We start from the raw sequence: 72,089 nt of genomic DNA on the forward strand, positions 1-72,089 counted from the left end.
TGGTATGTCTCCATATGAATTAAAACCATTGGGTACATCAAGGGATTTTAACATCCCTCCGCAACGTTGATGGAGCTGTTGATGTTACAATATATATATATATATATATATATATATATATATATATATATATATATATATATATATATATATATATCTATCTATACAGACTTGGCATTTAATATGAAATATTTTTTTTGTGGGGGTGAACTTACTTTTCAAGATGACTTAGAACCAAAAGTTCATTGGAATTATGTTGAAATTATTCTAGATTTTGTTAATGTGACCTTTAAAAGAAACAAAAACCACATTTGACATTTCGAGGCAAATAAATTGATCCTTGAAAGTGATGTAAACCGATATCGAACTCAATTAACGGATAGTACTGTTAAACTTCTGTACGTTTTCCAGAAGTATCTCTTTATTTTGCACATTAGCCAAAAAAATTTTTCAACAAAAACAAAAGCTAAATTATGACTGGGATTACGGACAGTAAAATTACAGTTCAGTACTTCGTGTAACCCCCACGAGCATTCAGGAGAGCACGTACACGTCGAGGCATGCTGTTCACGAGATTTGCCAAAGTTTGGACAGGAATCGCTTGCCATGCAGTGACAATAGCCTGCTGCAATTCACGCACAGTGGTCGGCTGCTGGTCCAAGTTGTCGATTTGATGCGTTAATTCTGCCCACAAGTTCTCCATCGGATTCATATCCGGGGACATGGCAGGCCACTCCAGATGCTCTACACCACAGTCAGCAAGAAAGTGTTGGATCATGCGAGCACGATGAGGCCGTGCATTGTCATCTTGGAAGACAAAGTTTCCTCGAAAGGCTGCACGAGCAAATGAAAGCAATGTTTCTTCCAGAATGACCCTGAACTTGAACTGGTTCATGTTTCCATTCAGAACAACCAGGTCAGTTTTTCCCCCTGCATGAAAAGCAGCCCAAACGGTCACCCCACCACCTCCAGCTTGGACTCTTGGCACTATACAATCTTCGTTGTGGGCTTCATGCACTTGTCTGCGCACTCGGACGCGGCTATCTTGACGATAGACCAGAAATCTAGACTCGTCACTGAAGGTCACGTGATTCCAGTGTCCTGGCTGCCATTGACGGTGCTCTCTGGCCCACTGCAATCGGCGCTGGCAGTGTTGTCTGGTCAGGCGTGGCTTTCTCAGGGGACGCCTGGCACGATAGCCTGCTTGAACCAGTCGTTGGTTGACTAGCGTTCTGGATACAGGCACATTTGTCAGTTGCTGCCACTCAGCCCTCAGCCGATTAGCTGACTTGGTACGGCCATTGCAGACTAACCGGTGCAGCTGGCGAACATCTCTCCTTGTGGTTCTGTGTGGACACCCTCGCCTCGGTATTGGAGTAGGGACACCCCTCTGAGCATTTCGTTTCAGGATCTTTGACACCTGACCTTGAGTGATGCCATACTGCCGAGCAATAGCACACTGTTTCATGCCAGAATTTCGTAAAGCCACCACTCCATGACAAACAGCATTGTCAAGTTGACGGACCATCTCCAGAGGAAGCGGCAATAACTTTTGTAGACGTGCAGCAGTTGTTTTCCACTAATACAGAACGCAACAACCCTTATATACCCGATTGTGAAGCCAATCGTCAAATGTACCTGTCCTTACATTTTGTCACGCCACCTGTCATATAATCCTGCTATTGACTTCTTGCTGCGAAAGACAATCAGTGACATGGTTCTTTCAACAAAGACATCACTGAAGGGTAAAAGAAATTCACCAGATTGATATACTGAGTTCAGAAAGTAAACCCAAGTCAAGACAAAATATATATTCCATATTAAATGCCAAGTCTGTTTATATATATATATATATATATATATATATAATGATATATATAATTTTATAAACAGGAATCAAATAACTGCGAGGGGCTAAGTGTGAAAAAATTCTGACAATGCGGGGCTCGAACCACGTCCTCTGTTGATAACGTGTCAACAGCCCACTGCGCTATTGAGCCAGCCGCAATCTCCTCAGAACTTTTCCACACTTAACACTGCGAGCTTCATCATGGCCGATGTCTTACATGCCTGCTGGGCAGACCCCAAATGTTAGCGTAAGTATATGCATGCGTATGTACGTGTGGATATGTAGAAATGCATTGAAGATTAATTCAAATACAATTTTAGAAACAGGAATCAAATTCCTGCGAGGGGCGAAGTGTGAAAAAATTCTGACAATGCGGGGCTCGAACCACGGACCTCCGTTGATAACGTGTCAACAGCCCACCAATGCCAAGGTTTGGGAGAGGGAGGGTTTGAGATTACCTGAGAAAAGATAGACCTGTATAGAGTAGAATGGACTGTGTGCGAGTAGGAAGCAAATCTCAATGTAAGGAAGTAGGGCCCTGTCAGCTTAAGGATTGGGTTTGAATGTGCAGGATACAAGGGCCGTGCTTGTGATAAGATAGAGGGGGATTAAAGTCAATTAATATAAAATCTCTTGCAAACATCCACTGGGGTTGCCGGGTGACATCTCTGGAGAACAGAGTTTGCACCAGCACAGAAGAACGAAGCAGAAAGCTATGGGACGCTGCGAGGCAATTAGAAAGGGGGTCGAGCTACGATCGTCCCCTGGGATGGGGTGGAGCACAATGCATGGAGGGGTGGTGGGTTGTCAAGGGAGACGAGGGAGGAGCCAGTAGCTCTCAGTTGAGTGCGAAGAGAGCAAGAGGTTTTGTGCTAGTCCTGTGAGGGAACTGCATGAGATCTGAGGAGAGCTTGTTTGTTGTGAGAGAACTGAAAAGGTGAGAACCGAGTTGAATTGAGTGGGAACAGTTCTAAAAGAATTGCCAGAGTTCAGAGAAAAGGAGGAGGAGCGGAAACAGTGTGCTGAGGGAATCGTGGTTTTGTGAGGAGAACTGTGGGATTCTGAGGAGAATTAAGGAGGTTGTCCTGCTTGCCTGCTTTGGCTCTGGTGCTGTTCTCATCTCCCCCCTCCTACGAGTCCACTCCTCACCTTTTCCACTACCTGCCATCTCCTCATCGTCTGCTCCATGCCAAACTCCCCCCTTCCCCCACTGCCACCAGATACAAGTCCCCTGGTTTCGTCCCTCACCCAGTCTGTGCTTGCGACGGAAGAGGTGTGCCTTAGGTTTTATAGGATTTATTTTACCTCCTTGTATATAGCTGTTATTTAATAAATTTTCTGTGGTTGTGTTTCGGAAATAAACCCGTCTGGTTTATTAAAAGCTTTGAGGTCCTTGTCATAATATTGCCATCATTTGGTATGTCTCCATAGGAATTAAAACCGTTGGGTACATCAAGGGATTTTAACATCCCTCCGCAACGTTGATGGAGCTGTTGATGTTACAATTTTTATATACACACACACACACATATACAATGTATGTACAGTCACGTGAAAAAGTTAGTACACTCCATGTAAAGTTTTGACTTTTTCAACATATTTCAACATACTGCTATTTGATCTTCATTTCAACAATATTGATAGATAAAGGTGATATAATATAACAAATATCATGAAACATTTACATTTTGTAGTCCATTGTATAATTTAAATAAACATAAATGCAAATTTCACATGTGGAAAAAGTAAGTACACCCTTGGCTCTAATAGGTGGTATTGCCCCCTTTGGCAGAAGCAACTTCAAGTAGGCGTTTCTTATAACTGTCTACCAGTCTCTGACATCGACTGGGAGAAATTTTTGCCCACTCCTCCATGCAGAATTCTTTCAGCTGTGCGATGTTTGAGGGGTTTCTTGCATGCACAGCTCGTTTCAAATCCCCCACAACATCTCGATGGGATTTAGATCTGGGCTTTGACTTGGCCATTCCAGAACCCTCCATTTCTTTCTTTTCTGCCATTCCTTGGTGGATTTACTGGTATGTTTAGGGTCATTGTCATGTTGCAAGGTTCACCTTCGGTTGAGCTTCAACTTTTCGAAAGATGGCCTCACATTATCCTCAAGCACCCTCTGGTACAATGAAGAATTCATAGTGGATTTTATGATGGTGAGCTGCCCAGGCCCTGATGCAGCAAAGCTGCCCCAAACCATAATATTTCCACCACCATGCTTTACAGTTGGTATCAGGTTCTTGTGGTCAAATGCTGTCTTTGGTTTTCGCTAAACATGTCTTCTGGTACTGTGGCCAAATAGCTCTACCTTTGACTCATCTGTCCAGAGCACATTGTTCCAGAAGTGCTGGTCTTTGCCTCGGTGTTCATTGGCAAACTTTAGTCTTGCCCTGATGTTCTTTCTGGACAGCAAAGGTTTCCTCCTGGCACACCTCCCATGTAGATCAAATTTGTGCAGCCTCTTTCTAATGGTAGACTCGTGCACTTTGACAATTCTTCTTCTATAAAAGGATGCTTTCAACTTGCTCACCAAATCTATTCATTCCAAAAAAAAATTCCATCTCTGACATTTCCATTTTTCTCCATTCCCGAAACTCTCCTGCACTCCACCCCTCCTTCAGCGTCCTCAGACGTATTTTTGACTCGAAGGTCTCAAGAAACTCATTTTGCAATAAATGTTCGTTTCCCATTAATCGTACACTTTTCAAAACCCAATCTCACCCCTCCCCTCCAAATATTCCCCATCACCCCTTCTCTCCAAAACTTCCCCATCACCCCTCCCCTCCAAAACTTCCCCATCACCCCTCCCCTCCAAAACTTCCCCATCACCCCTCCCCTCCAAATCTTCCCCCTTGCCCCTTCCCTGCAAATCTTAACCATTACCCAACCTCTTTCAAATATTCCCCCTTGCCCCTCCAAATCTTCCCCATCACCCATCCCTTTCAAATCTTCCCCCTTGCCCCTCCCCACCAGCACTTCCCTCCAAAACTTCCCCATCACCACTCCCCTCCAAATCTATCCCCTTGCCCCTCCCTGCCAAATCTTCCCCATCACCCATCCCTTTCAAATCTCCCCCCTTGCCCCTTCCCTCCTAAACTCCCCCACACCCTTCCCCTCCGAGACACTCCCTCGCTCCTCACCTCCTAGACTCCCCTCTCACCCCTCATCCTCAAAGCGTCCTCCCCGCTTCTTCCCCCTTCCAACTTTCACCTTCATCTCCCCCAACCTTCTGCCTCGCTCTTCCCCCTCCTCAAATAACACCTCACTGTGCCTTACCCAATCACCATCAAACCTTTTGTCTGCCCCATTCTTCCCTTTCTCCAAGCTATTCTGGAATCTCTGACAAACCTTCAACAGCTCTCCCTACCTCTTCCTCCTCTTCCACATCTTACCCTACCCCCCCCCCCCCCGTTCTCTATCCCATGCTCCCCCTTCCTCTTCATTAACGGTATGGACCTCAAACATCCGGGGCCTTTGCTCAAACTTGACTGATCTCTCCATACAGGTTGCTTCTGACAAACCAGACGTGATCTGCTTAACAAAAACTTTCCTCCTTCATGATGTCTCTGATTCCTTGGTATCTCTCCCAGGTTACTCCCTCCTCTGGTATGATAGACCTGAGCCTCGTCCTGGAGGTGGGGTTGCTATCTATATAAAAAAAAAACTTCCTCATTCGCCCTGCACTGCCCTCTCTCCACCTCACCCCCAGGAATACCTTTGGCTACGGCTTCCCCTTCGCTCCCACCTTTTCTTCATATGTGTGTTGTACCGTCCACCAAACAGTGATGACTCCATCTACATCTCGCTGTCTGATAATATTGACCAACTTCTATCGACCCATCCCAACTCTCTCTTCCTCATATGTGGTGATTTCAATTGTCACTATCCCAGTTGGCTGGGTGTGGGTACCTCTCTCACCAGCCATGGCTCTTCAGCAAAGGACTTCTGCGACTCACTGGGACTGACAAAATCTGTCAATTTCCCGACCCGGATCTCAGTCAACGGAGCATCTTCTCTTCTGGACTTGATTATGACTAACTTCCCTGAAAATGTCTGCTGCTCTTCTGCTCCAATAGGCTCATCTGATCATGTGCTTGTTAAAGTGGACATCACTCTGACCATTCTCAGAGAGCCTCCTCAGCGTCGACGAGTCTGGCATTTCACTCAGGCCAACTGGCACGGTCTTCAAGCAGCCATCAATCATCTGGACTGGTCTCCCATCTCTACCACCTCTGACATCAACATCCTGGGAATTCTTCCAAAGTAAATTGCTCTCTCTCATGCACAGATTTATCCCATCTCATCTTCAATCGTCATACCCTTCCTCCCGTCCATGGTACACGGAATCTTGTGGTGAGGCTGTTGACCAGAAACAACTTGCTTTCGTCTCCTGGAAAGGAAATCCAACGGAAGGAAATCTCATGTCCTTTCACAAAGCCCGAAACAAGTGTGTGTCCACCCTCAGGAGAGCCAGGAAACAATATCTCTCCGTTCTCAAGACCGAACTCTCTTATCTGTCTCCCTCTTCCAAATCCTGGTGGCATCTGGTCAAATTTGTTTCTGGTGTTTGTTCCCCCTCCATCCCCTCCCTCACCTCAAACAGCTACACGGCTGACTCCGCACGTGAAAAAGCTGAATGCCTCAACTCTGTGTTTGCCTCTAAATCTTGTGTCCCAAACCCATCCCTCTCTGCACCCACCGTACCCAGTTGCTCTGGACTCTGTGTCCTTTCCTCCTGACAAGGTGGAAAAGTTTCTGTCAACCCTCGACTCCGATTCTGCAACTGGACCTGACGGCATCAGCCCACGGGTCCTAAAATCCTGTTCTTCCGCTCTTTCACTCCCTCTCTCTGTTCTCTTCACCCACTCTTTTGCTCAAGGTCATCTGCCATCTGCTTGGAAATCAGCCGACATCACCGCTTTGCACAAAAAAGGTGCAAAAACAGATCCTAGCAACTACAGACCAATCAGCCTTCTCCCAATTATCAGCAAAGTCATGGAATCCATCATTGCTTCAGATATGCAATCTTTCCTCTTCTCCAATGGCTTGATCTCTGATCATCAATTTGGTTTCAGACCTGGTCACTCTACTCTGGACATGCTGCTTCTGCTTTCTCAACAATGGATTGAGGTCCTCAATGCCAAACAGGAAATTAGAGCTGTCTCCCTTGCCATATCACGTGCCTTCGATACGGTCTGGCACCCCGCTCTGCTCACCAAACTCTCCTCCTTTGGTATCCATGGAAATCTCCACGCATGGCTGGCGGACTTCCTCTCTAGTCGTAGTCAACGTGTGGCCCTGAATGGTTTTCTCTCATCTCCTCTTCCTGTTCAGGCTGGAGTTCCTCAAGGCAGTGTTCTGGGCCCTGTGCTTTTTCTGGTCTTCATCAATGATCTCTCTGACTCTTGAAAATCCTCTCTATCTCTTTGCTGATGACTCTACTCTGTCGCTCCATTGCTCATCCCTCAGATCGGCAGTCTGCAGCCTCCTCCCACTCTGCAGACCTGGACAAAATCACAGACTGGGCAAACAAGTGGAACATGTCTTTCAATCCTGACAAATCTCACACTCTTACGATGTCTCTCCGAAAAGACCGACTGGACAACCCTCCCATCCACTTTCTGAATAATCCTCTCCAAGAAGTTTTGTCACTCAAGCTTTTGGGTCTCACTATCTGCCATGATCTTTCCTGGGAAAACCACAATTCAAATCTGGCCTCCAAAGCCAGTCACCGACTGGGCATCCTCTGTCGTGCGAAGTCCTTCCTTGGCACACCTGAGCTCCTCACCACATACAAGGCTTTTATCCGCAGCTCAATGGAATACTGCTCTCCCCTCTGGGCTGGTCCTCCTACCTCACACCTAGCTCGACTTCACGCTGTTGAAACCAAAGCGTTCAGAATCATTGGAATCTCCCACGATGAAGCTAACTCCAAGGGCCTTTCACTCACTCACCGCAGGCAGTTTGGTGGTCTTTCTGTCTTCTACCGACTCCTCTCTGGCCTTGCCCCCCCCCCCCCAGCTCTCTCTGGGCTCCGTCCCCCAAATATTCCTACAGGTCGCACAAGATCTGCCTGCAACCCTCTCATGGTTAAACTGCCAAAATCAAGACTCTCTGCTCACCTTCACTCCTTCATTCCTCTTTTCTGCAGCCTCTGGAACAAATTCACTCACTCTCTTCAATCCCACTCCACCCTCCAGGCCTTTAAAACAGCTGTTCACCACCATCTATCTTCCCCCATCCAAAACCTTGATCTTTTCTACCCCTGCTAATTTCACCCCAAATCCACTTTTTTGAAATACCAACTTCTGTCCTGGAAGTCCTTGGTGTCCTTGTGTTTTATGCTTCTCCCACCCCCCCCCCTTCCCACACCTCCCCCCAAGCCCTCTCCCTCCCACACATCTGCCTGCTCTCAAATGTTGTGTTTGTGTGCTTCCCCTTCTCTCCCCACCTTGTCTTCCGCTCCCTCTTTTTATATATTTTGTTTGTCTGGTTGATTTGTTTGTGAAATAAATGTTAGCTCTTTCACAAGCCTCGATTCAGTATACAAAAAAAAAAGCTCTTTTGATCTCGGCATGGTGACGCCGCACACTTCAACAACAAAGAGCAAACCAAACCAAATGTCTGAGGTTTAAAGACAGGTTCCTCCAAGATCCTCTCTAACGAAGTTCTAATCATTTGCACCTGAGCTGGTGCACCCGATTCTAATTTTAGGTATTTGAAGTAGTGATAAATGTAGGGGTGTACTTACTTTTTCCACATGCGAAATTTGCATTTATGTTTATTTAAATTATACAATGGACTACAAAATGTAAATGTTTCATGATATTTATTATATTATATCACCTTTATCTCTCAATATTGTTGAAATGAAGATCAAATAGCTGTATGTTTAAATATATTGAAAAAGTCAAAACTTTACATGGGGTGTACTTACTTTTTCACGTGACTGTACGTACTAGTGAGGTACCCCGTGCTATGCACGGATGGGGAGCTGAAGGCAAACAAACAATGCGGAAACGGTGAATGCCAAAACATGGAACCAATAAATTCCACATTCCTGTGGCACCTTCAGTCACACGTCAGACATGGACAGCTGGTTCGTGAAAGACAAGTTTTTTAAAAAACGACGAATGTGAAACCATGAACCAATAAATTCTACATTCCTGTGGCACCGTCAGTCACACATCAGACATGGGCAGCATGCTCGTAAAAGCCTTGCACAAAAAAACGGACTTGTTTAAATGGTTCTTTTCCCAGTCAATGGCGAATCTGTAAATGGCGAATCCGCGAATGTCACGCTTAGAAAGTAGAAAACCTTCACGTCATTTCGGCATTCACTTGAACTCAATATCTCTATTTTCATTCCAAACAGCATAACTCCAATCACAAATTAAATTGCATATATATATATAAATTTTTTACTCGGCCACTTAGTTCCAGTGAAGGGAAATCTTAATGCTACAGCATACAATGACATTCTAGAATCTAGAGTCGAGAATAAATCTGGAATCTAGACGATTGTGTGCTTCCAACTTTGTAGCAACAGTTTGGGGAAGGCCCTTTCCTGTTTCAGCATGACAATGCCCCCGTGCAAAAAGCGAAGTCCATACAGAAATGGTTTGTCGAGATCGGTGTGGAAGAACTTGACTGGCCTGCACAGAGCCCTGACCTCAACCCCATCGAACACCTTTGGGATGAATTGGAACGCCGACTGCGAGCCAGGCCTAATCGCCCAACATCAGTGCCCGACCTCACTAATGCTCGTGGCTGAATGGAAACAAATCCCCGCAGCAATGTTCCAACATCTAGTGGAAAGCCTTCCAAGAAGAGTGGAAGCTGTTATAGCAGCAAAAGGGGGACCAACTCCAAATTAATGCCCATGATTTTGGAATGAGATGTGCGATGTTCGGGTGTCCACATACATTTGGTCATGTAGTGTATTATCAAACCAGCTCATTATCGTCATGTGTTCACTTCCAGATTTGGGGCAGGTTCGTATCGAGTTAATTTCAAAATCATAATTTTATTGAGGAACTTATGAAACCTACCTACCTACCTTACAACATCCCCTGGGACCCCAAAACGTATCACAGAAAGTTTGGCGGGTCAAGCCCAAAAACCGTGGGAGTAGGTTGGGGATGGACGGACAGACAGACACTCCTGTTTTACAATATAGATATGCCGCCAACTCGTCGTAAAAGTTGAACATGTTCAACTTTTACAAGATCAACGATGTGCCCGAAAACCTTGTTGGCAATGGTAAACTGATGCACGTTACATGGTTATAAAAGACGTTACATGGTTATAAAACACGAAGCTATCGCCAACTGTCTTGTTGCGTTGCTGTCTCGTTGAGTTGCGTTGGCTGGTGCTAAACTACATTCTTAGTTGGATCAAAATGACCTTAGGCAATCATCATATATGTGTTGTGGTATGATAAACCACAGGGTAGTAAAATGGTCTCTCCCATACCACTCATTAAAGGCAAACATCCTGCACTTTTAATGTTCTCTGCATTTTTTTTTTCTTCCCTTAAATGCAGATTATAGGCTTTTATGACTTTTACGTTAATGTCAGATATGTCTGTACATTGCAATTGCAAAATATTTGATCATGTTAAGCTGAAAATTGAGGCTGTTGAGGGGTTGGGATATCTCAAAAAGTTATGGACGGAATTCAATGGGGGCTGCTGAGCCTGTTGTAGAATGGCCATACCTTTTTGGTGACATTAATAGGAACGATATGCTTTGCTTTCAAAATAACTCAACAGGAAAATGTATCCAACACATTAAAAACAAAGACTCCACTTTTGTACATTCTACTGATGGAGCGTATGTATGCACATGACAGTACTTCTCAAATTCCCAGTAACTTCGAAGTTGTTCGAATTACTGTGGTTTTAAGAAGACAGCATTTAACAATGCAGAGCTACGTTGGGGTATGGAGATTATAGTGGATTTGAGAACCAGTGTCAAATCAAAAATGTTATTGGTAAATTTGGTGACTGTCAAAATGTGCTCTAAGGGCACTCGAGCACGTCGTTGAGCCTGAGGGTATTGTAGCGCACCTCAGGCGATGGGCTTGACTAACCAACTCGAAATGTGACCAAGGTGTGCTTGTCATACATGTGTTCTGAAGTGTTCTTTAAGAGCTGAGAGGAAGCTGCTGCGAATATTACATTGGAACAATTTGCTGTTTTTTTTTTGTTTTTTTTTGTATACTGAATCGAGGCTTGTGAAAGAGCTAACATTTACTTCACAAACAAATCAACCAGACAAACAAAATATCTAAAAAGAGGGAGCGGAAGACAAGATGGGGAGAGAAGGGGAAGCATACAAACACAACATTTGAGAGCAGGGAGATGTGTGGAAGGGAGAGGGCTTGGGGGGAGGAGGCATGGGAAGGGGGGGGGGGGGTGGGAGAAGTATAAAACACAAGGACACCAAGGACTTCCAGGACTGAAGTTGGTATTTCAAAAAGGTGGAATTGGGGTGAAATTAGCAGGGATAGAAAAGATCAAGGTTTTGGATGGGGGAAGATAAGAGATGGTGGTGCACAGCTGTTTTAAAGACCTGGAGGGTGGAATGGGATTGAAGAGAGTGAGGGAGTTTGTTCCAGAGGTGGGAGAAAAGAGGAATGAAGGAGAGCAGAGAGTCTTGATTTTGGCAGTTTAACCATAAGAGGGTTGCAGGCAGATCTTGTGCGACCTGTAGGAATATTTGCGGGACAGAGCCCAGAGAAAGCTGGGGGGGCAAGGCCAGAGAGGAGTCGGTAGAAGATGGAAAGACCACCAACCTGCCTGCGGTGAGTGAGTGAGAGGCCCTTGGAGTTAGCTTCATCGCGGGAGATTCCAATGATTCTGAACGCTTTGGTTTCAACAGCGTGAAGACGAGCTAGGTGTGAGGCAGGAGCACCAGCCCAGAGGGGAGAGCAGTATTCCATTGAGCTGCGGATGAAAGCCTTGTATGTGGTGAGGAGCTCAGGTGTGCCAAGGAAGGACTTCGCACGACGGAGGATGCCCAGTCGGCGATTGGCTTTGGAGGCCAGATTTGAAATGTGGTTTTCCCAGGAAAGATCATGGGATATAGTGAGACCCAAAAGCTTGAGTGACAGAACTTCTTGGAGAGGATTATTCAGAAAGTGGATGGGAGGGTTGTCCAGTCGGTCTTTTCGGAGAGACATCGTAAGAGTGTGAGATTTGTCAGGATTGAAAGACATGTTCCACTTGTTTGCCCAGTCTGTGATTTTGTCCAGGTCTGCAGAGAGTGAGGAGGCTGCAGACTGCCGATCTGAGGGATGAAGAATGGAGCGACAGAGTAGAGTCATCAGCAAAGAGATAGAGAGGATTTTCAAACTTGTTGGAAATTGTGGCCACAATTTGTGGCCACAAATGCACAGAATATGTGCGTTCTTCCATTGTTATGGTTAGGTTAGTTAATTTGTTAAATTTTCTTTATTGAAAACTTGCAAAAGTACCCTGTGTTGCCAGGCAATGTAGTTGCTTTGTGCCAGGAATATGCAAAGGGGGGAGGGGAGAGACATAGGAGGGATGGAAGGAGGGAAGCGGAGGGGGGAAAGGAATGAAGGGTAGGGGGAAGGAAGAGGGGGAGGAGGGAGGCGGAAGAAGGGGGGGGGGGGGGGATGGAAGGGGAGGTATACACACACACACACTCCCATATGAGTGTTTGTGAGTGGATCGAGGCACCGCAGCCTGTTTGAAGTAGCGTTGCGGTAAAGCATAAGCACACATCTAAAGTTCATCAACACGACAACCCAAAAGCACCAAAGGTTGACCTTAAAAGAGGCCTTTGCTCGTCCATCAGTTTGCTCGTCCATTCTACTTTTTAAAGGAAGGAAATAAATTAAATAGACTATAAGCATAGCAAGAAGAGGGACACATTCTTTTAATTATATCTCTAATAATTTGATTTATCTTGCCTTCCTTACTCAGAGATTTGCCCACAGAGCACACAGGCACGACTGCGGAAGCCTTTCCGTCGATCCTGCTGGTTAATTATTTTCGTTTTACTCAATAAAGTTACACTTTGGGCACATTCCTTAATATTCTTCACTCAATACAATTGTTGGAACAGTAGAAAAAGTTAAGTTTCATACTTTGGCAATGTGGAGAAGGAGGAAGGACAGCCTTGCTGAAAGCCGAGTTAAAGATATACACTTAGTTATAAGAATCGCTAATGTGTTAAATTATCAGATTGATATTTATTTTGTGAACAGGATCCGATCCTTGAATCCGAATTCAGATCAAATGCTTTAATTATTTCATGAGTAAGTGTGTTTCCAAGGCAAGGCACATTTGAACAGGCCAAAAGAAAATGGTGGCCAAAGCAATGTGAGACCCAGCAATGTGAGAGTGGGCTGACCAAGATAGCAGACCATCATTTTGTAAGGCTTCATGGGGTTTTTGGTTAGGCGCATTTTAATTTTTTTTAACACACCCAAACACCCAGTTTTCATTCACGCAATCCCTTCGTGGTCAAGAAGTATGCATGCAAGGTTTGGGGCCGCTAGGTTTCATTGTTTTGGAGGACAAACACACACACACACACACACACACACACACACACACACACACACACACACACACACACACACACACACACACACACACAGGTTATTATAGATTAAAAATAAAAGAAGAAAGCTTTGAAACAGTATTCTTGTATATGCCAAATTACAGCTCACAGATACAAGTCCAATTAGGTCACAGCACTGTCTGTTTTTAAGTGGTTTGTCCTAAATCCTTCATTTTAGGTTGTAAATTTCCATAGGTGTCACTCATTCCGTGTTGAATACTCCGATTTGGGTGACCACAGTCATATGCTGGTCTGTCTGTGAAACTCCATTTTTGGAGGTGGTGTGATGTCCTTGCATGGAGAGTGTGGATCCCAGTGAGCGCAGACAACTCTTTCCAGGGAAAGTCGAGATCTGGAGGCTCTTCTGTCAGATCACTCACCAGTTTTTTGGTAGAAATGTTGTTGTCCACCAAGAGATTTGCCACTTGTCCATTGCTTTAAACCCCACATCACAAAAGATTTGCAGAGCCCCAGAAAGGTTTACGCGATTGGAATTTTTGAAACGCAATGTCGCCAGGTATGTAGATCAAGTTAGTTCTGAGAATAAATTATCTATATTAAAGCACACAGACACACACCTCCCTTCTCTTCAGGAATGAAACAAGTAAAGTTTACATCTAAAACAATGCAAACTCTCAGAGTGGGTGAAAACAAACAAGACAGACTGTTTGTTACTATTTTAATTAGAAAAGTGAAAGATAAAATGTGTAATTGTGCTTTATGAAAGTTTACAGTAAATTCCTTCCACAAGTCGTTCAGCAAAACCATCCCTCCTCACGCAGTGCTGAATTCAACTCGCTCGGATGAAAAAGTAAGCAGCAACGCAAGAATACGATTGCATAACCAACAGCAGCACATCATGCAGTCCGCACACATCGGCAAATGTTCAGTCGCTCAGAAAACTCCCTCTTTCATTTGGCACAGACGTATGAAAGATTATTTGCTAAATACGTACCCCCCATGTTAGGTTTTGGTGCTACAGGTGAAATCACAAGTTAATCACATCAATTGTAAAAACATTCAGACTTTTTAGCCTTCTAATGCTGCAAGTAATGGAAATGCGTCAAGCGTTTACAAGTCTTTGAAAACAAGGAAAGATGAGAAAAAAATTCAATGTGTGAAGATCTCAAACAATTTTGCATTAAAAAGTACAACTAATATGCAGAAAGGGAAGTGGGGAAGGGGGGGGGGGGGGGGTGGGAGGTTGTAGGGAACGCTGATCAAGGCCATTTGCACATTAAAAAGAGATAAGTAGCAACAAATGTTCGCTTACAGTTTAACATTCATTGGAAGTATTGGTCCATTGCTTAGCCAATGATATTATTTGGTTGCCATAACATCAACAAAATAATGCTGGGTCCTTTTCGTGGGAAAGTTCCAATTGATGTTCTCTTCCCTTTATTAGCAGAAAGGGTAGGTCAGTACTTGATTGTGCATCGAGGAGAAATGGTTCAAATACTTACATCAGGTCAAATGCTACATCTGATGATCGACGAGATGGAAGAGCATGAATGTGTGCAAGTGTAGATATATATATATATATACACACACACACACAGTACCTTCAGAGAGTATTCACACCCCTTGACTTTTTAAGATTTTGTTGTGTTAAAGCCTGAATTTAAAATAGATTAACTTGATTATTTTTTTTGTCAGGTGGAAGCCACTCCTGAGAAAAAGGCACATGACAGCACACATTTCGTTTGCAAAAAGGCACGTGAAAGACAGAGCATGAGGCAAAAGATTCCGTGGATGAGAAGAAAATTGAACTCTTTGGCCTGAATGCAAAGTGCGATGTCTGACTGAGACCGAACACAGCCCATCAGCCATCTCACATCATTGCTACCGTGAAGCATTGTGGAGTCGGCATCATGCTATGGGTATGTTTTTCAATGGCAGGGACTGGGGGACTTGTAAGGATCGATGGAACAACGAATGGAGCCAAATACAGGCAAATCATTGAGGAGAACCTGCTCGAGAGTGCAAAAGACTTTAGACTGGAGTGAAGATTTACATTTGAACAGGACAATGACCCCAAGCATACAGCCAAAGCAACACTGGAATGGCTTCAGAACAAGAACGTGAAAGTCCTTGAGTTTCTCAGCCAAAGCCCAGACTTTAATCCCATGAGAATTCGTGGAAAGACTTGAATATTGCTGTTTCACTGACACTCCCCATCCAACTTGACAGGGTTTGAGCAAATCTGCAATGAAAAATGGGAAAAACTCCCCAAATCCAGATGTGCAAAGCTGATAGACATACCTAAGTAGACTCGAAGCTGTAATCACTGCTAAAGGCAGTTCTATGAAATATTGACTGAGGGGGGGGGGGGGGGGGTGGGGTGGGGGGGAAGAGGGGAGGGGGAAGAGGGGGAGGGGGGGGGGAGTTGAATACTTATGTAAATCCAATATTTCTGTATTTCATTTGTCATCATTTTGTAAAAGATTCTAAAAAAAAAAAAAAAAAATCTTTGACATTATGGGGTATTATGTGTGAAGAAGCAACAAAATATAATCCTTTAAATCAGGCTGCAACACAACAAAATGTGAATACTTTCTGAAGGCATTGTATCTACTGTATACATTTGACAAAAGGAGCACACTGACCGAGATGTGACATGACACCAACACGTGAACGTAAATTATGCACAGTGCATCACATCTAGGGTCAGTGTGCTCCTTTCAGTAAATTTAATTCCTGACTGCAAACCTCCTAACCATTGATCAGCAGGGCAAAGACCAGCTGCTCACCTTCACCCTTTCATTCCTCTTTTCTCCCGCCTCTGGAACAATCTCCCACACTCTCTTCAATCCCACTCCTCCCTCCAGGTCTTTAAAACAGCTGTTCACCACCATCTCTTATCTTCCCCCATCCAAAACCTTGATCTTTTCTTCCCCCGTTAAAACACCCCAAATCCGCCTCTTTCAATCCCCAACATCTTTCCTGAAATTCCTAGTGGTGTTCATTTGCTTTATACCTTGTACCCCTCCTCCCCCTTCCACAGATATACCGACGTCCCTGTTCACTACTGTTGTTGTGCTTCCCTCTCTCTCCCGCTCCCTTCATTGTATGTTTTATGTGTCTGTGCATGTTTTCATGTTCAATGTGTTAGCTCTTCCACAAGCCTCGATTCTGTATCCAAAATAATATTAATAATAATAATAATGTGTGGCAGCCGACACTTGTTGCTGGGACTCGATAAGTTAGGGGATCTGATGTGTGGATATATATATATATATATAATCACACTCTAACACTCCGTTAATGTGGCAGGGCTTTGGACATGGTTAGTAGCATGCATTAGGGGTTTGAGATACCCCGCTGCACTAGCAGAGGGTTACAAAGATAAGGTCTGTAAAACACCACACTAAATTGCCTCCTTATTCAACTTTAATTACTTGCAAACATGGTTAAACTTTAAGTTCAACATTAGAGGAATGGAAGATTATGCCAGCCAATGCAAATGCCAAGGAACATTGCCGATACTCATACATACAAATGCAAAAGCAGTGCATTTGTATGAGTAAACCCAATAGTCCTCTGCACAGCAGAGCAGGGATGAAAGCGTGTTTTGTGAAATTGGTACAAAACAGAATGCACAAATCAATGTGGCCCAATGACAGATTGTTTATGCATGTTAGGCTCTCATTTTAAATCAGATGATGAAAATATTATCAGGCTTCCTCCCAAATAATAAATGCAGGTCTCAGAAGTAACTATGTCAAAGTCAGCCAATGGTACATTTCATTTCATAAGCCCGATGGCATTTTCCTATCCAGCATCCTCACTTCATTCCATAGTCATCCATTTAAATCTTTGTTTAATCATATTATAAATGGCATCGCTCTCTGTGGTCGAATGTCGTCTTTAGCGCTGCTATGACGGGCAGTGCAAATGGCCGCATGTGCCACCAATTGTACATTCTTGTCACAAATTTTGCAAATTATTGGGTGAAATTGGAGGATAGCAAGGTTTGCAGCAGAAAATCTACACCCCCTTTCAAAATTTTCACCTTGTGTTGCCTTATAGCCTGGAATTAAATTGCATTAATGTAGACGTTTTCCACCTTTATTTACACATCGTAATGCACAACTTCCAAAATGCAAAACGTTACGTTTGGCGCAAACCCAACGCAGCACATCACCCAAAGAACGCCATCCCTACTGTGAAGCATGGTGATGGCAGCATCATATTATGGGGATGTTTCTCATCAGCAGGGACTGGGGCACTTGTCAGGATAGAAAGGAAAAAGGTTGGAGGAAAATACAGAAAAATCCTAGAGGAAAACCTGCTGCCCTCTGCAAGAAAGCTGAAATTGGGACGGGAGTTCACCTTTCAGCATGACAACGACCCCAAGTAAACAGCCAAAGCGACACTGGAGTGGCTAAGGAACAAAAAAAGATAAATGTCCTTTAGTGGCCCAGTTAGACCGCAGACCTAAATCCAATCGAAAATCTGTGGCATGACTTGAACATTGCTGTCCATCAACGCTTCCCATGCAACCTCACTGAGCTGGAACATTTTTGTACAGAAGAATGGGCAAATATTGCCCAATCAAGGTGTGCAAGGTTGGTAGAGGCCTATCCCAACAGACTCACAGCTGTATTTCAAAGGTGCTTCCACCAAGTATCAACCCAGGGGGGTGGACACTTACCAAACAAAGATATTCTAGTTTTGCATTTTTAATTATTTTTTCTGGAATTTGTTAATCTATCTATAATTCCACTAATCTCTGTGTGTATGTTTGTATGTATGTTTGTATGTATGTTTGTCTGTGACCGCTGTTTCTCGACACCAACCGGTCCGATATACTTGAAACTTGCCAGGTATATTGCTGGGGACCCGAAGATGTGCCTTTTCAAGGTTTTAAATTAATCGCAGAAGTAGTTACCGAGCTATGTCCAAAAAACGATTCAACCAATCAGAGAGCAGCGAGCTATCACGTGTGCCGAACGTGACGAACAGACTCTGCCTCGGATGGCACATTTGAGAGCGTATTCATTTATTTCCCGTCGGCAAACTATGTTGCCGTTAAACTATGTTTTAAAACTAATTAAAACTAATTTGCGATTCATCGTAACTGCGATTTGCGACCTTCCGGACAGTCAAATGAGGACGTCACTTCCGGACTTACGTAGCGGCTAGCGGGCGCCATTTGGAGGAGCTGGGAGGACTCAGTCGTGATAGAGTGAGCCTGAGTGAGTATATCAAGACAAGAACAAGATCTAGAAGGAGGTATGTACGGTGCGATTCATATAATATATTGTTTAGTTATCGTCGATGAGGAATTTGGGGGCCCGATTAACTGCAGCGCCATCCGAGCTGCGGCGTCGGGACGATACATTCATTGTACGGTCACATCACGCACTTACGGGCACGCCCATGGGCCCATGGGCACGCCCATGCATGCATGGGCGAAGACATTTTTTTTTTTTTTTTTTTTGGCAAGGAACGGGCACCCACGGGCACGGGCACGTCCTATATATATAGTACGGGCATGCCCTAGTTTACATTAATTTACCGAATTTTTTTTGAAATAAGGCAACAAAAGGTGAACATTTTGAAAGAGGGTGTGCACTTTCTATAGGCACTGAATTTGTTCAGCTAATAAAAATCGAATCTGAGCCCAGCTATAAACTGTCACCCCGGTGTTTTGTATTTAGGGCACGACATCAATGTGCGCGCCGTCCCGAGGATGGATATTAAACTGGTTGTCACGTCTGCTGTTATTAGTTGGTGGATGTGAAAAGCCTAGTGTCTTCACAAAGAGTAGGCGAGTTATCGCTGGCACCCTGAACAATCACAAATTCATGCTCTAGTCTACAGGGGGCACTGCATCAACAGCATCCCTGCAATAACTGATGTAAACATGTAGCCACGTGCTTTTTACAGATACAAACCAATGAACTGTACATCCCTCTCCTGCCGCCATAAACTTCCCCTCCCCCCAAAGACCTCCACAATAAAAAAAAAAGTTTGGACCAGAGTTTTTAACTCAGTTAGTAATATTATGGCAACCAAATATATTCTTGGCCTTTCAAGTCAGAAGTATAAAAGACCGTGCATTTCATGAAGCCATTCAACCACTCTGTCCCAAACTTTCTCAATCACCCTCTCTCTCCCACTCACAGTAGTGACCTGCCAAGCAGCAATAATGCAATCATAATAATAATAATTTTATGTACCATAAGGCTTTGCCTTGATAATACAAACTCTAGTCACTCACCCAAGTCTTCAGCACACATTCCCACAATTTACCTTTAAGATAAAGCAAGCACAGACAAATACAACTGATTTCATTCATGGTCTTGCACTGCATGCAGGCTCATTGCTTAAAGGCAGACTGAAGTTCTTTGAAAGCATGTTGTCGTTGTTTCTTCACTTCTGCCTCGTGCCTTTTCTCCTCCTGCTCTGCCCTGATTTCTGCTTCAAATCGGCTCCCTTCAGCCACAGCTTGCACCTGCCAAGAGAGCAACAGCTATCTTCAGGGCCAAAATAACAGCAGAAATCCTTGTGTTGTTCCACATTGCATCTGCTGAACCAACCCATCGGTAGATCAAATGTTTACACGTCGTAGAGGTCAAACGCAGTGTAAACAAAAATGTCCAGGTACTTTGCAGTCTACAAAATGCAAAGCACACAATTGAAGCTCATGGAAGAACGAGGGGACAGAAGGCAACACACTTGACAGTAGAGCCACGTATGGACAAATATAAATGTACTTAGAATGTTACAACACCTGCAGAACACCTGCATTTAAAACGAGAGAGTTCATAGAATACCTTGTCCAGCACAGTGTTCAAGTATATAATTCAATTGAAATAAAATAACGATTTTAAAGGGCATTAAAAAAAAAAATCATCTGGAAGGTTAGCGGCGTTGAAGCAGTGTCTTATACAGCACCTTATTTAACATGTCTAAGTACTGCAAAACTGGAGGTTTTTGTAAGGGCCTGAAAGGCAATTTGCATTCTACACTGTGCAAATATATAATTAAATTGAAATAAAACAGGGAGAAAAAGACATAAAATGTCACAGCCCCAGTGATTTTAGTAATTTTGATGTACACAGTTAAAGGCCGGCAGTCGGCCCTCTTTGGTCTGATGACAAAACAAGATCTTCTGCACATGTATACTCTCATGTGGTGTCCTTGTGCCAAGTTTGAACAAAAACGGACCATGCACATCATAGAAATGGTTGGGAACACGTTTAAGTAACAAAATGGCCGCCAGTCGGCCATCTTGGATCTGATCTCGAAAGAAATGACTTGCATATGTAAGCTATCATTGACTATCTGTGTGCCTAGTTTCAACAAAATCGGTTCAAACAAGATCGAGTTTGAATGTCATTTTTCTGTAACAAACTCCTGACGTGCTGAGGCAATCCTGACTTCAGATTTGGAATCAGCATGCTCAAATAAAAAAGAAATAAAGGACACCTACATTTACCTCAGTAACAGACGGAAAGTTTTTTTTTTTTTGTTGTCCAGTGAATCGGAGATCATTATCACCAGAATGTAGCATTTACTACTTTACCATTTATATATGAATTTCAGGAATGATGAAATGACCAAGTGGTGGCATTATTTTGCTGCATTTCTCATTGTATTGATATGTCGAACAGAATGGTGCAGAACACATTTACCTTTGACACAGAGCAGGATGAACCAAAAGACTGATACTTTGGAGCTGCAGTAAATGCTGGGCATCTCGTTTGCCGGCATTAGTTAAATGGCCAAGTTCTTGTGGAGTTGACCAGGAAATTTTTTGGCCCAAGCCTTTCACAAACCAGCAGACCAGGCCTGACGTCTAAATAGTTAGTGAATTTGTTCATGGCGTTGGCAATAGCTTGCCTACTCTTCATGAAAGACAGGTAGAGCAGGAACCAGAGGACCGATCAAGATAGCAGGAGGGGAGAGAGAGAGAGAGAGAGAGAGAGAGAGGGAGAGAGAGGAGAGAGAAGAGAGGAGAGAGAAGAGAGAGAGAGAAGAGAGAGAGAGAAGAGAGAGAGAGAAGAGAGAGAGAGAGGAGAGAGAAGAGAGAGGAGAGAGAAGAGAGAGGAGAGAGAGAGAGAAGAGAGAGAGAGGAGAGAGAGAGAAGAGAGAGAGAAGAGAGAGAGAAGAGAGAGAGAAGAGAGAGAGAAGATGAGAGAGAAGAGAGATAGAAGAGAGAGAGAAGAGAGAGAGAGAAGAGAGAGAGAAGAGAAGAGAGAAGAGGGAGAGAAGAGAGAGAGAAGAGAGAGAGAAGAGAGAGAGAAGAGAGAGAGAGAGGAGAGAGAAGAGAGAGAAGAGAGAAGAGAGAGGTTCTCCCACAAACATTTTAACCTCATAGGACTCCTTTTGGCGGCTTACCACTACGGCTTGCCAAGCATTCAACAAGCTCTGGTAGAACAGAGGAAGGTGGGACACATCAACTTTTTGGGATTCGATCAAAAAAGTCTCAAGGCCGTAGCCAAGCATTCCAGCTTGCCTCAGTATTCACTGTGCCACAGGGCGCCAGGGCAGTTTTTCAGCATTGAGCAGACGTATTGACTTCAGCCGAAACGCCATCAGCCGACACTTTAGGTCAATGAGCCCTTGGCCACCAAGAGACACGGGGCGGCAAAGTACGTCCATCCGCAACCAGTGGTAACCTCCCCAAAAGAAATTTACCAGTGTCTGTTGAATAGCTTTAAGCAAGCCTTCTGGTGGCTGCAAACAAATAAATTTATGCCACAGGGCAGAGGCGACCAGGGTGTTAATAATCAGTATTCGGCCTCGAAAGGACATTTGTGGAAGGAACCTTTTCCATTTGTTGAGCCGCTTGGTTGCCTGTTCTACTACTCCTTCCCAGTTAATATGGGAGTACTGATTGGGTCCAAGATAAACACCTAGGTATTTAACCCCTTCTCTTGTCCAACTTATGTCTTTTGGAAGAGACTGGAGGGGGTGGGGGGGGGGGGGGGGGGGGGTGGCGGGAAGCCTACCGGATGTACCATGAGCTGAGGACACCCACAGAACTTTGCTCTTTTGCCAGAGAGAGAGAGAGAGAGAGAGAGAGAGAGAGAGAGAGAGAGATGTATATTCTCCGGTAAATTTGAATAAATAAATTTTTTTAAAACCACCTTTAGAGGCCACTTTTCCCCACAAAGTGGGGGTTGGCCTTTTTCGGGGACCGTGGTTGTTGTTGTTTTTCGGTCCCCTTTTTGAAGCAGTGTTTTTACGGCCGGATGCCCTTCCTGCCGCCAACCCTTTTTGTCGCTTTTTACGACAAACAGGGAATTACCAGTGAACTGCAGCCTCCTCACTCTCTGCAGACCTGGACAAAATCACAGACTGGTCAAACAAGTGGAACACGTCTTTCAATCCTGACAAATCTCACACTCTTATAATGTCTCTCCGAAAGGACCGACTGGACAACCCTCACATCTACTTTCTCAACAATCCTCTCCAAGAAGTTCTGTCGCTCAAGCTTTTGGGTCTCACTATCTGCCATGATCTTTCTTGGGAAAACCACATTTCCAAGCTGGCCTCCAAAGCCAGTCGCCGACTGGGCATCCTCCGTCGTGCGAAGTCCTTCCTTGGCACACCTGAGCTCCTCACCACATACAAGGCTTTCATCCGCAGCTCAATGGAATACTGTTCCCCCCTCTGGGCTGGTGCTCCTGCCTCACACCTTGCTCGGCTTCACGCTGTTGAGGCCAAAGCTTTCAGAATCATTGGAATCTCCTGCGATGCAGTCAACTCCGAGGGCCTTTCACTCACTCACCGCAGGCAGGTTGGTGGTCTTTCTGTCTTCTACCGACTCCTCTCCGGCCTTGCTCCCCCAGCTCTCTCTGTGCTCTGTCCCCCCAATATTCCTTCAGGTCGCACAAGATCTGCCTGCAACCCTCTTATGGTTAAACTGCCAAAGTCTAGGCTCTCTGCTCACCTTCACTCTTTCATTCCCCTTTTCTCCCGCCTCTGGAACAAACTCCCCCACTCCCTTCAATCCCACTCCTCCCTCCAGGTCTTTAAAACAGCTGTTCACCACCATCTCTTATCTTCCCCCATCGAAAACCTTGATCTTTTCTACGCCCGCTAATTCACCCCAGAGTCCTTGCAGTGTTCATATGTTTTATTCCTCTCCCACCTCCCGCCAAGTCCTCCCGATGTCCCTGCTCTCAAATGTTGTGCTTGTGTCCTTCCCCCTCTCTCCCCATCTTGTCTGCCGCTCCCCTTGTTTTTTTGTGTGTCTGTTTGTCTTTTTGTGTGATTAATGTTAGCTCTTTCACGAGCCTCGATCTTGTATACAAAAAGAGAAAGAGAGAAAGAGAAAGAGAAAGAGAAAGAGAAAGAGAAAGAGAAAGAGAAAGAGAGAGCATGTGTTTATGGGCTGGGTTTTTATAACACCCCAACCCCTTCCCGAATGTTCATGGGTCTCAATTGGCCGCCGGGGGTCACGTGACATGACAGCCCCTCATTGGTCACCCTCGGCCACTCCTCCATGCCTTCCCTTTAGCTCCCACTGGTTGCTCGCTGCTCCTCCTCACAGGAATGTCTGGTTCCTCCTTCGGGGAAGGTTTTATTCCTCTTTCAGGCCTGCAGGGCCTGGTCTAGTCCCATGACGAGGCACTTTAGGCCTCAACGAGGCCTACAATCATCCTGCCTGACTCAACGCATTATTTGTTTTCTTTCTAAACACTGGAAAGGGCCTATGCTTTACATTTAATACGAAATAACTAACTATAGGAGGCTACATGTTGTGGTGTAACTAACTATAGGGGGGTTGCCTTTATTTGCAAAACTGCAACAATATGTTAATATATCAGTTTATCCTTTAGTTACATTATTAAAAGGGAAGCTATAGACCAACGTTAATGTTAAGATGTGATTAGCGATGCGATAAAACGTCGGAGTTATAAATTTTAGCATTTTTGTTTTCCGTTGCGGATGATTGGGGGAAAATTTCCCGACGTCGAAATAAAATTTCAATGTCACCGCGGTGTCGAGGGGACGATGCAGAGAAGAACGAGTGGTCGCATGATCTTGTACGATGTAAAATAAATAAAATGCAGTGGCTGTGACATGTGTACCAACAAGTGTACAACACAACAACTTTGCCTGGACGAGTGTGCATGTTTGGGTTCAGAGGTTCAAAATCACAAGAAATTAATGGATAGTGTCCACAACATTTGACATACGAATCGTTAGTAACCAGAGGCAGGTCCTAAGCACAAGAAAAAGAAGTCAGGACACGGACTGCCAAGCACTCAGACTCGGCATCAACTACAACACTGGTGTATAGTCAAATTTCTTGTTGCATCGCTTCCATGATACCCACCTGTGTTGACCGGAAACACCGTCCCACCCCACCACTCCTCCTCACTCCTTTCCTAAACTCCTGAATCCATTCTCACAATTTAATTTATATTCAGAAGGTAATTTTGCTATGAAGAGAACAAAAGGTAGACCATGGATGTAATTCCTCCTACCCCCATCAATAGGTAACTAAATGATTTGTGTAAAGTAACCGTACCTTGGCTTCAAAGAAGGTCTTTGCACCCTTAACGCCCTCAGTGGAGACGTCGATCTCAGATCGGCGGGCAAGTGCCATTAGGCCGCTGTCCTCAGCCAGTTCACCGGCGGCCGCCTTGCGGAAGATCAAAAGGAACTAAACGCAGTAGAGAAGGAAGTTGGTTCAAACTCGAGTTAGTCGAACACAAAATACAAAACTTGAAAAAAAGGAAAGAAAAGAAAAAAATAAAATAATAATAATAATAAAAATAATAAATAATTTTATAAATTCATTAAATAATAATAATAATAAAGAAGCTTGGAACCAAAATTGTAAATGGAAAAATTGTGACATAAAATGCTTTACGACAAAACTATCAGAATAACAACTGGGGAAGGTAGGGGGGGAGATTTGCTATAACTGGTGCAAGCCAAAATTTATACAATTATATATAAATGTGTTGCTCTGCTGTCTCTGCTGTAGCAGCACTCATTTCTATGCTTTGCCATATATGACATTTTGTAGACCTCTGCATGGCTTATTTATTGAGATGACAGGTTCTGTTATGAGATTTTGATGTTTATTACACCAGAAACGATGGCAATGCCTCCTCTGCTGCCTCAGCCTTTATCACCATCATGAAAATGAAAAGTCCCTCTTGAGCAGCATTGGAGTGAGGAAGTGTCATGAGCATTTTGGACAACTGTGGAAGAAGAAGAACTCCAAAGTAGTCATCCTGCATCATTCACTGACCTCACCTCTGCCATGGCAGCCCAAAAGTGATCTATAGTTGCATCCTGAGATGGGTCGAACGTCGGAAACTCAGAGCTATGAATCAATGGCTCCCAGTTGTCTCAGGACCGCAATGCCAAGCTATCTATCTCATCTCCAGTGAATGAGTGAAGGGATTTGGATTTGCCAGCTCACAACACTTTTGACATACGTTTTACTGTAGCGGTTACCGGAAGCATGACACAATTGCCTTGCACCGGCCGATGACGCAACCGGTGAGCGGTCACTTGTCCGGACTCGCCCGGGCGTGTCCAGACTTGCCTTTGCCATTTGCATACCACGCCCCGCCTGAGGCGTGGCTTTTGTGTGTTGAACTTTACTTATAAATTGCCGCCCGTTCGATGGGCTGATTCAGTGCTTTTGAGTTCTTTCGAGTGAGCTGGAAATAAATAGCTCAGTGAAACTTCATTCCTGGCGTCGTTCATTTTGTCCGGTTTTATCGTGCGAGCATAGCTCCCACAATTGGTAACCCCTTTTCAAGAACATGGCGATGGAGTCATCTGTAGCTTTGAAGCTCCCGGGCTTTTGGGAATCGCACGCGGCCGTCTGGTTCGCCCAAGCGGATTCTCAATTCGCCCTGCGGAACATCACGGAGGACACGACGCGCTACCACCATGTGGTCTCCGCGCTCAATGGCTCCACTGCGCCCGGGTCCTGAGCTTCCTACAGAACCCGCCGAACGCCGACAAATACGGCGCGCTCAAAGGCCTACTCCTAGGTGCGTTTGGACTCACGGAGACCGAACGCGCACGACAACTACTCGACCTCCCGGAGCTGGGTGAGGCCCGTCCATCTGAGCGCATGGACCACATGCTGGCTCTACTCGGCGACCACAGCCCGGATTTCCTCTTCCGCGAGCTGTTCCTCCAGCAGCTACCCGGGCAGGTACGGTTAGCTTTGGCTAACTTGCCCATCACGGACCGTCGCGCCCGGGCCAAGGAGGCCGATAAATTTTTCTCGGCCAGGCGACACGTCGGACCGGCCGCCTGGAACCCTGGGCCAACCGAGGCAACGCCCGCGCCATGACCGGCGCCACCACCGGCCGAGTCAGCGCCACTGGCGGCAGCGACCGCCGCGACGCCCTGTCGACCGAACCCAACGCGACCGCCGGAGCCTCCACCAGAGCGGACCATGTGCTATTACCACGCCAGGTTCGGGCAGAAGGCCAGAACGTGCCGCCAACCATGCACTTTTGGCAGGTCGGAAAACGACCAGGCTGGCGCTCGCTGCCTGCCATGAGCGTCGACCATTCGGGCAGCCTTCTGTTTATCACGGACACAGCGTCCGGGCGGCGTTTTTTGTGCGACACCGGCGCTCAGTTGAGCGTGATACCCGCCTCGGTGCAGGACAAACAGGCCGCGCTGTGCGGCCCCGCCTTGGTCACCGCAAACGGCTCCTCCATCCGCAACTTCGGTTCGCGCAGTGTCGCATTCTGCTTCGGGGGCCAGCGCTTCCGGTGGGACTTCATCACGACGAACGTGCCCATGGCCTTGATGAGTGCAGATTTTCTTTGCGCGCATGGGCTTTTGGTCGACGTCAAACGGCGTCGGCTCATCAACGCGGAGACCTTCAGCTCGCTCGCTTGCTCATTGAGCGGCTCCGCTCCGACCAAGCTAGCCTGCGCGCTCCCGGCCGTGGACGATTTCACCCGCCTACTCGCTGAGTTTCCCGCCCTCACGCAGCCGACGTTTTCGGCCGTCGCCGTCAAGCACGGCGTCGAACACCACATCCCGACCACAGGTCCAACGGTCTACGCCAGGGCTCGTCGCCTCGACCCGACCAAACTCGCCGTGGCGAAGGGGGAATTCGACGCGCTGAAGCGAATGGGCATTGTGCGGCGCTCGAATAGCGCGTGGGCCTCGCCCCTGCACATCGTGCCCAAACCAGGTGGCGGATGGCGACCATGCGGCGATTACCGCCACCTCAACGACGCCACCACCACCCCCGACCGGTACCCGATACCACACATACAGGACTTTTCCGCCCGTTTGGCGGGGCGGGTGATCTTTTCCAAGGTCAACCTCATTCGGGGCTACCACCAGGTACCCGTCCGGCCGGCGGACGTGCCGAAGACTGAGGTAATTACACCTTTTGGTCTCTTCGAGTTCCTTCGCATGCCGTTCGGCCTTAAGAACGCGGCCCAGGCCTTCCAGCGGCTGATGCACAGCGTGCTGCGCGACCTCACCTTCCTTTTCGTCTACTTGGACGACATTCTCATCGCCAGCACTTTCCGGGCGGAGCACCTCATCCACCTGCGCACGCTTTTTGAGCGCCTCGGGCAGCACGGCCTCATCATCAACCTGGCGAAATGCCAGTTTGGCGTAACGGCCATCGACTTCCTGGGGCACCGCATCACGAAGCGCGGGGCCGTCCCGCTGCCTACCAAGGTGGAGGCAGTCACAAGTTTCCCGCGCCCCCGCTCCATCAAGGCCCCACAGGAATTTTTGGGGATGGTAAATTTCTACCACCGGTTCATGCCTCGCGCCGCCCAACTCATGCGCCCACTGTACGAAGCCCTCCGGGGCAAGCCGGCCAAGCACGACGTCGCCTGGACCACAGAGATGGACGCGGCGTTCACGGGCGCTAAGCTGGCCCTCGCCAACGCGACCATGCTGGCGCACCCGGAGCTCGACGCACCCATCGCCCTCACCACGGACGCTTCCGACTACGCGGTGGGTGCCGTGCATGAACAGTGGGTGAACGGGGCTTGGCAACCGCTGGCCTTCTTCAGCTGGCAGCTTCGCCCTAACGAGCGCAAGTATAGCGCTTTCGACCGCGAGCTCCTCCGCCTTTACCTGGCTGTTCGCCACTTCCGCCATCTTTAGGAGGGCCGCCCATTCACGGCGTTTGTGGACCACAAACCCCTTGTCTTCGCCATGGCCAAGGTTACAGAGCCGTGGTCGGCCGCCAGCAGCACCACCTCTGCCATGTCCGAATTTACGACGGACACCCGGCACGTCACGGGCAAGGACAACGCTGTGGCCGATTGCCTCTCCCGGTCCGGCGCGAACGCCGTTCACCTGGGTGTGGACTTCGCCCGCATGGCGGCCGACCAGAACGCCGACCCCACGGTGCAAGCCCTCCGGACAGCCAACACAGGCACAGTTCTCCTGTGCGACGTTTCCCTGGGCCAACCTCGCCCCATCGGGCCCACCGGATGGCAGCGGCACATTTTTGACGCCCTCCACGGCCTTTCCCCCCCGGGCCGGAAGGCGTCGCAGAAGCTCGTGGCAGCAAACTTCGTCTGGCACGGGCTCCGTAAGGACGTCCGCGACTGGGCCAACGCCTGTGTAGCCTGCCAACGCGCGAAGGTCCACCGGCACACCCAGGCCCCGTTGGCATCCTTCAACGTGCCCGCGCGGTGCTTCGACCACGTCAATGTGGACCTGGTGGGACCCCTTCCCTCCTCGCGGGGCTTCACCCACCTCCTCACGATGGTGGACAGGACCACCAGGTGGCCGGAGGGTGTCCCGCTGGCATCAACGACATCCGCCGACGTGGCGCAGGCCTTCATTGGCACCTGGATTGCCCGTTTCGGCACGCCCTCGGACATCTCCTCCGCCAGAGGCCCGCAATTCGCCTCCGAGCTTTTGGGCGCGGTCGCCCAGGCCTTGGGGGTCAAGCTACACCGCACCACGGCCTACCACCCCCAAGCCAACGGCTTGTGTGAGCGGTTCCACTGCTCGATGAAGGCCGCTCTCAGGGCCAGCCTCCAGGACGAGCAGGGCCAGCCTTGAAGGGTAGACAACACATCTTGCTGTAAGGTCTCATTAGTGTATTGATCTGCCATCAGATTGCAATGGATATGGATCAAGTTGTTGCAAAAGGTTTCAGTAGGACCATCCCGCATCATGACATTTCCATTTACAAAATTTGCGACTTCCTGGACACAGACTGGGGAATATCTCTCATTGAGTCTTCTGTAGACCCATGCATTTACCATCATGCCTTGCAAGGAGAAACCTGGATATGTCACCGAATACAACACTTGCCTCATTTAACCACTGCAGGCATGCTTGGATGTGTCGAGGTGCAAGTCTTGGACGATGAACAGCTGACAAGTATGAATCCCTGCATCACAGAGATACCTCAAGACGGTGCGGGCACTTATCCTGCGAGGTCCAGAGAATGTATTTGCAGTCCTCTTGGCAGTTTGAAACCGATTGCGTGGATGAGTTGTGCGAATGTATCGGTCTTGAACAGGAGTCGGATGAAGTCTTCCGAGGTCATAAACATTTGCTCTCCTCATGTTGCTCGCCTCGTTGCTCTCATTTGCTCTCCTCACGCCTTACAACATGGCTAATGGAAGATCCTGTTTGAAGGTGTCCAATTATTTGATTCCTCTCATTTCCTTGAAGGCATGGCATTGTAATCGATTAGTAAAGTGTGGAATCAGCACGGGGGATTTTTTTTATAGATTTTTTTTAGATGAACCACATGGTGGCACCTCAGAACGAATGTTTCAAATTTGCTCAGAATGCCTCACGTCACCTCTAAAAACCTAAGGGTACATGAGTTGCATGTGCTGAACGATTATTACATGAGGCAATTATGTTACTTGGAAACTTGCAATCAGGTGTTCCACACATCCCTCGTGCATTTTTGGGACTTGGAACGAATGCTGGAACAGTCCTTCAACAATTACATTTTAAATTCTGTCGGATAAGTTTTTAAGGTGAAGTGTGTGTATGTGTGTATGTGTGTAATCCCTTGCCTTTGCTGAAAGAACACCCAGGTCATGATGGGACATTTTTCTTAGATAGAGAGGTGTCTATAAAAGATAGCGACTACTGTATGTGCAAAACAATAATCATCAGTTTCAATAATCAAATAGTAGTTGTCGGAAGAACAGTTCAATTCAATATGCAATTACCTCTCGGAAGCTTAGCTTGTCATCAAAATCCTCATCCACTTCCTTGATCATGTTCTTCAGACCGAGGTGCGTCTCTGGAGCCTCAAGCTTTTCCATCATAAGTTTCAACTCCATAAGATCGATGAAGCCATCTTTGCCCGCATCGTACCTGCACACGTGATGGGAATCAAGATGGCAACTCCAGCTATACAAGCAGAATACTTTTACAAAGTTATGAACCACGCTGCAAAGAAAAAAAACAAGCATAACCACACTGTGGTCACAATCCGCAACAAAATCCGGCAGTGTACCGAATGGGAAACGCGCATTTAATGTGCTATTAAAAAATTAACACAACACCTCACTGTGCGTTCTGACGGACTTGATTAAACCTTACGATTATTCGACATATGATTAAATTTTTCGGGGTCCCACATTGTGAGTAACACTGAACCCACACAAAGCCAATGGTTTTAGTAATATGTGCAACATAACTCTTGATTACCATGCATTCTGATGGGCTTGGTTAAACCTTACTATTATTCGATTTATGATTACATTTTTACCTCCACCACCTAAGGTGGTTGGAGGTTATGTTTTCACCCCTGTCTGTCTGTCTGTATGTGAACAAGGTATCTCAAAAAGTTGTGGACGGATTCGGACGAAATTTGGCAGAGCGGAAGAGGTAACATATGTGACAAGAATGAAATGATTAGATTTTGGTGAAGATCCGGATCCAAATCAGGAAATTTTAAAGTGATTCTTCACCATTGGGAGATAGGGCCAAAAACGACATCTAACATATCTCAAAAAAAGTTATGGACGGATTTGGATGAAACTTGGTGGACAAGTTGGGTGTGTGAAAAGACCGAATCGATTTGATTTTGGTGAAGATCTGAATATGGATTCGGAAAAAAATAATTATTTAATTTTTAAGTGATTCTTCATCATTGAGATCGGACGAAAAGCGATATATAACGTATTTTAAAAAAGTTGTGGATGACATGCCTAAACTTGGTGGACGAGTTGGTTAGGTGACAAGAACAAGCCGATTAGATTTTGGTGCAGGTCCAAATCCAGATCTGGCCCATCAGTGGGATACAAAACAAACTGTTCAGCCTGGCAGAGGTATGCACTCTACCGAGTGCCATTCTAGTTGTTCAAATTTACAGGTAGTGTATAATAATTGCAACAAACACTGGCAGTAAATAATCAGCAGAGGCCTACAGGCTTAATGCGATAGGCCCACCAGAAAACCAAGATAGCGGCCATAACATTTTGTCTTGGTGCTATGGTGCCATGGTGGGTGGAATCAAGAGACAGATGTGGGTGTGATCCTGCAGCTGCCCGACCAATGGGTGCACATTTTAGGAATCTATAATCAACAACAACGTGAATCTCTTGTAGACCTGTGATATGACGCAGGTAAAAAAAAAAAAAATTAATATAAAAAAAAAAGAAGCTTTGCCAAGAACAAGGCGGTTTCAAAGAAAGACCACAACCCCATCACCAAATTCACGAAACAGGTAAGCTATCCACAGTTGAGGTTGCGTGTAGTGCACATATACCTGACAAATGCACAGGAAATACAAAACAAAAATACTTATTTCTTCCCTCAAGTACTTATTTGGCTGCTCAAATACTCAACTCAGCAGAGCAGCCATTAAAATCTTCCGATTCTTTTCAATTTATCTATCATGGCCTTAACGACAATGCATCAGCATGTCTGCAATTCTCAACTGAGCATTTGCAGCGGCTTCCTGGACTTGTTGCTGCAAGTACCGGTTCAAATGTGTACATTTTGCCAGTTTATTCTCACTAGTGTAATTCTCACTTAACTTCATTGCATGTCTATCTGTGAGTGTCGATGAGGATGTAAAATAAAGTACAAATGCAAAAAGGCTCGATTATCTTACTTTAATTCACCAAATGTCCGTCTGTCTGTCTGTTCATCCGTTCGAAGGTACCGTAAAAACTGCTGAACCGATCGCAACGATATTTTGGGTGGGTAATCCTGGGATCTCCAAGAGTAAAATAGGCTATTTAGTTTTCCCAATGTCAGCTTGAGTCTCCAGCATTCTCAGGTTTGGACTCCTGCATAACATTCGCGTTCACATAACGTTCATTGTGACGATGTTTTCATTGTGATGGTTGTTTTCCCGGGTGCCGCACAAACGGCTGCACAGATCTCTGCACAGCTGCACCGATCAAACTCGGTGACCTCGGACAAAGACCTTTTATAAGACCACGGGTTGAATCCCTGCTTGAGAAAATTCCAAACCCCTCCCCGCCATCACGGCCGTCTATCCAACTTACAATCCCACGAGATATGTGGAAAGGACGACCCAAAACCAATATAAACATCATTAAACATCATTCGTATATAAACATCATTAAAAGTAAATGACCTCGGCCAAAGTTCAAACAACATTTACCGTATTTTCCGGTGTATCAACCGCGGTTTTTTACCGACGGGAAAACCCTAAAAAAGGGGGTGCGGTTGATACACAGTAACAGAAAAATTTGTGCATTGAAAAACTGTCATATCAACGGGACGTAATCTTTATATTACTTTGGGGTTGCGGGGATACAATGATGAATGATTGTCAATTACGTTACTAAGGTAGGTTCAACGCCGATTACTGCTGCCAGTCAAAATACAAGAAAGTTTGAAGTTTGCAATATTTGATTTTTCTATGCGTGTTTGTGAAAATGTGTACTTTCACTAGTCCTCTTTGAATGACAGGTCACATAGTGAATAGAGTGTGCTAAATAAAGACAGGATTAAGTCACAAAACAAAAGCGTCAACATGGTAAACAGGATGTTTTGCATGGGACATTATGACGTACCTATTGTCTAACCAACGCCGCGGTAAACCTATTGAAGTCGGCTTTGATGCCGCCGCATGGGCTGGGCGAATGTATAAAACGGAGAGGTCAACGGGGAGTTTCACCATTCGTTCTATTCTGTTCGAGCTATCAAGACCAAGATTCACCATTCGCTTCTATCCTGACCAAGACCAAGCTTCACGATTCGCTTCTATCCTGACCAAGACCACGAGATGGCACCGCGATCATTCACAGCAGCTTTCAAGCTCCGTGCCTGCAGGTTTGCAGAAGAGTTTAGTAATCGGGCGGCCGGCCGACACTTCGGAATCGACGAGTTCGTCATTAGACGCTGGCGGACTAACAGACGCTGGAGACGATGGCCCTTTTCAGGGCCCCACATTGGCAAGAAAGAATAATTACGTTTTTAAAATTCTCTTTCAACTCATTTCATGTATTTTCACTCTTTCTCTGTCTTCAGTTTCTCTTTCCTTTCATCATATTTCGCTTTCCATTTTATTTATTTATTCTCTTCTCTTTTTAAAATTTTCCTGATTTAAAAAAAAAATTTTTGAAGTCGAAAATCGGGGGTGCGGTTGATACACGGGTGCGGTTGATACACCGGAAAATATGGTAATCTCTACATGAGAATTCCACATAGCTATTTGGGCGGTGAATACGCTAACAGATCGCTGTCTCCATCGATCTTGCCAAGGCCGTAACAGCTATTGGCTCAAAATCCTTTTAACTGTTGATTTGGTAGTTTTTACAATGAAGGAAACATTAACAATGTTGTTAAAAGTTTATTGTGTGATTAATTTGTGATTGGAGTTATGTTGTTTGGAATGAAAAAAAGAGATATCGAGTTCAAGTGAATGACGACATGCCATGATGGTTTCTACTTTCTGAACGCGAACTTCGCAGATCACCATATGCAGATTCGCCATGGTCCAACGATTGACGTTTCTATACGTGAACGTACCCGTTTGTTTGTGAACGGGTACGTTTTTCATGGACATCCTTCACGAACTTGCTGTCCATGTCTGACGTGTGACTGTAGGTGCAACAGGAAAGTGGAATTTATTGGTTTCATGTTTTAGCATCCGCCGTATCTGCATTGCCCATTTGCTTCTGGCCTCCCACCCGTGCATAGCACGGGTATCTCCCGAGTAACACGTAATTGTTGGTTTCGTGACTGTGGTTGTCGTTGTTTGTGTGCTCCTTCCGTGTACCTTTTTTTTTTTTCTATCGAGTTAAACAAATATTAATATTGTGTGCTCCTCCTGTGTCCTTCCAAAGGGTCCTGCTGTCGTAGAATAATAAACGTCACCATTAGAACTGCTACATCAAAGCTCCCATTCCCACATCATCTTCCTCAATCCTGGAAAGAGAAACTTTTAAAACAGGCACCAATGTGATTAAACGGACACGAACAGATTCATGAATGCTGAGGCCCTCTCAGTCTCAAACTGTCAGATGACGTGTAACGGTGTAACTATGTTTTCGAGATCAGTCAAAGGGATTTTGGTGCTTGGAAAGATAAAAACGTTTCGAGTTTCAGGATGATTAAGCTGAAAAACACCATAACAAGCAGTGTCGATGTATTTTAATACGCCACTTTCACATCCGTGGAAGCTCCATTTCCTAGCCTTGGGTTATCCTTCAATGAACCAAAGCCTGCAGATGACGGAAAGATGAAAGCAAGTAATTTTGTCACGAGTCACCATAATTGAGACACCTGTCATCGACATTTGATGCAAGCTCATGCACGATGACAAATGAACATTCAAATGCAAATCAAAGCTCCATTTACATAGCGATGTGTGTTTGACCTGGTTAAATCATCAAGTTGCTAGACTGCACAGCCCGAGGTCCTTGCATCATTAACAAGTCAGAAGCCGGAGCACATATTCAAATGTCCTTTCTTCCATGCTTGCAATTTGCAGGTTTCATCGCTCACCCTCACAGATGTGACAAGCACCTGGTTTTCCGACACATTAAAGAAACATGCTGCCATTTTAAGACGTTTCCCTTCACAAGTTAAAAAATTATTATTATTTTAAAACCGGGCTGGCAGGATGGCCTCGAGCGACGCACGCTCACCTGTAAGCTGTCTATCCTGGGTTTGAATCTCGCCCCGGCTATAAACTGTCATCCCAGTGATTTATCAATGCATGTGCCGTCTCTCGGATGGTAGACATTGAAAAAAAAACCCACGGTGTCCTTGAGGGGGGTGGGGGGGAAGGTTACCTGTGAGGTAGTTATGGGCACAATTAAAATTGGCCTGTTACCCCCTGAGGGTAGAAGAGATGCCACAGATAAAAGGCAGAAAAAAACCACCTTTAGAGGCCATTTTTCCCCGCAGAGCAGGGGTTGTCCTTTTTCGGGCACCGTGGTCTCCTTTTTGAAGCAATGTTTTATGGCCGGATGCCCTTCCTGCCGCCAACCCTGTTGGTCGCCTCTTGCGACACACAGGGAATTACCAGTGAACTGGTACTCAATTTGCCGACCTCAGAAGGATGACAGGCTGAGTCAACCCCCCCTGGCGTTAATTCAGCGATCGACCAGGATTCGAACCCAGGATCCCAAGCCGGCACCCTAACCGCTAAGCCAACACCAGGCTATAAAAGGCTGTTTAGTGTAAAGAGGGGTGGACGGTCAACTACAATTTTTATATGAAGGGTGGAGGGAGAGGAGGGGCACAACCATAATTTTGAAAAGGGTGGTGGGGGGCTGTCATATGGCATTGCGCAGGATATTCAACAGACAACATAATTCACTCCCTGAAGGGAGCAGGTATTTTCTAGCGTTCAGTAATAAAGGCAAGTTGAGACTGGTTCCTGGAGCATTGGTGCAACGGGAAGCAAGTCTATTTGGCGTAACCCGCCGGAGGTCAACGAACGGTCGAAAGAAAACTTTATTAGTTTAAAACAAGACCAACGTTCACAGCAGGCAAAGGCATGATCACACCTGAGATAGTTACAAGTTATACCAACTTACTCACACCGTCACGGATCAGCATACAACCTTTCCCATTTCATCGACTTAGAAATACTTCTGAGTTGCAAGGATCTCCCCCCAAAAAGGAAATGATATCAGGTGTGAACATTGATAAATAAATAAATAAAAATCGACTTGTGGGGAGGAATACATCGTATTTTGTAACTTTTGGCAATTGCGAAACCACAACATGCAATACATCCGCCACATTTTTTATGCATTCTGGCATAGCAAGTGCCAAAGCAGATTTGTTCAAAAAAAACAAAAAAAAACAATTATGGAACCAAAAAAATTGGGCAACTCAATCTCTGAGCCTCAAGAAAAAGAAACACACACCCCCTCTTGTATTCAAGCATCTGCATTTCTCCCCCCTCTTCTCTGGATCCTTTGTTCCCTTGGTTGGGCCCCACGGTGGCTCCATTGCCCACTCTTAATTGGTCACCCTTTCACCCTCTGCCAAGAGCCCCAATATCGTATGTTAAAAAAAAAAGGAATTTTTTTGAAATGTTTGTCCTCAGAACCGATTACCAGGTGCTCAAACTTGAGAGGGTGGTATCCCACAACATTGATTTTCGCATTCCTAATCTAGCCTGGGTTTGAATCCCGACCGAGCTATAAACGGTCATCCTGGTGTTTCATAATTGTGCGTGCCGTCCCTCGGATGGACGTTCAACTGGGAATCCCATCTGACGGTATTATGGGAAGGTAATTGCAAACCACCCAGTATAACATTTGCAAAGAAACTGCTTCGCCAGCACCGACGGTCTGCAACAGAGTATGGGACATCAGAATCAGAATACATACAAAACCATACCGCACACACCTCTTCGCAATACTATTCTTACCATTCTGTAATCTTCCATATTCTACTTATGGCCTGGCAGCAGCTTGTGAAAAAAAAATGTGTGAAAACCTCCTTTTAGATGTTTACCTCTTAAAACGTAGCCTTTGGAACCAATGCACACATCAATTAATTAATTATTACGTATGCAGCTGGTTGCTGGGTGCAAAGCTATGACGCTGATGCAGTGCCCTCTTTTCCCAGTAAGCTGGTACTAATTTTGCTGACCTCGGAAGGATGACAGGCTGAGTCAATGCTCCCAATGTTATTTACCAGCACGACAAGGAACTCAAACTCAAGACCCTGAGATCTTAAGCCAGCCACCTTAACCGTTAGGCCAACACCGGGCCTGACACATTCACTTAAGAAATCCTTTAATCACCACTCATAATCTGTATCCCCACTCCAGCAAAGAAAGCCATCAATAAAAGGCAGGAAACAGGTTTATTTTTATTTTTTTGAAGGGGTGATGAAAAATACAAAATAAAACCGACATTCATATCTCGTACCCAGGATAGAAGAAATAAATAAACGGTCTGAGAAAAATGAACTGGAATGCTGCTTTGGGTAAAAACTGTTGAACAGTTAAACAAAGAACTACGGAAAAGCAGACATTATAATGGCCCAAAAAAGGCCCATTTGGGACATTATAATGATGCATCCAAGTCACGAAATAAGACTTATTATGGATTCAAATTACCGAATGGAATGTTTTAGGCCATTATGCACAGCAGAAGCCTCAGACCACTAAAGCACAGCTGTCATTTGTGGCAAAGCCTGGGAAACCAAATCAAAAATTGTCCTGAGAGACCAAACGTAATGTTGTCATTTCCTCTTGGACAACATCCTCAATATCCACAAGTTCAAGGCTGAAAAAGACCCTCAGCAGTATCAAGTTAAGGGTCAAACCATTTCCTGCTTCCAAACATGAAATATTGGCATTAATTGTATGGATATCTCGAGTTCCAATGTCCGAAGAGACCAAACGTTAGGTATTGTCCTGTGGATGGCTCTATTAAGACAGAGCATCCACGGATGGCTAATCGAGCTTTAATGACGCGTTCACTTCGATCAATGGCGGATGATACGTGAGGGGGTGGGGTTTGGGGAGAATTCCGACTTACCTGGGTGGCATGACATGGCATGAATGTAGGTATCATGACATTTTCACACATGACATGACATTTTAGGTATCACGTTAGGTATCATGACATTTTAGGTATCACGTTAGGTATCATGACATTTTAGGTATCACGTTAGGTATCATGACATTTTAGGTATGTTAGGTATCATGACATTTTCACACATGACATGACATTTTAGGTATCACGTTAGGTATCATGACATTTTAGGTATCACGTTAGGTATCATGACATTTTAGGTATCACGTTAGGTATCATGACATTTTAGGTATGTTAGGTATCATGACATTTTCACACATGACATGACATTTTAGGTATGTTAGGTATCATGACATTTTCACACATGACATGACATTTTAGGTATCACATTAGGTATCATGACATTTTAGGTATCACGTTAGGTATCATGACATTTTAGGTATCACGTTAGGTATCATGACATTTTAGGTATCACGTTAGGTATCATGACATTTTAGGTATCACGTTAGGCATCATGATATTTTAGGTATCACGTTAGGTATCATGACATTTTAGGTATCACGTTAGGTATCATGACATTTTAGGTATCACGTTAGGCATCATGATATTTTAGGTATCACGTTAGGTATCATGACATTTTAGGTATCACATTAGGTATCATGACATTTTAGGTATCACGTTAGGCATCATGACATTTTAGGTATCACGTTAGGCATCATGATATTTTAGGTATCATGTTAGGTATCATGACATTTTAGGTATCACGTTAGGCATCATGACATTTTAGGTATCACGTTAGGCATCATGATATTTTAGGTATCACGTTAGGTATCATGACATTTTAGGTATCACGTTAGGTATCATGACATTTTAGGTATCACATTAGGTATCATGACATTTTAGGTATCATGTTAGGTATCATGACATTTTAGGTATCACATTAGGTATCATGACATTTTAGGTATCACGTTAGGTATCATGACATTTTAGGTATCACATTAGGTATCATGACATTTTAGGTATCACATTAGGTATCATGACATTTTAGGTATCACGTTAGGCATCATGATATTTTAGGTATCACGTTAGGTATCATGACATTTTAGGTATCACGTTAGGTATCATGACATTTTAGGTATCACGTTAGGCATCATGACATTTTAGGTATCACGTTAGGCATCATGATATTTTAGGTATCACGTTAGGTATCATGACATTTTAGGTATCACGTTAGGTATCATGACATTTTAGGTATCACATTAGGTATCATGACATTTTAGGTATCATGTTAGGTATCATGACATTTTAGGTATCACATTAGGTATCATGACATTTTAGGTATCACGTTAGGTATCATGACATTTTAGGTATCACATTAGGTATCATGACATTTTAGGTATCACATTAGGTATCATGACATTTTAGGTATCACATTAGGTATCATGACATTTTAGGTATCACATTAGGTATCATGACATTTTAGGTATCACATTAGGTATCATGACATTTTCATCCTGAGGGACTTAGGTGAGCCAAGGCTCATAAAGGAGACTGAACACTTGTATGGAGACCAAGGACAACAACTATGATTGAGGCGATGTATGAGATAAATTCATTTATTTTGGTTACAATTAGGGAAATAAATTTACAACAGCAAAAACGGAATTATTTAACATCTTATCCCCAGACGTAGTCTTTTCCTAATCTTTCCTCAAGCTCCTTTTCCCACTCTCCCATACTCTTTCCCATCCCTCACGCTCACCTATTCCTTTCTCAATTTAAAATAGAGCTGGCAGGATGGCCTAGAGGTACGCACTCTCCTCTAAGCTGTCTAGCCTGGATTTGAATCCCGACTCAGCTGTGAACAGTCATCCTGGTGTGTTACAGGCAGGGCAAGCCTGGAGTTGGCCTAACGGTTAAGGTGAATGGCTTCAGATCTTATAATCTTGAGGTTGAGCCCATGGCGTACCAGACAAACACCACCAGGTGGGTTTAATCTTTCCTCAAGCTCTTTTTCCAACCTCCGAGGAGTGTCATGCTTCTGATGTCGGCACAATGAGTACGAGCTTACTGGTAAACCAGGGCACTGCATCAGCGGCACAGCCATGCTTCCAGAATATGATGCAACCAGCATGCACAGGCTCCATACTAATCATCAACAGGTAGGGTAACCCATCAATGTGTGTGCTGTTCCTCGGATGGACGTTAAACCGGGCTTCCCGACTGCTAGCATTAGTCGGTGGACGTTAAAGGTCTCAGTATCTTTGCTATCGCTGGAGTAGGTGAGCCATCGCTGGCATGCTGAACAAATCACAAATTCCTGCCCTAAATATTGAGTTGAGCGTCAGGACTGGCCAGCCAGTTGGTGAAAGACTTGGGCCGAAAACAAACTTCCCATGTCAACCCCACAAGAACCTGAGGAAAATTGTGGCCGTTAAAAGGAAAAGAAGGTCCAAGGCTATTTTTGCAGGTGCTATGTAGAAATGAAATCCATTACAGCCAAGTTCACCCTCTTTCCCTGATACAGGGCGAGAACCCCAAATAATTCCCATAAACTAAAAACTATATCTGATAGGAACCTAATATTTTGCGTAAATGTAACCCATTGTTACAGAAAGACGCAACATTATCCTGAGAGTTACCAGGTAGCGCACAATTTATCACGTGACCCAGCAGTGACGTTAACGGTTTTCACTCAGTCACGCCATGGCGCTCACCAGGGGCGCCGCCAGGGAGTTTGGGCCCCATGAAAAGATATCACAATGGGCCCCGATGAAGCACACGCGCACATTTTTTCGCCGACATTTTTGCCAGGAGGTTGAAACAATGCTTATGTTTCTGCATACAGTATGGAATTCACTATTTGATGCAAGACTGATACCCACACAAGAAATGTGCTAAAGGCCATCTTTTACAGTCTAAATGTAATTTTAATGGTAAGAATTACAACATACATCAATCTCTTCAATTAAAACTAGAACGGGCACTCGGTAGAGCGCATACCTTCGCCGCAGCTACTGTTCTGTACTTGGTAAAAATACGATTTTGACCTTTTCGTGACCTTGACCTTTGACCCGATTGCTCCCAAAATCTAATCAAATGTGTCCCGTATAATAACCAATCATCCCACCAAATTTCATGCAATTCGGTTGAATACTTTTTGAGTTATGCGAATAACATACACACACACACACAGACATACAAATAAATACACAGCGATCAAAACATAACCTTCCGCTTTTGCGAAGGTAACAAGCATTCTGAGTATTGCGCTGCAATACGTGTCCCCCTCCCGGCAGTCTGTCGTCCGGAAAACTGTTGAGGAAATTACCAAGGGTTATTTACCCACAGGTTCTGAATCGTTCCCAATCGCTAATTACCTCAGGACGGGCTCACCTGTGATTCGCACTCGGGACTTCGATTTATACACCTTGCAGACAGGTCAGCAGAAGCACGAGAAAATACGTTGTTGATAAAGAAACTTTCGAGTCACTAAATATCAGTAATTTATTCTATTTTCCGGTTCACGATCAATGATCGATGTGAATATATATATGTTGCTCGGCTTGGCTCCGCCCCTCCCGAAAGCGCGCGCTGTGTCGCACTTTTGACGTTCGCGAGACGAGGCTGAGGGCGCGCGGTGCGGCTCGAGGAGAACTCCAGAATAAACAAGAGATATCCATCGTTTTTAATATTTTCGTTTAATTAACGATATCTGCCAAACCACGTGCCCTATCGCAAATTCCAAAAGGACATTTTAGTAGATTGACATGCTGAACAGATTTGTGAAGTTTCCCCTCGATTGGATCAAAAATGACGGAGGACCTCGGTTTTAAAGGTTCATGCTTAAAAACGTCATAACTCTGAAACCATGTGACGCATGACGTCATGCTCGCTAAGGTTTTTGTTCGTCATGGGTATGTGATTCTGCCTGCAAAGTTTGGCCTCGATCTGTTCAGCCGTTGCAGAGAAAAAGGGGTTTTTGTGTTTTCACGAAAAACAATATGGCGGCAGAACCACGTGACCTGTGACGTCATGATTACCATTAAAATATTCTGCAGACCGAGTCCCCCCTACAGTGAAAATTTGATCTCAATCGGTCCTATTATTGCAGAGAAAATCTTTTTTAAAGGAAATTAAAACTTAAAATGGCGCTGAGTTAAGGATCATCAGAATTACCAAAGTTCAAAGTGCCATAACTTTGTCAAAAATGATCGAAACGTCGTGAAGTTCGAACTTGATCTGTAACTTATCATGAGGAAACGATGTGCCAAGTTTGAAATCATTAGCATTAAGCGTTTAGAAAAAAAGTCCGGAAAACTGTTCTTTGCGTGACAGACTGACAGACGGACTGACGGACTGACGGGCGGACGGGACGGCGTGCAAACCTATAGTCCCCTCCGGTGTACACCGGTAGGGGACTAATAAATTAACATTATCTATAGAATGATATAACAAACAAAATAATAAAATCAGCAGCAGAGTATACATACAAGTATACATACAAGTATACATACCAAGTGTAGTGATCCAATATCCATGGCCATGCCATTTAGTTATCACTGGTCCTTGCTCAGCCTTACACACCAAGACCCCAGCGCCAAGTCTTGTTGCTAACAAAGTCACGGATCAAGTCTTTGAAGTCCAGCTTTCTAGCCAACTGACTTTCAATGGACAGCATGGCAAGACTGCAAAGCCTGGTTAATAATTTAATATTGAGAATTTTTCCCTAATGTTCTAATAATTTTTAGGGCCCCTGTCAGTGCAGGGCCCTTGGAATCATCCTAACTACGCCCCCCCCCCCCCCCCCCCTTGCAGCGCCCCTGGCGCTCACTGTGGAAGAACGCGTGTTTCTCGTTGAACATGTCATCAAGAATGCATCATTTAGGTTTAGGGAAGGTCAAATTGCTTTTAAAAATCGCTTTCGTGGTCGTACGAAACCTTCAAAATCAGCGATATGGAAACTGGTGAAGCAGTTCAGAGAAACAGGCTGCGTGAAAGTTAAAAAGAGCACATGTGCCATTCCAAGTGCTGTTACACCAGATAAAATGGATGAAGTGTGGGAAAAGAATGGAAGCAAGACCTAATAAACCTGGGCTACTCTTTGGTGACCGTGTAGTGTCAAAGTCATTATGGCCACTTTGATCCCCGGATATTACGTCACCAGATTTCTTTTTTGTGGAGACATTTGAAGGATATAGTGTATGCCACAAATCCATGCACTCTTGGTGAATTAAAAGCAATAATAATCAGTGACGCAATCAGCAATATTCCCAAAGAAATACCACACTGTTGGAGAACATGCTGTGAAGAACGAATTTGTGGCTGCAACATGGTGGTGGACACATCCATTGAGATAATCAATTGCGTGGATCTTGTCACAACTTTGCAGTTACAGGAAGACATCGACCATAGCCGTTCATTACGATTCTTCTATGAATTCTCGATGATTCTCGGTTATTGTGCCGGTCGGCGACTTCCGTGAATTATTGGTACACAGAGTTGATTGGTTGAATAAATGTTTGTTTTTTGTAAAGTTGTTACCGTAAAATGGGGGTGAATAGGGACAGCAAGGTGAATAGGGACAGCAAAGTGAAAAAAGTTCGGAAACGTTTTTCGCTGAAAATTGATAACCATACTGATTTGTTGATATTTGGGTTGAAAGTGTTCTCTTGATTTTTTTAAAAAGCAACTTATAGTCCCTATTAACCCCATATATGGGTTAAATAGGAATAAATAGGATTTTTATGGCTGTCCCTATTCACCCCGTTTTACGGGTGAATAGGGACAGTCACTAATACAAAAAAATAATAATCAAGAAACAGGGACAGTTTGGAGAAACTTTTTATCCCATATTTTTTTTTCATTGGCACCGTGGTTTATATTGTTACGGTTCTCCGCCGCCCTTCTTCCCTTTACCAAGGGGGGGGGGGGGGGGGATTAATCCCCTTTTTCTTTCTGGGCTTGGCGGAACCGAGCGACTTGTAGCGCCTCTTCCGGACAAACGCAAGGTCGGGTTTCGGGACCAAGTCTCGCTTGTACCTAAATCCCTGCGCTGCCACGGAAGCGGGGAAGCGAGCCTCGCATGAGCCATGTGTGATTTGGGTACACCGAGCGGATTGAGTACCACGTGGTCCGTGCAGTCTTAGTAGTGGAACTCGATTCGAGCGGTTCTATTCGTACCACGCTTAGCCAATGAGGAAATCACAGGAATGATCGATTGGAAAAGGAAGAACACAGGTTTAATTATTATTCCCACACGTACGTATGTACAATGATCGGGACGCAGAGACACAGAGCAGCACTTAATCAGTCTTATCTTACTTCCCAGACTCGGGCACATCACACACACACAGGGGATTGCAGGCAGGTTGATGTTCCGGCCAACCGCGTCGACGTGGTCGTCCAGGAACGGCCCCGTCCGGCTCTCCACGGTCCCAGCACGTCCCGCGAAGATGGCAAGCAGGCGGTGGAAGGATCCTCGTGGCACGTCTCCCAAACAAAAGGCAGCCGATGAGGTAGGACGGAAAATACGCGTCTCAGCGCGGCTGGCGGTTACACAGCCGTTATCACTTGCGTAATTTAATGCACTGTATGCAGCTCGGCTTTAAGCTCAACTGAGCGTCGCTTTATATTAGCGTGTATCTTGGTTCAATGCGCGTCTTGCTCCACTCGCGTATCTTTCAAAGTCCTCTTCGGCTCACCGCGCTGCTGGAACTCAACTCTCAACCGCTGGTGCTCAGTCCTTACTCAACGAGTCCTTTGACGCTCGGGTCCTCCTGGCGCGAGTCCTCATTCAACTGCTCACCACGCGCGAGTCCTCTTAGGGGCTTTGCGCGACGGGTTATATTGATACGCCCCGAACCTTCTCGAACCCTCTCGAACCTTCCAACCACGCCCTGTGACGCAGTGCTGCCGCCACACCCTCTGAGCTCTGATTTGCGGCTCGCGCTTACCGTCAGCTCCTCTGCCGCCCTCACTCTGTCCCGCCCCGACCCTCCTAGGCCTGCCTCGTGTTAATTCGCGCCAAAATGAACCAAAGGCAGTACAAAGAGGCATGAGGCTAGGGAGGCGGGATAGTCAATGGACGTAGAAGTAGGACCTATTCTCCTTACTCGACTCAACGCAGAACTAACATAGGAAAAGGACTAAGCTCACAAATACTAAGAGATAACTACACTATCGCGAGGCTACATGTTGCTTGTGTGACTAACTATGAGGGGAAATATAACCTTTATTATATTGACTGTTACCAAAACTCAAAACCGCAACAATATTATGGGTGCATATTATGTGCATCCATCTGAGCTATCAATTTAGCAACAAGTTGGAAACTCAGGTTTGTTTCTTGATTCTTTTTTTTTTGTATTATTGACTGTCCCTATTCACCCGTAAAACGGGGTGAATAGGGACAGCCATAAAATTCCTATTTGTTCCTATTTAACCCATATATGGGGTTAATAGGGACTATAAGTTGCTTTTTAAACAAACAAGAGAAGAATTTCAACCCAAATATCAACAAATTAGTATGGGTTATCAATTTTCAGCAAAAAAAGTTTCCGAACTTTTTTTTTCAGTTTGTGTCCCTATTCACCCCATTTCACAGTACTTGAGAATATTCGCATGATCCTTTTGAGATGACCGTGATAAGTAAAACACTTATAATGCATTTATAGCAAAAACTGTTATAAACTCCCATGATCCTCGTCGTCACGGGTTCCGCCATCTTGATGCGACCCATGCCGTCGATGGCCGATGAGTCGTGGACATTGGGACTAGTCCGTTATCTCTACCATGTCCGTGTAGCTGTCACCGGGGTGAGTGTTGCATTGATCACGCTACGGCGTAACGTATGTTTGTTTTAATTGACTGTTTCGTCTGTTATGGCTGTAATGTTTGCATTGCTATGGAAATACGAATGCTCAGGGTATTGAATCCATCTTTTTCTGGGTCTTGTTATATTATTAAACTGATACATTCAGTTATGTTCATTAATAACAAGTACTACTATGTGTATTGTACATTTATTGGAGAACAATTTTACTATTGGTTACCGGTTGATATGTGGTAATATTATTCCTGGTCAACTACAGAATAACTGTAGGCATTGGTGAAATTGGAATGTTGAATTGTTATTAACTATAATGTCTTTAATGGTTAACGATAATATTTTTATTAGTTAACACCTGAATTAATGACAGAAGATAGTTGATCGGAATTGTTCAATTTCTCATAGATTGCATTGGTAAAATATTTACTCTTCAACTGTAGTAAATTGTAACGGTAATTGTAACAGAGTTTATCATTGAATACATGAAAGTATTGCCCTGAAGTTTGTAAGTTCCTAAATTGTCAACGACTGCATCCTGACAGGTTTCATTGTGTCTTGAAGCTTTTTCATCCATCTCCACCTGCAATGCTCAATAAACTGTTGAAGCAAGATCAGTTGATCTCATCTCATCTAAAACATAACATTAGCGTGCATTTACACAAAATATTAGGTTCCAAGCTGATATAGTTTAGTGCATGGGAATTCTTTATGGTTCTCGAATAAATAAATAAAATATCACATGCATAACAATCGACAATTCAAAATTCAGGTGCAAAAGGCAAAAATAAAAAATTATTTAGAGAGGCACATGCCTCCGCCCACATTGTTACATCATGATACATACTTATACCAGGGTTTGATTTAAATCCTTTCAGCTGTTCTCAAGTATCACTTTTTTTTTTAACCGAACATGACTTCTGACCTTTGATGCCGAACTCGATTTAGTTCATCTTTGCATCATAATATACACTTATACCAAGTTTGGTCAAATCCTTATCACTGGTTGACAAGTTAGCTCAGCAACAGATTTTTTTTTTTTTTTAACCACACTTGACCTCTGACATCTTGACCCGATAATTTAATCAGTTCATATTTGCATTATTCCCTGGTGTGTACCCCGGTTTAGAATAGGTACACCGTAGCCCTGCATGTCACAAGAGGCGACATAAAGGGTTGGCATCAGGAAGGGGATCTGGCCATAAAAACATTGCCTCAAACAGTGAACCATGACAATTACAACTACATATGGGCAGGGTACAGCCCGAAGTACCCCGTGGGGGACCTCACTCCCTCTCGTCAAAACTCAAGGTGGGTAACCCGATCGAAGCAAGGGTGGAAATCACTCCATTTATGACGACGAAATGTCTGATGCCCAATGTGGAGATCGGTTTCTGAGGTTTGGGACAAGGAATGCAGGGACAATGACAGGGAAATCAGGAGAAGTGGGGGAAGTATTGGTCAGAAGAAGAGTGGACATATGTTGTGTGCAGGAGACAAGATGGAAGGGGAGTGGTGTGAGAATGGTGAAAGGTAGGCAGGGACAGAAATACTAGTTTGTGTGGCAAGAGTGCCCGGAAGGTGTGCATGGTGTTGGCGTCCTCTTTTCTGAGGAGTTTGTAGACAGTGTGGTGAGTGTGACGAGTGAGTGAAAGGTTGATGATGGTGAAAATGATGATTGGAAAGCTGTTGGTGAACGTTACCTCGGGTAATGCTCCGCAGGTTGGTCGGAGCGTTGAAGAGAAGGACAAGTTCTGGTGTGCAATAGAGAAGCTGATGGAAAACGTGAAAGATGAGGAAGTTGTTGTGGTCGGAGGAGACTTAAATGGACATGTGGGAAGGCGTATGGACGGTTTTGAGGGAGTTCATGGGGGTTACGGATATGGTGTGAGGAAAAGAGAAGGTGAAAGGATTTTGGAGTTTGCTGATGGAGCCGATTTGTTGATTTGTAATACTCAGTTCCAGAAAGAGCTTGTTACATACATGTCAGGTGGGGCGACGACAACGGTTTACTACCTGATGGTGCGTAGGCGAGATAGGAGGCACCTCCGGGACACAAAGGTGATCCCGGGGGAGGAGGCCGTTTCACAGCACCACTTGGTTGTCTGCGGCATAAGGGTGAAAGTTGTGAGGAGAGCTCGGCGGGTGAAGTACCAACCGAGAATGAAGGTGTGGAGGTTGAAAGAGGTGACAGTGAGGAAGGCATTAAAAGAGAGACAGAGTATGGTCGAGGATGATGTGGTTGAGCTTGAAAGTGGTTGGATGTCAATGAAAGAGAATCTGTTGGGAGCCGTTGGTGAGGTATGTGGATTGACAAAAGGACCACCGAGGCACTCGGAAACATGGTGGTGGGATGTTGAAGTTGGAAAGAGGATTGACGAGAAGAGGAAGAAGTTCAAGGAGTGGCAGAAGGAGAAGGGTACAGGGGCAGAAAATGCAGAGCATGAAAGTTATAAGGCAGCCAATAAGGCTGCAAAGAAAGAGGTAGCAAAGGCGCAGGAGGCATGTAGGAAAATGTTCGGAGATCGCTTGGATTTGGAAGAGGGTCAGAGAGCGGTATTCAGGATTGCAAAGCAGATAGCGAAAGAGGTGTGATGTGATGGGGGTGAGTTGCTTGAACGATGAAGGGACAAGTCGTTGTGGACCCAGATGGAATTAAAGGAAGATGGAAGAGATATATGGAAATACTGTTGAATGCAGAGAATGAATGGGATAGCAACATAGAGAGTAACCCAGTTTTAGGACCGGCAGAGAAGATAACCTGGGAAGGAAGTTGAGGAAGCAATAAAAGCAATGAAAAGTAGAAAAGCGGGAGGGTCGACAGGAGATGTGGGAGATATGTTGAAGGCAGCAGGAAGTTGGGGTGTTAAGAGAATGACAGAGATCTGTAATCTGGTGGTGAAAGAAGGCCGCATTCCAGTGGATTGGGAACTGAGTACCCTCGTCCTTCTATACAAGGGGAAAGGTGACCCTCTGGAGTGTGGCTCGTATCGAGCGATAAAGTTATTGGAGCATGGAATGAAGGTTTTGGAAAGGGTGTTGGAGAGGAGGATAAGGAAGAAAGTGAAGATCGACGAAATGCAGTTTGGATTAATGCCAGGAAGAGGAACGACGGACACGCTTTATATTGTAAGGCAGTTGCAGGAGAAGTACATGGAGAAGAGGAAGAAGATGTTTCTTGGGTTTGTTGATCTGGAGAAAGCATTTAATAGGGTTCCACGTGAAGTAGTGACATGGGCATTGAGGAAGTTAGGAGTGGAGGAATGGTTGATCAGAGTCGTGATGGCAATGTACAAAAGAGCGCGCACAGCTGTAAGGACGAAGGACGGGAACAGTGGAGAGTTTGAGGTGAAGGTGGGAGTGCATCAGGGGTCGGTACTAAGTCCACTACTATTTGTAGCTGTGATGGAGGTGCTGGCTCAGAACGTAAAGGAGGGTTTACCGTGGGAGTTGTTGTATGCAGATGATCTGGTGTTGATTGCAGAAAGTATGGATGGACTGAAGGAGAAGATGAACAAGTGGAAGGAATGTATGGAGACAAAAGGTCTGAAGGTGAATATCGGAAAGACGAAGGTGATGGCAAGTGGTAAAGCATGTGGTGAGGTGGAAAGAACTGGGAAGTGGCCGTGTGCTGTGTTCGGGAAGGGTGTCGGAGTGAACTCCATTCAATGTACAATGTGCGCTGAGTGGGTTCTCAAAAATGTCGTGATTTGAGAGGGTCATTAACCAGTGTGGCAGCTACATTCAAGTGTAAGGTGTGCACAGAGGGAGCTGCATATGGAGGAAATGTTGAGTTGGATCTTGGAGACAGTGTGAAGCTGGAAGGTGTGAAAACATTTTGCTACCTAGGAGACTTGCTGAATGGAGAAGGTGGATCAGACTCGGCAACGGTTACTGGAGTGAGATGTGCATGGAAGAAGTTTCGGAAACTGAGTGGCGTGCTGACGAGGAGGGGAGTGTCGTTGAAGCTGAAGGGAAAGGTGTATGCTGCATGTGTGAAGTGCTATGATTTATGGGAGCGAGACATGGGTAATGAACGTCGAGCAGCAACGAAGGCTGGAAAGGGTGGAAATGCGAATGCATACGGTGGATGTGCGGAGTATCGTTGAGAGAGAGGAAGACAAATGATGAATTGCGAAAGATGATGGGAATAGAGCCTGTGATGGATGCTGTGAAGAGAAACAGGTTGAGCTGGTTTGGTCATGTGTTGAGGAAGGATGAAAGTGACTGGTTGAGAAGAGTGATGAAAATGAACGTAGAAGGAAGTAAAGGACGGGGAAGACCGAGAAAGACTTGGCTAAAGATGGTGGAAGAAGAAATGCGGGCAAGGGGGTTAACAAGGGGAGATGCAGAAAATAAGGCAAAATGGAGAAGATCGTCATGGGGACCGCAAGGCTAACCCCCGCTCCAGCAGAGAAAAGGGCCTTAAAATGCCTGTTGTTGTTGTTGTATATTTGCATTATTATATATACCTGTACCAAATTTGACTAGGATCCCTTCAGCCATTCTTAAGTTGTCGCGGTATAAAAAACCATCATTGACACAGCTGGACCGACAACCATAAAACGTAATGTCTCTGGTGATTTGATCGGTGGAGGAAAAACGATAAGGGAAAAGTTAAAATTGACAGATTTTAATAATACTGCATGGTATGACAGATTTACTTCCTGCCACAACACCGGATGAATAAATTACTTGAAGGATTGTGTACAGCTGCCTGGCCGATCAGGACGTTTGTGACAATGCCAAAGCTCGACTCAACTTTCTTCTGGAAGCATGACAAGTGGCCCCCAACCCGTCATTGGTGCCGACGCGTGTAGCTGAAGCCAAGCCATGAAAATATTTGCTGTAAATCATGAATGGCAACGCAAGCATACAAGTTTGTTCGCTCATTGATTCAAATGGAGCACACGGATGGGGTTTTGCATCGGTTCTTGCTGGAACATGTCTGCACCACCGATGCAGTGCACCTGTAGGTTAGGGCAACAATTTGGAATTTATTCATGGTGCCACCAATAGGTCACCTACTCACCGTGAAGGACACTGTGGGATCTTTAATGTCCACCAACTCATGCTGGCAGTCAAATCCACCGACTTACCACCCTTGACACATCGCCCTGCCTGCAAAACTCCAGGATGAGAGTTTATAGCTTGGCTCAAGATTCAAAACCTGGCTAGACAGCTCAGAAGCTAGATGTACATACATCTTGGCCATCCAGTCAGCCCTGCCATAAAAGTAGCTGCTCATTAGTTTTTCAATTCAATAAAGACAACCAAAGACGATGAGAGGTGAGAAAAGGAACCTCTAATATCATGGACAAGTTCACAATCACACAGCCAAATGGACTTTGCATGCTCGCTGAAGCAATACTGATTACACAACAAAATGACAATTCCTCCCAGAGCTCATTTAAAGACACAAATCACTGGCTTGACGAACCACACAAGGGCTCCGACATTCTTACAAGCACTTGCACTTTGCCCTGTTTTCACCCTGTCGCCATTCAATCCCTAACGGCACTGCGCCGTGGCCTTGCGATGCCTGGAACAAAAGGATAGGGCTCATTCTTACAAAGTATGAAACGAGGGGAAGCTATGCCATAACGCTTAGGCCCGTCTGATACAAGGCTCACTACATTTCTAAAAAAAATAAAAATAAGAATAATAAATAAATCGGTGCACTCAATCAGTACCAAAAATAATTAATAAACGTTTATTTTCCACAACGTTTGGGTATGCTGGTTAAAGAGAAGCCATGTGACGAGCGAAAAAGAGGAACATTTCCCAAAGTTAACGAAATGCAAAATAAAAAGAGGAAAGAGCAATTGTTTCAGGTCAAATCGCACCCAGAACACTCATGGCAACAGGTTCCAGTAAGGGACCACCGAGCGTGGTTGTTTACACGCGTCCAACAATCGGGACAACACTGGTGTATGCCAAAGCAATCAAGATATTAAAGCTGAGGGCGGGCATTTAGTTGTGCCGAGGTCAGTCAAAACCAGCCCATGACAAATTTAGGAAGTACTGATGAGTACTCACAAAAACATCACCTTTTATGGAATGAAATGCCACACAGTAGGGATAGAGGAAGTGGAGGAGAGCATCATCGTGCAGTAACTGGTACAGTTAAACAAAGCTGGTGAATTCATAAACTAGAACGGCAATCGGTGGAGAGCGTATACCTCCGCCAGGTTGAACAGTTTACATTTTGTGTCCCGCCAGATCTGGACCCAGGTCTCCAAAATCAAATAGGCTTGTTCTTGTTGCCTAACCAACTCATATCCAAGTTATCAAATCTCGTCCAAAACTTTTTGAGATTGTTTTTTGCCCCATTTCTCAATGGTAAAGAATCATTAAAAAAAATAATTAAAATTGTCGGATCCAGATTCGAATCTTCACCAAAATCTAAACGATTCGTGCTTCTCACACACCCAATCTGTCCACCAAGTTTCGTCCGAATCTGTCAATAACTTTTTGAGATATCCTGCTCACAGACAAACAGGGACAACCAGACAGACAGGGGTGAAAACATAACCGCTGTCCACCTTCAGTGACATATGCAGCAAACTACGCTCATATTTTCATTCAGCAGTTAGAGGTGAGTGTAAACAAAGTCGCATTAAGAAAACAAGAAAATGTACAGTACTGTACAACAACTAGTTACATTAAAGGTACGAGTTACTGGGAGGTAGCCTGCTTAAGATGTCTATCTGAACTGCTCGCTCGTACATGGGCAACCCAGGTTGAAATCCTGTACATTTTTCCAATCATCCTTGCAATTTGCGTAAAACGTACACCGATGTTTATCAATGTATTTGCACTGCGTACAAAGTTGTATGTACACAAGTCCTGTAGACATGCAACATTGATCAGAGACATTTCGATTTAGAAATTTTAAAAATTCCTCATTTCAGAAAATTTCAAACATGATTTGATTAGATTACAGCTCGGTCACAAAATACTAATACTACTACTAATACTACGAAGGCTACTACGAATCCGCATACCTAGCTGTGGGACATGGTGACCCCCTTGGAGATCGACTCTGTTGCACGTTGTTCCATTGGGATGGGGGCAACACGACGTTATGGCAGGAATTTTTGGAATTTGTTCAGGATGCCGACGATAGCTCGCCTTCTCTTCATGAAGGACATCGTGGGATCTTGAACGTCCACCAACTAATGCCGCAGACGGAACGCCCGTTTAACGTCGTGACGGCACACGCCCTGATGAATCGACCTGCCTGTGAAACACCAAGTTATCTGGATTCAAACCCAGGATAAACAGCTTAGAGGCGACTGAATACCTCTAGGGTCACTGAATAAACGTGTCCAAATCATATTAGACCGAGGAAGTGACAACTCTGACATTTGGACACACACTTGGCCACTCGTTTCAGAAGAGTCAGCAAATATGATTGCCCTTCTCTTGTGACGTGTTAAAGGCTATATAAGTATTCTCAAAACATTAAAATATCATAAGAACATTCCCCAAATAAGAATTATAAATTACTAATCAAGGAATCATGATGAACTTTATCTCATTTACAAATGATACCCCCAATGGGAGTTGGTAACTGAACCAGCTGTGTACAATTTGAATAGTGAAAAACAAAACTGGATGTGTGTGCACGCACCCTTTACCCTACAAAGTGACTAGGCCACATTATTTATTAAATAAAAAAATAACCACCCTTAGAGGCCATTTTTCCCCACAAAGCGGGGGTTGGCCTTTTTTGGGAACCATGGTTGTTGTTGTTTTTTGGTCCCCTTTTTGAAGCAATGTTTTACGGCCGGATGCCCTTCCTGACGCCAACCCCTTTTGCCGCCTTTTAACGACAAACAGGGAATTACCAGTGAACTGGTACTCAATTAGCCGACCTCGGAAGGACGACAGGCCGAGTCAACCCCCCCTGGCGTTAATTCAGCGATCGACCGGGATTCGAACCCAGGATCCTAAGCTGGCACCCTAGCCGCTAGCCCAACACCAGGGATTTTAAATGATATTAAGGACATTATTTATTAAATGATAAACCTTTTTTGATTTTGATGTCATACCGTACTCTCCAGAGCGTCGGTGCTGCCAAAGCAGTTTCTTGGCAAGAGTTATACTGGGTGGTTTGCCATTGCCTCCCCAGTCCATGCTCTCTACTTTTAAATTCTGAGAATCTTGCAAGGGAGCAGCACATACCACTTTTAAAAGGTCTTTGATATGACTTGATTGACCTTTCATTCTTGATAAAGACGCCAAAATACCGAGATAGACCATGAAAGAAAGACGTTAGAGTTCCTTTCAAACTGCGGAATGTCGATCAGATTTCTAATCACAGATTTTTTTTTTTTAAACCAACCTTGAGCGTTAGTCATGCAAGACAAATATTTGCACTTTACAGTTAAACTATTCAAGCAGTAACGACAACAGTGAAAGGACCATTTCTCATGCACAAAAACAACCCACACTTAAAGGAAAGCAAATTGCAGAAAAGCTCAGAATGTAGCCGAGCTCTACTTAAAGCAAAACGACGACTTCAAACAACAGCCTTTGATACGTCGGTGTTTGTGTTTCAAGGACAAACATCACATGGTGTTCACCAAAAATGATGTCATGATGTACAAATAAAGTACAAATAAAGTAGTGAAAACAAACCAAATTTTTTTTACAAATAAAGCAACAAAAAAAGTATAAATAAAGCACAAAGTACAAATAAAGTACAAATAAAGCACCAAGTACAAATAAAGTACAAATAAAGCACAAAGTATAAATAAAGCACAAAGTATAAATAAAGCACAAATAAGCACAAAGTATAAATAAAGCACAAATAAAGCACAAAGTACAAATAAAGCACAAGTATAAATAAAGCACAAAGTATAAATAAAGCACAAAGTATAAATAAAGCACAAAGTACAAATAAAGTACAAAGTACAAATAAAGCACAAAGTACAAATAAAGTACAAATAAAGTATAAATAAAGCACAAAGTATAAATAAAGCACAAAGTACAAATAAAGTACAAAGTACAAATAAAGCACAAATAAAGTACAAATAAAGTACAAATAAAGCACAAAGTACAAATAAAGCACAAATAAAGTACAAATAAAGCACAAAGTACAAATAAAGTACAAATAAAGCACAAAGTACAAATAAAGCACAAATAAAGTGCAAATAAAGTACAAATAAAGCACAAATAAAGTACAAAGTATAAATAAAGCACAAAGTACAAATAAAGTACAAATAAAGTAAAGTACAAATAAAGCACAAAGTACAAATAAAGCACAAATAAAGTACAAATAAAGCACAAATAAAGTACAAATAAAGCACAAAGTACAAATAAAGCACAAATAAAGTACAAATAAAGTACAAATAAAGCACAAAGTACAAATAAAGCACAAATAAAGCATGAAGTACAAATAAAGTACAAACTAGAACGACACTCAGAGAGCATACTGAACAGAATGTTTTGTATCCCACTGATGGGCCGGATCTGGATTCGGACCTGAACCAAAATCTAATCGGCTTGTTCTTGTCACCAAACCAACTTGCCACCAAGTTTCGTCCGAATCCATCCACAACTTTTTGAGATATCCTGCTATGTATAGTTTTTGGCCCTATCTCCCAATGGTGAAGAATCAAATAAAAAATTATACTAGCCGGATCCGAATCCGGATCTTCACCAAAATCGAATAGTTTCATCCTTGTCACATACACTACCTCTCTGCCAAATTGTCCGAATCCATCCACAACTTTTGAGATCTTGTTCACAGACAGACAAACAGACAGGGGTGAGAACATAACCTCCATCCACCTTTGGTGGCAGAAGTATTAAAGTACAAATAAAGCAAAAATAAAGTACAAATAAAAATTCTCAGTACAAACTGCAGTGTGTCGATTTGTACGAATCAAAGAACTGAAGTTAAAACACAATTATTACTTTGTTGGCAAACTTTACACAAATTTTCAGTTACTGTTTGATACAATAATTTTAACACCTTAATGTCAAACTTTGAAATATATAATCAAGTTTTACACAGACATTCAGATTCGAGGGAGAGTTAAAATGACAGAAGGAACTAGGGCGGAGTTCACAGAACACCTTACCCCACGCAGACCTGAGAAACAAGGACGTGGGCGGAGTCTGCGAGCGGCAAATTTGACGACGCAAGATTACGTAATATGTTGTCCAAGTACTGCTAAACGGAAGGTGTTTGAAAGTGCCAAAAGGCGATTTGTGTTCTAGTGTTCAGCTATGCAATTAAATTAAATTAAAATAAAATAAAGATTTTAAAGCTCGCAGAAAAAAGAAAAAAAAACTTTTGGAAGTTTATCGCCATTGACGCAGCGTCTTTTACACCACCTTATTGAGCACATTGCATTAGTTATTCGTGCCTGTTGTTTGTGTCATTTATGACGTCCTTAAAAACAGTAAGAGTCCTGTTTGAATGATTTTCAAATTTGTTTCACTGCCAGACAGGCAGACGCAGTAAAAAAAAAAATGACGTCACTCCGGGACGAAATCACAGACTTTAAACGTCACTCATTTCAATGAAAAGGAAAGAAAAAGAAATTCCGAAATGAACATCGAGAACAAGTTGAGGAAACCAAACGTCTTACAAATGGTTTTCATAAATTACTGGAGGACACGGGGCGTGAAGCGCAGACAAGTCGGGGCTTGTGACAAGTACAAGCGAGCTCAATAGACAATGTTGTTTACGGACACCTGTAGTTTCCAGACTGCCATTTTACACCCACTCACCCATTCAGTCAGCCACACCCAGCCGAGAAAGACGCGCACAACATTCTCCACCATTATCAACGGTCCATAACTAAAGCCTCCAACTCTCCTTCTATCACTCGTACCTTCGGAACATGGCTTCCATGTCCTTGATCTGTCGCCGTGAAAACTCCCTGAACTCCGCGTACGGGCTGACGACGCGCATGCTTGGCTTTCCCGCCTCGCCCGCCTCTCCACGCCTGCTCAGCTTGGCCGCTAGTTCCGGATCGGCGTTCGCCGTCGCTTCTTTCTCCGCGTGTAACCCGTTGCCGCACTCGGACTCCGCGTCCACTTCTGGCTCGGTCGAGCACGACGACGCGTCCCCATCTTCGATGTCCAACCGCCTCTGCAGCTTCCCTGCGAGCTCGTCCGTCGCCATGGCACGACTCAAAGATTCTTCCTCTTTTGGAGATATTCTTCTTCTTCAAATTTCACATGCACGCCCGCCTGAACCGTCTCCTCTTCTTCAATTTAGTTGTTCCTTCAGTTAAATAAATAATCCATATCAAATTGCAAAACAGTATTACTCCCACAAGCAAGTTAGCAAAGGTACCCGCCCTATGGGCGGGGCTTCAATTGGGAGGCCCAAATGAAAAGACAAAATATCAGAAATTGAAGGCTTTTTTTATTTTAAACGATTCATATAAACATCCGTTAAATCATATCACACAAATCATCAAAATCTAAACTATTTGTAGAATTTCAATAAAAGCCACATCACTGTTCATATCGGTAAATATTATTCTATCATGTTTGGGAAAATTCGAAAATTGGGAAAAATTGGAAAAATTGGGGAAAAAATGGAAAAACAATATAGCCTATTTTACTCCAGGGGGTCCCAGGATTACCCACCCAAAATTTCGTTGCGATTGGTTGAGCCGTTTTTCGTGGGAACAGATGGACAGACAGACAGATGGACAGACGGACAGACATTTGGTGAATTATAGTAAGATGCTGAGAAAGAAAACAAACAACGAAATATTTCAATTATCGACCACCGAAACAATCAAAAACCAGGCAAATGATACAAAAGTATATCGTGCTGAAATGTATAGTGTTATACATATTTGAATCCTGACCCAGCTATAAACTGTTATGCTGGTGTTTCACAAAGAACTCTGTAGTTCTGTCAGCGTAGTCATTGGGTTCTTGGTCTCCTCCCTGACCAAGGTCCTTCTTGCCCTGGTGCTCAGTTTGGTCAGACGGCCAGGCCAGTAGTTCCATAATCTTTCCATTTCCTAATGATGGAGCTCACTGTGCTCTTGGGAACTTTCAACACTCTACAAATTGTTTATACCCTTCCCCAAATCTATGTCTCCTTACAATAATATACTGAAGTTCGATGGACAGTTGCTTCGACTTCATGGTAGAGTTTCTGCTCTGACCTGCACTCCCAACTGTGGGACCTTATATAGAAAGGTGTGTTTCTTTCTAAAGCATGTCCAATCAATTGAATTGGCGACAGGTGGACTCCAACCAAGTTGTAGGCAACTCGATTATGATCAAAGGAAATTGGATGCACCTGAGATCAATTTGAAGTGTCATAGCAAAGGGGTTGAACACTTATTGATCCAATAAATTTCAGCTTTTTATTTTTAATGATTTCACAAAACATTTCTAAAAAAAAAAAAATCCACTTTGACATTATGGGGTATTATGTGTAGATTAGCGACAAAAAAAAAATCTCTACTTAACCCAATTTAAATTCAGGATGTAACAACCAAATGTGAAAAAAGTAAAGGTGTGTGAATACTTTCTGAAGGCACTGTACATATTTATTGTTAAAGCCATGGGTTTGAGTGCTACGACGAGGAGGATCCTCGGTTCCCCTCGGACTTACCGGGCTTGAGTCAACCGATCACAAATAACTTCATACCATGGTTGGTTGCTAGGCAACCGCAAGCGCTAATTGATATTGTCACGCGATCCCTTCCGGTTAATACCAGGGCTCGCGAATGACCAAACAGCTTTAATGGAGGCGACGATCAAACACGGATTCGGCTATAAGAGCACGGGAGGCTGAAGTGAATAAGAAGAAGAAGCGGCAGCGCTTACCTCCCGGCTCGAGCATGCCAGCGTCTTCAACCTGGAAAGTGATTAACTCAAACGAACACAGGATTCGGAATAGACAATAAAATAATACAAGGGTTTATTTACAAGGAATCGCGGAACAGGGAAATACGCGCCGGTAATAAATGTCCTAATCGGGACGACCCCACTCACACTTCAATTACAGGACAAAGAACCACCTTTAGAACCACCGTTAGAGGCACCCCTCCAAGCCCCTCCCTGCCGAGCACCAGGTCACTGGTAATTCAAGGAATGAATGAAATGAAATAACACGTCGTGTGGTGTTCTGTGAGATGTGGTGCATGCTTATCTTCGTCTGTAGTCGTGTCCGCCGTCCAACGCGGCTCCGAGCTCCGGTGCGAAGAAACCCTCAGTCCGCTTTGCCCATGCGCTCCACCAGGCCCCGAGCGACCCGCTCAGCTGCACGCCCCACTCCAAGCTCAACGTTGGTCGCACACGAGGTCCCTTTCCCTCACAGCACCAAGCCTCGCTCCAAGTTCCGAGCACCGCTCCAAGCACCACGAAGATGACGAACCAACGACCACCAGTCAAGAATGCAGAGAGGAGTGCGAATAAACCCAGGCAAGAGTCCAGCGCAGAGCGCGAGCTTCAAGCACGAGGGGAGAGAGAGAAAATGTCCGATGTCGTCCAGCGAGGCCTTTTGTCACCTCGCGTGTGACGTCAATTTTGGCGCGTTCCCAATCAGAGCCTCGTCTCTCGACCTCTCGAATGTTCTGACTGTGCTGGTGCCCTCCCATTGGCCAAGTGCTTCCCGCCCTATGGTGTTGCTCGCCCCTCCCCCTGGCCAATCAACTGTCCTCCTGGGCATGGCTCCCAGCCTTGCTCGATGCTTGGTCGCCTACGCCGGTGTTGTACACGGTCGTTGCCTACTTGTCTTTCCGGTCAGTCAGTGTAAGGGGAGGGAATTATTTAATGTGTGCCCTAAGGACCTATCTAAGTGTTTAAATGAGTGTGTTGCCATAAGGGACACAGGTTTGGCGACAGGGGGAACGACAAACAAAGGAATATTACCCATAATCCATGTACTAATTAGCATACCCCACCCCCCTCGCGGCGGGGACACCAATACAGCTTATACCGACAAACCGGGTAACATAGAACTTATTGCAGGTAGATTCCCGATCACGACAGTCGAGTACCTACCTATACAGATCTGCCTGGCTCTAGATATTCCTTTACCCCCAGACATAACAACCCCCTGGAACCATAGCTCTTGCTAGGTTCACTGCAGGCACCACCATTCCAGTCTTAACACTTACTTTCTCACACTTAATTAGCCTATGAAATAAATCAGGAGGGCTGTGGGAAGTGGGCCGGAACTTCCTACCTGTTCTCCTTAACATGCTAATCCCCTTACCAATCATGCAGTCAAATATTTACAATCATTAATTGTTCCTGCAGAGGGAGGAAACAAACAACATGCAAAACTAACTTAACCACAAACCTTAGCCTTAACCAAAACTTCAAAAATTCCAAAAACTCTAATAAAACCTTTGTACAAACCCCTTCCTAAAGACCGCATCCCCCGGTGGATGCCACAAGACGCAACCTTACCTGTGGGGCCATCCCAATGCACCCCTAAATTTCCGTGGGCCCTGTCCAGGTGTTACAGGTGAGTGACATGGCTCGGTGGATTTCGCCCTCATTCATTCAACACAAACCCTTAACCACGAATACACATGCCGTAACTCATCACGACACAAAAATCATAACCAAGCACTTATTTCACCCCCCTGCAGGACCTTGGCATAGATGTCATATTCGTGTGTGTGCATTCATTTCTCTCAACTAGGCAGCGGGGAGGTACCGCACAAATAAGATGATGGGGTCGCTTCAGCCTGTGGTGCCCGCAGTCCCAAAAACAAGTCACTTGACTCACAAGTTTTTTTTTTTTTGTTTGTTTTTTTTGTATACAAGATCGAGGCTCGTGAAAGAGCTAAGATTAATCACACAAAAAGACAAACCGACACACAAAACACAAAAAACAAGGGGAGCGGCAGACAAGATGGGGAGAGAGGGGGAAGGACACAAAAGAGAGGGGGAAGAGGGGGAAGGACACAAACACAACATTTGAGAGCAGGGACATCGGGAGGACTTGGGGGGAGGTGGGAGAGGAATAAAACATATGAACACTGCAAGGACTCTGGGGTGAATTACCGGGGGTAGAAAAGATCAAGGTTTTCGATGGGGGAAGATAAGAGATGGTGGTGAACAGCTGTTTTAAAGACCTGGAGGGAGGAGTGGGATTGAAGGGAGTGGGGGAGTTTGTTCCAGAGGCGGGAGAAAAGGGGAATGAAAGAGTGAAGGTGAGCAGAGAGCCTAGACTTTGGCAGTTTAACCATAAGAGGGTTGCAGGCAGATCTTGTGCGACCTGAAGGAATATTGGAGGGACAGAGCACAGAGAGAGCTGGGGGAGCAAGGCCGGAGAGGAGTCGGTAGAAGACAGAAAGACCACCAACCTGCCTGCGGTGAGTGAGTGAAAGGCCCTCGGTGTTGACTACATCGCAGGAGATTCCAATGATTCTGAAAGCTTTGGCCTCAACAGCGTGAAGCCGAGCAAGGTGTGAGGCAGGAGCACCAGCCCAGAGGGGGGAACAGTATTCCATTGAGCTGCGGATGAAAGCCTTGTATGTGGTGAGGAGCTCAGGTGTGCCAAGGAAGGACTTCGCACGACGGAGGATGCCCAGTCGGCGACTGGCTTTGGAGGCCAGCTTGGAAATGTGGTTTTCCCAAGAAAGATCATGGCAGATAGTGAGACCCAAAAGCTTGAGCGACAGAACTTCTTGGAGAGGATTGTTGAGAAAGTAGATGGGAGGGTTGTCCAGTCGGTCCTTTCGGAGAGACATTGTAAGACTGTGAGATTTGTCAGGATTGAAAGACATGTTCCACTTGTTTGACCAGTCTGTGATTTTGTCCAGGTCTGCAGAGAGTGAGGAGGCTGCAGACTGCCGATCTGAGGGATGAGGAATGGAGCGACAGAGAGTAGAGTCGTCGGCAAAGAGATAGAGAGGATTTTCAAGAGAGTCAGAGAGATCATTGATGAAGACCAGAAAAAGCACAGGGCCCAGAACACTACCTTGGGGAACTCCAGCCTGAACAGGAAGAGGAGATGAGAGAAACCCATTCAGGGCCACACGTTGACTACGACCAGAGAGGAAGTCCGCCAGCCATGCATGGAGATTTCCATGGATACCAAAGGAGGAGAGTTTGGTGAGCAGAGCAGGGTGCCAGACCGTATCGAAGGCATGTGAAATGTCAAGGGAGACAGCTCTAATTTCCTGTTTGGCGTAGAGGACCTCCATCCATTGTTGAGAAAGCAGAAGCAGCATGTCCAGAGTAGAGTGACCAGGTCTGAAACCAAATTGATGATCAGAGATCAAGCCATTGGAGAAGAGGAAAGATTTAATATCTGAAGCAATGATGGATTCCATGACTTTGCTGATAATTGGGAGAAGGCTGATTGGTCTGTAGTTGTTGGGATCTGTTTTTGCACCTTTTTTGTGCAAACCGGTGATGTTGGCTGATTTCCAAGCAGATGGCAGATGACCTTGAGCAAAAGAGAGGGTGAAGAGAACAGAAAGAGGGAGTGAAAGAGCAGAAGAACATGATTTTAGGACCCGTGGGCTGATGCCGTCAGGACCAGTTGCAGAATCAGAGTCGAGGGTTGACAGAAACTTTTCCACCTTGTCAGGAGGAAAGGACACAGAGTCCAGGAGCAGCTGGGTACGACTGGGTACGGTGGGTACAGAGAGGGATGGGTTTGGGACACAAGATTTAGAGGCAAACACAGAGTTGAGGCATTCAGCTTTTTCACGTGCGGAGTCAGCCGTTAAGCCGTTTGAGGTGAGGGAGGGGATGGAGGGGGAACAAACTCCAGAAACAGATTTGACCAGACGCCACCAGGATTTGGAAGAGGGAGACAGATAAGAGAGTTCGGTCTTGAGAATGGTGAGATATTGTTTCCTGGCTCTCCTGAGGGTGGACACACACTTGTTTCGGGCTTTGTGAAAGGAAATGAGATTTCCTTCCGTTGGATTTGCTTTCCAGGAGACGAAAGCAAGTTGATTCAGGGCAACAGCCTCACCACAAGATTCCATGTACCATGGACGGGAGGAAGGGTATGACAACTGAAGACGAGATGGTATAAATCTGTGCATGAGAGAGAGCAATTTACTTTGAAAGAATTCCCAGGATGAGTTGATGTCAGAGGCGGTAGAGATGGGAGACCAGTCCAGATGATTGATGGCTGCTTGAAGACCATGCCAGTTGGCCTGAGTGAAATGCCAGACTCGTCGACGCTGAGGAGGCTCTCTGAGAATGGTCAGAGAGATGTCCACTTTGACAAGCACATGATCAGATGAGCCGATTGGAGCAGAAGAAGAGCAGCAGACATTTTCAGGGAAGTTTGTCATAACCAAATCCAGAAGAGAAGATGCTCCGTTGACTGAGATCCGGGTCGGGAAATTGACAGATTGTGTCAGTCCCAGTGAGTCGCAGAAGTCCTTTGCTGAAGAGCCATGGCTGGTGAGAGAGGTACCCACACCCAGCCAACTGGCATGGTGACAATTGAAATCACCACATATGAGGAAGAGAGAGTTGGGATGGGTAGATAGAAGTTGGTCCATATTATCAGACAGTGAGATGTAGATGGAGTCATCGCTGTTTGGTGGATGGTACAACACACATATGAACAAAAGGTGGGAGCGAAGGGGAAGCCGTAGCCAAAGGTATTCCTGAGGGTGAGGTGGAGAGAGGGCAGTGGAGGGCGAGTGAGGAAGAGAGATTTTTATAAAGATAGCAACCCCACCTCCAGGACGAGGCTCAGGTCTATCATACCGGAGGAGGGAGTAACCTGGGAGAGATACCAAGGCATCAGAGACATCATGAAGGAGGAAAGTTTCTGTTAAGCAGATCACATCTGGTTTGTCAGAAGCAACCTGTATGGAGAGGTCAGTCAAGTTTGAGCGAAGGCCCCGGATGTTTGAGGTCCATACCGTTAATGAAGAGGAAGGGGGAGCATCGGGTCCAGAACAGGGGGGGGGGGGGGGGGGAGGTTTAGGGTAAGATGTGGAAGAGGAGGAAGAGGTAGGGAGAGCTGTTGAAGGTGTGTCAGAGATTTCAGAATAGCTTGGAGAAAGGGAAGAATGGGGCGGACAAAAGGTTTGATGGAGATTGGGTGAGGCACAGTGAGGTGATATTTGAGGAGGGGGAAGAGCGAGGCAGAAGGTTTGGGGAGATGAAGGTGAAAGTTGGAAGGGGGAAGAAGCAGGGAGGATGCTTTGAGGAGGAGGGGTGAGAGGGGAGTCTAGGAGGGGAGGAGCGAGGGAGAGTCTCGGAGGGGAGGGGTGTGGGGGGAGTTTAGGAGGGAGGGGAGGGAAGGGGCAAGGGGGGAGATTTGAAAGGGATGGGTGATGGGGAGGATTTGGAGGGGAGGGGTGAGATTGGATTTTGAAAAGTGTACGATTCATGGGAAACGAACATTTTTTGCAAAATGAGTTTGAGACCTTCGAGTCAAAAATACGTTTGAGGACACTGGAGGAGGGGTGGAGTTCTGGATAGTTTAGGGAATGTAGAAAGGAGGAACTGTAAGAGATGGTATTATATATATTTTTTGGAATGAATAGATTTGGTGAGCAAGACGAAAGCATCCTTTTGTAGGAAAAGAAGAAAAGGGTGTTATAATATATGAGAGAAAATAGTTGTTCAGGGGAGAGATTATACATTTCTAACCGCGTGATCGCGAACGAAGAACGAACGAACAAAAAGAACAACAAATAAACGAATAAGACCTGGGAAGGAAATATTTTTTGGGGTTTTTTTTTTTTTTTGTGAGTAGAGATATTAAACAAGGAGGTACGGGGTGAACGACTGGTACGAAACAGAGAACGAAAATAATTTCAGCGCATTCGACGAATCGCTGAGAGAAAAACAAAACCACAAGGTCGGAGACGGTACGGTAGTCTAAGCCTACGAGTACTAGGCCGCAGAATACTCGATACCATTAACCGACGATTGTGTATAAATGTACGAAAAATTAGCACCGAAAATTTTCCAAAAGATACGCTATAGGTACACACACCGAAAGATAGATACAGTCTCGACAAAAACACGATTGTGATAGATCACTTAGCTTCGAGAGCGTGAGCGCATGGAGCAGCTTCGAAAAGACGTGACCTCGCCGTGATCTCGCGAGATGACTTTTCCACCTTTACCTCTTGGCCCCGTGACAGCCAAACAGCCCTTTCCGCCGTTACCCCGCTGGTGAGTGTCTCCCCACACCAGGCTCCGTCGCCTCCTGCTTCAGCGCAGCTACACGGGTCGCCGGGAGTCTCCCTTACCCCCAAGGCGCCCAAACAGACCCTCCACCAACGAGCTCCAATTTCCAGATACCACTGGCTGCCAGGGATAATTGCCGTGGAGGGGGGGGGGGGGGGTGCAGGCATCGCTCCTCAGAGCTTGATCTGTACCTGCGGACACGGACACACATTCCCCACCCACAAAATCCCCAAAACACATTTCCTACCCCGCTGGAGATGGTGTTACAAAACGTTGCCATGGCCTGCCATTGTGTGAAATCCCCGTTCACATTTAACCAATACATTTCCATTACAATGATCACCACTCATTCTCAGTTTCCATTCTTCATGACCACATAAAAACACATCACCTCTACACAAAAACAAACGCCTCCCACAAGACACTGTGGCACGCATTCCATCCCCCTCACCAGCCAAGTCATCACTCTCACCTGCCCCCAACTCCAAATTACATGTCCCCAATTTTCCATAAGCAAGTCCTGAAGCCTGGGACAGTACCCATCAAGGCCTTACCCCTACCTTGATGTGCAGGTAATTACCGGTTGGTCAGGTCCAAAGGTGCCATCCACCCACAAAATCCAAAAATTTATCATTGGACCAATCAAATTTCTCCAAATTTCACTTTTGTCCCCACTATACTGGCAGGTATGTGGATCCGCATCCAATGGTGAACTGTACTAGACTACAACATGTGGCTACGACAGCTCTGCACCTCTACCGTGCAAGAGTCATCGGGACAAGGTGAGCAGTCAAAACGCCAACATGGCCCATGAGTGTCCATAAGGGTACGACCCACCATCCATCCTTTGGCCCCCCCTGCGAGGAACACATCTGCACTAGCCCCAGCTGGCCAATGTGGTGAGCACCTGCTGCCAACTCCGCCATCACCACTGACTCGGACCTGGGAGGCACGGTCACAGTGCGTGGCACCGCTAGCCACGTCCCCTGCACCTCCTCATCATCCCCCAGGCCACACAACTGCAGCCCCCAGTGCCCACCCACACTTGACCACGCCAAGGTCCAGTTGACAGCCATGCTCCACCAGGAGACTCACCCAGAAGACATGGTCCACACACCTCGGACACCCGTAGCACCACGTTGACCCTCAGACCCCCAACTACATCCCCACAACCCCGCATCCCAAATATTGGCACAGTCGCCCCCATAACCAGTTGAAGGCTGTGTCCTGCTACCCTGTCAATTTTATCACAGCCTCCAACACTTTGGTCTACACAACTGGATCAATAAGGGTGTCACTGCTGTCAGTGACCACCATGACATTTCAAAATTCACCCCTAAATTTGCATCTAACCCTCAGATTACCCATGCCAAACATTTATCACATTTTACTAAACTCACCAAAGAAAGATGCTTTGCCATACACATGCCAGTCGAGCATGGCCCATATGCTCGGCACGTTACACACTCCCGATCACACCCCCATGGCTCTCTTCCCAAACCGAGAGTCCACAAATCATAACAGAACATCTGTGGAAGGTCACTCTCACACCATCACGTTCCACAGATGCTCCAATGGTTCTCCGGTGGGCTATCTCATTCCTGTCCATGCGGTTCGACCCGCGTCCATAGACCAGCACAGCATGGCAGGTCATCACATGCTGGCTGTCCCAGAGTTTCAGGGAGAGGGTGTCAGGCCGCGTGCCTGGGTGGTCACCACATCAGGCCCAAGTTGGCCTTCCGCAGTGCCACCACCAAAGCGCGACCCACAACACCTCCCCCTAGTGGGCCTCAATATATGCCATCCCAGGCCTGTGAGGAACCACCTCGGACCCCCTGGAGGTCTTAACCCCCACCAGGGTCCGCCGGTGACCCTGCCGGCCCAAGCCACATGCTCGGGCGACGCCCCGATGGACAAGGGATGCCACACTCCACCAAACCCCCCGTGGGGCCCAGGTCATACCACGACACCCATGGCTGGACCCCACTTCTACCAATCGTCCAAATCTCACAAGCACAGCACCCCAGCTGGCTGGCATTCCCAAATTTACAAAGGGGCAACTTTTGCCAAAGGCCATCCCCAATGATGTCTCCCGATCCGAATCCCGCAGCCCGGGGACCAACTCCCTCCAAGGCTGCTCTACATCACATTCCCATTTTAATTTAATTTTAGATTTCCTTTTTAAAATTTTGGCCCCAGGTGTCCAATCACGGCAGCTGCAGGTAATAACTTCTACCACAGGTTGTTCTGCCCCTCCCTGCAGCTGTTCCAAATTCCCTACGGGGACCAAATCTTCAGAGGCTCTATCTCCCGATTCTCCAAAGTCCAAATCCAGCACGGAGCCAACACACTCCCCCAACTGGTCATCCAATTTCGGAGCCTCTTGTACCCAATTGTAGTGCATGGTGAGGGTCCCCTCGGTCACCTCAACTGCCTCTTCGGACCGACTCACCTCATCACCCAAACACCTTTGGGCCCGGTCAAACTCCACCTCCATGGGACTGTCCCAGGTCCCCAGGGCTGTGTCACATCATTTACATCATCTCCATCAATAATTTGCGGCCCCCACAGGCCTTCTTCCCCAATAAATACCCGGTCCGGCTCCATTACTTGGACCCCCCCTATTGTTACCCCCTCTTGCTCTGCACCACTGCACCCGTGCAGCAAGGATTCCAATCCATCCCCCGGTTGGGGTGTTGTGACATCCACCCGGTCCCGATAAACCTCCAGGCCACCATGTTGGAAACATTCCCCAGTGACTTCCAAACATTCCAAATTTCCTTCCCCATTCACCTATGGGCACTCCACGTTCACCTGTGGACACTCCTCATCTATCTGTGGACACTCCCCATCTACCTGCAGGCATTCCCCATCTAAATTTCGACACTCGCCATTCCCTTCCAATTTTAATTTAATTGCCATTCCCGGTGAAATTCCCTGCTCCTGAGCCCCGCGCACCTCTGCATGGGCCGTACTCTCCTCCATTGTCCCATTTAACTCCCCCCGTGCCAATTCGAATTCTGCCACCCTTGGCTCCTCCTGGGCCCCATGTGAATCATTCTTTTGTTCTTTCATCAATTCATTCGTTTTTTCACGTTGGGCACTCAATTCTTTCATTTTGGCTTCCCTTTGTTCAGTATATTTTTCTCTGTCTCTCCACGTTCCTTTTATCTCGTCACGTAATTTTATGAATTGAGCTGCCTGTTCGGCATCCAATGGTGTTTTCAAGAAGGCTATGAATTCTCTCCTCCTTCGTTCACTCATTTTCCCCAGAAATCTGTCAAGCATGGCTTGGAAACCCATCGGGTCCGTCTCTATGGTGGGGGAAGCTCCATCATTATTCTGAATTCCCACATCTACATCTGACTCATTTCCAAGGCTCCGCGCACCTTCCATCCTTGCTTCCATATTGCTTACCTCTTCCATCCGTAAAGAAGAGGTCGCTTCCCCGCGCGGCTTTTACCAGGAACCGATTTAGATTTTAACTGACGCGCCGTTCGCATCCCGCGCACCGATCGACTATGTAAAATTATCTCCGACTACGAAAAATTTTCGTCCGAATGTTGGGCGCGATGTACGCCGGACAGTGTTGATCTCTCGCCGCGGACAAAAACAAATTGACGGACGGGCCCAGATCCTCACTCCTGACACCAGTTGTCACATGATCCCTTCCGGTTAATACCAGGGCTCGCGAATGACCAAACGGCTTTAATGGAGGCACCGATCAAACACGGATTCGGCTATAAGAGCAAGGGCGGACAAAGTGAAGAAGAAGAAGAAGAAGAGGCGGAAGAAGCAGAAGCGCTTACTTCCCGGCTCGCACGCGCCAGCATCTTCAACCTGGAAAGTGATTAACTCAAACGAACACAGGATTTGGAATAGACAATAAAATAATACAAGGGTGTAGCGGTTACCGCTGGATGCACACAATCGCCTTGCACCGGCCAGAACACGGCCAGACGCGCCTCTCCCGGGCATGCCCGGACTCACTGTTCCCGGGCACGCCCGAACCTCCCGGGCACGCCCGGTCTCGTCTTTCCCGGGCATGCCCGCTCTCGCCTTTCCAGGGCTCGCCCAGAGCGTCCGGGCATGCCCGCTCTCGCCTTTCCAGTGCTCGTCCAGAGCGCCCGGGCACGCCCAGCCTTGACTTGCCTGGCCGCAGCCAAACACGCCCGGGCAGGTCCAGACTCGCCTTTCCAAGACTCGCCCTTGACACCCGGGCATGCCCGGTATAGCTTTTGCCGGGCAAACTTCCCGACATAAATGTGTATATATATTGCTGCCCGATAAACGGGCTTTTGGTCAGAATACCTGAGCTGTTTTGTTTCAATAAAGCAACTCGGACGAATTCCGTCTTTGGTCGCGTCAATTCTTTCGACTCGCGTTGGAGCGCAGCTCCTTCACTGGTGACCTACTGACATGGACACGGCAGTGACTCTTAAACTGCCTACCTTCTGGGAGGCTCACGCGGCTGTTTGGTTCGCCCAGGCGGACTCCCAGTTCGCCCTGCGAGGCATCACCGCGGACGACACCCGCTTCCACCACGTCGTGGCAGCGCTCGGTTCCGCCACCGCTGCCCACGCCCTGAGCCTCCTCGAGCACCCGCCGGCTGCCGACAAGTATGACGCGCTGAAGACGCTCCTCCTCGACGCTTTCGCCCTCTCACCGGCGGCACGCGCACGGCGCCTGCTCGACCTGCCCGAGCTCGGCGACACGCGCCCGTCCGAGCGCATGGACTATATGCTCTCGTTGCTCGGTGAGCACTCTCCGGATTTTCTGTTCCGCGAGTTGTTCCTTCGCCAGCTGCCTCACCCGGTACGCCTCGCCCTGGCTGGCACGTCGATCACCGATCCCCGCGCCCTCGCCAGGGTAGCCGATAAGATCTCCTCGGCGGGCCAACACATCGGCGCGGCTACCTGGAGCCTGCCGCCGTCCGAGGCGACGCCCACGACGCCCGAGCGCCCTGCGCGGTTGGAGGCCGAACTGCCGGTGAAACTGGCGGCCGCCACGCCGCACCGACCGCTTCCGACATGACGGCCGGGGCCTCCACCTGACCAGGCGTGGTGTTATTACCACGCCAGTTTCGGACACAAGGCTCGGACGTGCCGACCCACGTGCACTTTCGGCAAGTCGGGAAACGGCCGGGCCGGCGTTCATTCCCAGCCATGAGCGCCGGCCACTCGGGCAACTTGCTTTTTATTCAGGACAAAGCGTCCGGGCGGCGTTTCCTTTGTGACACCGGCGCCCAACTGAGCGTCATACCCGCCTCCGAGCAGGACAGGCGGGACGCCGTTTGTGGCCCCTCTTTGGTCGCTGCTAATGGCTCGGCCATACGCACTTTCGGCCCGCGCAACGTCACCCTCTGCTTCGGCAGCCAGCGCTTTCAGTGGACCTTTGTGACCGCCTGCGTCCCCATGGCTTTGCTGGGCGCCGACTTCCTCTGCGCGCACGGGCTGCTGGTCGACGTCAAACGTCGTCGCCTTGTCAACGCCGAGACCTTCAGCTCCCTGGCGTGCACGATGAGCAGCTCCGCGCCGACCGAACTGGCGTGCGCCCTCCCGACGGCGAACGAGTTCGCTCACCTGCTCGCGGAATTCCCGGCCCTCACACGGCCGACGTTTTCGGCCATCGCAGTGCGGCATGGGATTGAGCACCACATACCCAATACGGGCCCGCCGGTCTATGCCAGGGCCCGCCGCCTCGACCCGGCCAAGCTCGCCGTGGCAAAGGCCGAGTTCGACGCGTTGGAGCACCTCGGCATCGTGCGGCGCTCCAATAGCGCGTGGGCCTCACCACTGCACATCGTGCCAAAGCCGGGGGGTGGATGGCGCCCGTGTGGCGACTACCGCCGCCTCAACGACGCTACCACCCCCGACAGGTACCCAATCCCGCACATCCAGGACTTTTCCGCCCGTTTGGCGGGACGGGTCATATTTTCCAAAATTGACCTGATACGGGGATACCACCAGGTACCTGTCTGGGCGGCCGACGTCCCGAAGACGGCTGTCATCACGCCGTTCGGCCTGTTCGAATTTTTGAGGATGCCGTTTGGCCTCAAGAACGCGGCCCAGGCATTCCAGCGCTTAATGGACGGCGTGCTGCGCGACCTGCCATTTCTTTTCGTCTATCTGGACGACATCCTCGTCGCTAGCACGTCCCGCGCCGAGCACCTCCTCCACCTCCGAACACTGTTCGGTCGCCTCAGCGAGCACGGCTTAATTGTCAACCCGGCGAAATGCCACTTCGGCACGATGACCGTTGACCTTTTGGGCCACCGCATCACCTAGACCGGGGTCGTGCCGCTGCCGACCAAGGTCGAGGCCATCACCACGTTCCCGCATCCCCGTTCCATCAAGGCCCTACAAGAGTTCCTCGGCATGGTGAATTTTTATCACCGATTCGTGCCCCGCGCTGCTCAGCTCATGCGGCCCCTTTACGAGGCCCTCCGGGGCAAGCCAGCCAAGCATGACATCGTTTGGTCCGCAGCCATGGACGCGGCCTTCGCGATCGCCAAACGGGTCCTCGCCGACGCAACGCTGCTGGCTCACCCGGTGCTCAACGCTCCCATCGCCCTCACTACGGACGCCTCCAACTACGCGGTGGGCGCCGTCCATGAACAATGGGTGGACGGGGTTTGGCAGCCACTCGCTTTTTCAGCCGGCAGCTCCGGCCGAACGAGTTAAAATACAGCACGTTCGACCGCGAGCTGCTCGGTCTATTCCTGGCCGTTCGCCATTTCCGACACCTCCTGGAGGGCCGCCCATTCA

At 46.1% G+C, this 72,089-nt stretch overlaps 1 protein-coding gene and 1 long non-coding RNA gene across 2 annotated transcripts; both read right to left on the reverse strand.

Moving 5' to 3' along the window:
* Positions 1–17,581: 17,581 nt before the first annotated feature.
* On the reverse strand, positions 17,582–57,385 carry LOC137430377 (EF-hand domain-containing protein D2). The gene is made up of 5 exons (XM_078780616.1): positions 57,042–57,385; positions 30,594–30,741; positions 24,950–25,084; positions 18,967–19,915; positions 17,582–18,169 (listed from the first exon to the last, which is right to left on the reverse strand). Exons 1-4 carry the CDS (start codon positions 57,332–57,334, stop codon positions 19,781–19,783), a joined length of 711 nt encoding a protein of 236 aa, XP_078636742.1. The 5' UTR covers positions 57,335–57,385; the 3' UTR covers positions 17,582–18,169; positions 18,967–19,780.
* Positions 36,298–53,431, reverse strand: LOC144892664 (uncharacterized). Its single transcript, XR_013623871.1, has 2 exons — positions 53,196–53,431; positions 36,298–37,163 (listed from the first exon to the last, which is right to left on the reverse strand). It is a non-coding gene; the product is annotated as an uncharacterized LOC144892664 (long non-coding RNA).
* Positions 57,386–72,089: the final 14,704 nt, after the last annotated feature.

This window comes from Myxine glutinosa, chromosome 6 (assembly GCF_964187855.1).
Source record: "Myxine glutinosa chromosome 6, kmMyxGlut1.1, whole genome shotgun sequence".
In the NCBI taxonomy this organism is placed as follows: Eukaryota; Metazoa; Chordata; class Myxini; order Myxiniformes; family Myxinidae; genus Myxine; species Myxine glutinosa.

Bases quoted from the DNA above. Each gene is read 5' to 3' on its own strand.
- LOC137430377 (XM_078780616.1), bottom strand. From the start codon at position 57,334: ATGGCGACGGACGAGCTCGCAGGGAAGCTGCAGAGGCGGTTGGACATC. The intron at 30,742-57,041 runs GTACGAGTGATA...TCACGTGTGCAG, and splicing joins ATGGAAGCCATGTTCCGAAG to GTACGATGCGGGCAAAGATG. The intron at 19,916-24,949 runs GTACGGTTACTT...CTCTCTTGGCAG, and splicing joins AGACCTTCTTTGAAGCCAAG to GTGCAAGCTGTGGCTGAAGG.